Below are 72089 nucleotides of genomic sequence, written 5' to 3'. Positions count from 1 at the left end.
CCTAATTATATGATGATCACTCTTATCCAAGTGATCCATCTCATTCCCCAGCACCAAATGCAGCAATGCCTCCTTCCTAGTTGGACCAAAAAAATACTGGTCAAGGAAGTTCTCTTGAACACATTTCAGAAATTCCTCTCCCTCCTTTCCCACAATGAATATTTAGGTAATTAAAGTCCTCCAATATCACTACTCTATTGTTATTGCACATGCCTGTGATTTTCCTGCAGATTAGCTTCTCTATCTCTCTCTCACTATTTGGAGGCCTATAGAATACCCCGAGTAGCATGATCACATACATTTTGCTTCTCAACTCTTAACTAAATGAACTTTGTCCTTGTCTCCTCAAGGACATCCTTTCTTTCCCACACTACAATGTTTTCCCTAATCAATACTGCCACCCCACCTCCCTTTTTCCTACCCTATCTTTTCTGAACATTTTGTATCTTTGAATATTAAGCACCCAGCCATCACCATTTTCAAGACACTTTTCTGTTATTGCTACAACATCATATTCCCACACAGCTATTTGCTCTTGTAACTCACCTATGTTATTCATGTTTTGTGCATTTACATAGGTGCATTCTAAGCCTGTCTCTGTATTCCTCAAAGTCTTTGAAACATGCAAGATTCTGAAGGGGCTTTACAGCGCAGAGGTTGTTTCCCCTGCTGGGACATCTGCAACATGGGGGCAGAGCCTCAGGATAGGGGGTTGATCATTTAGGGCTGTGATCAGGAGGAATTTCTTCATTCTTCATTCATTCAATAGTTGTGACTATTTGGGATTCTTTACCCCAGATGGTTGTGAATGCCTCATCGTTGAGTATATTCAAAACTGAGATCAATAAATTTTTGATCTCTCAGTGATTCAAGGTACATGGGACCAATGTCCACTTGGAGAGATTCAGTTGTGTAGCTGGGTAGGGTTTAAAGTAATTTGGCTGGGGGTTGGACACCAGCATAAAGAAGTAAAAAAAAAGGAATGAAGTGCTTAAAGGAGTGAGGGTGTAAGATGGTACTAGAGAAGGAAGTAGTAACATATTAGATAGGAACAGACTAAGAACATAAGAAGCAGACAGGAAACTGGAGTTGAGGTAGTAGATCAGCCATGATCATACCGAATGTCAGAGCAGGTTCAAGGGGCTGAATGGTTTACTCCTCCTATTTCTTATGTTCTTAGTCAGCTCCTATCTAATATGTTACTACTTCCTTCTCTAGTACCATCTTACACCCTTACTCCTTTAAGCTCTTCATTCCTCTTTTCTACTATTTTCTACTACTGGTGCCCAACCCCCAGCCAATTTAGTTTAAATCCTCCCCAACCACACTACTGAATGTTTCCATGAGGATATTAGTCTCAGTCAGGTTAAGGTACAACCTGTCATTTTTGAATAGGTGTCTCATGCCCCAAAACTGGTCCCAATGCACCAAGAAGCTGAAGATCTCCCTCCTGCACCATGACTCAAACCAAGCACTGATCCTCCCTTTCTCCCTATTTCTATTCTCACTTATACATGGCACTGAGAGTAATGTAGAGATAGCTACCTTTGAGGTCCTACTTCTTAACTTCCTCCCCAGCTGCTCAAAGTCAGACCAAAGGACTACAACACCTGCCTCCTCTATTTTGATGGCACTGATGTGTAACACAACATCTGGCTCATTCCCTTCTCCGTGCAGAATATTCTGCACCCTCTCTGTGATGTTCTTTACCAAGGCACCAGGGAGGCAACACACCATGTGGACTCATGATGACAGTTGCAGAAATAACAGTCTGTCTCCCTAACTTTGGAATCTCCTCTAACGTCTACATTTCTTGGCATTGGTTATCCTTCCTGTGTAATCCCTTGCCCATTGTGCGATGGTCTGGACTCTTACAAGGTGTCGACATTCACAGCAATCTCAAGTGCTGAACATTGGTTTGGGAGTGGCACACAACCCAAAAACATCAATTGCCTACTTAAAAGCCTCAAATGGTGGCAGGGTGGGAAGGCGGTCCATGAGCCTTTCTGCCCCAGACTTAAACGGGGCAGAGGCGGGAAGTCACCCGGGTCCCCAAACTGCCACTCTGTACCACCAAACTCACCGCTGGGGAGGGCATTAAATTCCACCTATTGTATCCAATTCTGGGTACTGAACTTTAGGAAGAATGTGAAGGCTTGAGAGAGGGTGCAGAAAAGACTTACCAGAATGGTTCCAGAGGTGAGGGACTTCAGTTACGTGAATAGAATGAAGAAGCTGGGATTGTTCCTTTTAGAGAAGAGGGGGTTTAGAGGAGATTTGATAGAGGTGTTCAAGATCATGAAGGGTCTAGACAGAGTAGATAAAGAGAAACTGTTCCTGTTGGTAGAAAGGTTGAGAACCAGAGGGTACTGATTGAGATGCAAAAGAAGACACGAGGAAGAACTTTTTGACCCTGCGAGTGGTTAGGATCTGGAATGCACTGCCTGAAATTGAGGCAGATTCAATCATAGATTTCAAAAGATTAACCAGCTAAAGATAATTGCAATTTTAGAACTAGGAGGAAAGGGCAAGGCAGTGGACTAGTTAATTTGCTTTTGCAGAGAACTGGCATAGACATGATGGATCAGATGGCCTCCTTCTGTGCTGTACCATTCTGTGATTCTACAATACACTGTTAGTCTTGCTGTAAAAACCTTTGAAAATGTTACACACCTTATTGAGTGAGGCATAACATCCTTCCTCACCCTGAAAAGCTAATTTTATATTTCTGGAATGTCAAATTTCTCCACAAGGTTAAATGTTTTTTACATATTTTCAAAAATTTTTTTCCCTTTTTAATAGTCTTTTTATCTTTATTTTAGCTTAATAAAACCATAGTCATTTATTTAATTTTCTGAAAATTTAAATTAAAAGTGATTAGATTCTGTGATTTTAACTTCCTGCTTTGTTAGTGTGTGAATATCTAAATGTGATTGGCTCCTTACCTGCTTGCTGACATCACTGTTGCTGCATATCAAGACACCCTCATGACTGGTTCCAGATTTAAACTGCTGTCAGGAAAGAAGAAATCCCCACCAGAGTTTGCTAGATCTTTGTGGGCAGCTTTTTTCAAGGTCAGCAGCAAGTGCCCTTGTTTTGCTGCTGACCTCAAAAATCCAGGTCAGTATATTACACAGTAGAATTAGTGTAGATACAGCAGCCTTTTCAAGGAAGGTAATCAAAAAAATTAAAATAAATGTCAACAGCTGAAAAGATAACAGTAATATACTTAAATGTGTGTATTGCAGCAGCTATACAGCTGTAGGGGAAGAAGTTGTGATCAACAGTTTATCATCGGTATCCTTCCATCAATGAAAGATGATGAACATGTAGCAAACAATCCTTTTCAGATGGGGTGTCCTCATATTGTGCACCTTTGCTGATGGCTGAAGGGGCCAATTCTTGATAGGGTCCCCATCCTGGGGGGTCAGTCTACAACATTGAATCTCATTCCGTATGTTAAACTTTTTCCTTAGATTTACACCCATGCTCTTTTTCTAAAGCCCTGCAAATTCTGTTTTATTGTGTCAAATAGTTGGAATTTGAGATGACCTGATTGTAGTATACTATTGTAAATTGGGAGTTGTATTTAGAATCCAAATTTGAGAGAAAATACCAAGGAACTAAGGAAGAATAGTATCCTGAACTCATGCGAAAATGAAAAAGGAGCCCCCACAAAACCAAAAAGTCACCCAAAACTCAAAAAGTAGCCTTTGAGAAAATCTCAAGAACAGCCATCAAAAAATAGTATTTTGGCCTCTGTGGAGCTGGCATATAAATGTTGATATAATATAGATTGCTTTATTTTTGTTTACTTTATTCATATTAGGATATCTTTCTAAGGCTGCTTCCAGTTTCTGAAATAGTAGACTATTATCTTCAGGAAAGGTAGGCAGAGTTTATACTTACAATTTTGGTTGTGTTGCTGAGTGTCAGGTTAAGAAAAACAATGGCTCCAGTTCTGTAGACTAACAGTTAAAATAATTGTTTTACATTTATTGGTTATAGCTCTTATAGTATGTATCACATGTTAGTCACATGTGAGATGAGTGTCATTAATGTAAAGTTTTTTCTGCAATTTTCACTAAAATCACCAAAATAAGCTGTCTATGTTGAGAGACTGTCTAAATTATAAAGTCATGGGTTTAAACCCTGCTACAGACTTGAACACAAACCCAGTTGTCAATTCAGTACATACTGAGGGGATCTTGCATTGTGAGATGAGTTGTTAAACTGAGGTCCTGTCTAAAGTGTTAGGGTAGACGTAAAAAATCTGTTGAGAGAACAACAGGGCTCTCCTTGTGTCTTGGCCAACATTCATCCCCGAACCGTCACCTCATTTATTTATTCATTTGCTGTTTGTGGGACTTCACTGTGTGCAAATTGGCAGCTGTGTTTACATACATAACAGAAGTGACTGTACTTCAAAAAATAGATCAATTGGCTGCAAGATGCTTTGGGTTATTTTGTAAGAACACTGTGGTTCATAGTCCCTGGGGGGAGGTTCCCTCAATTTGTTATAATCCCAGGTGAGGTGTCCAAATTGTTATGTTTCCGGGTGAAGAGGAATGAACTGGCTCTCTTTCTTTATTCAACCCCCTTGGTTGGTTGCAACAGGGTTGGTTTAAAAAGATCCCTTCCCTCATGGATACCTTTTCCCAGTCCAAATTTATTTATATTTTAAAGGGGGCCAATTAAACCAGGCTTTCTTGAGTTAAAGAAAGAATGAGTTTATTAGTTACTAAAATGTGAGAAAAAATAATAAAAATGCAACACACATACACACAGATTAGAAATGAGAAGTGAGTCCAAAAATAAAAGTTAAAAATATATACAAATCAACCCTTTGGCTTGTCCATGAAGAGTAGATGGTGAAACGTTGTGGTCATTAAATTGGGGTGATTCCAGTGGTGCTGACTTTGGCAGTTGAGCAGTGGGTTTGGAGATTCTTGGTTCTGAGGGTTAGCTGAAAGGAGTTGTCCTGTTTCCTTTTTGACTGTGGCTTTGCTGGCTTGTGACTTGCTTCCAGCAATCAGAGAGAAAGAGTTTTATACCTGCAAGTGCATGGTTGCCCAGTTGGTGTTCTTCAGCTGTGACCTTCACTATGCACACACACCAGAATGGAACACCAGACTAGCACACAGAGCTAGGGTTACAGTTGGCTTTTTTAAACCCCTTTCCTTGTGTATTCCTGAAAGGGAAAAAACATGTCTTTCACCCAGATCTGTTTTCTTTTCAACTCAGTTCATGTTCACAGTCTAGGATATAACTCAACAGGAGGTGGTTTCGGCTGAGATGCTAATCATTTTCCATTATCTCCGCAACCACAGGAGATTACAGTTCAGTTTGTATTGTGTCTTTTCCTTTGAAGTGCCTCTGTCTGAAGTAGGCTGTGTCACAGATTTTAGGTGCGACATTTTGTTCTCTATGAGTTGGTCAAGTAAGCTACATCAGAATTTTCCAGTAAGTGGTTACCTTACAATCTCAGCCAGTTTTTGCTTGTATGTCCTTTTTAAAAAAACACATGTCTTGCTTAAAAGTTCAATATGTCAAAAAAAAGTAATTTGGGGATAGAATCCATGATCATGACAGTATCCTAACAAATATTGCTGGATGGCTGTGGTAATTGCTGTTCCCCAACAGCTTTCTCAACATCCTCAATGTCATCTGTGTCTTCGCTCTCAGTTCACTGAGCCCCAGCAACTAAATGCATCAAGCAAAGTTATACAGCAACGTAACAAGCATGGTGATTTGTGACATTCTGCCTGGGCTGTATTGGGGGAAGCTTCCAGACTCGCCAAAACTTCAGAATTGTTGTTACAAGATCTTTTTATTCCTGCTTGAAAATAGCACTTTCAGAAGCATAACTTTATTAAATTGTATGTGTTCAGAAGGTGTATGTGGATGGCCTACAAGAATTATAAACCAGGCCTGCAGTGAGTAGCCTTCATCTTAAAGGAGCCAACCATGTACACATCCATGGTTCGACAATTGGTAGAATGGACGACTGGTGCGAATTAAAGCCATTTGCCTGAATTTTACTGGCATGCGTGGATCCCATAACTGGGATCAAATGCTGATTTTACCAACAGTTGTCAATTAAGAGGATACCAATGAGACCACCATCCCATTAAGGGTGGCAGTCTACATCTCTGAGCTGCTGGACCAATCAGAGAGCTGAAAAGTTAACTGCTGTGATGCTGTGCATGTATGTGTTTGGGAGGGTGGCGGGGGGATGGTGGGAGGTGGTGTGGGGTGGGGGTGCTTGTGGGATGGGGTGGGTGGCATGGGGGATGGGGGTGACTTTTAAGGTTTAGAGCCACAAAATGTACACTTCTCAAGATTTTCTTTTGAATTTAAATCAGCATAGAAGTATCAGTCTAAATTTTCATTATGCCCCAAAGCAAAGTATGCACAATTCTAATGACATGTTGATGTAACAGAGGCTTGAGAATCTTGGGCTTCATCAAAAAAAATGTAAAAAATTAAAAACTGGGAGTGATGCATAATAGGGTGTTGACTCCCTATCGCCCGTTTTATTACTCTTGCAAAGTCTGGAATGAAATTCCTATTTGTCATTAGGAGATTGCTTAAAGAAAGGTTTTACAAATCTCACTCCATCCTGGGTTCAACCCAGATAGACTGTAAATTCACAGTGTACAATATAACTTGTATGACAACTTCTGGTGGAAGGGGAAACAATCCAGTTCTTGAGTTAAGGCTGTACTGAATTTTTGTATCACGTATCATTCTCTGAAAAATTCTGATCAACAATTCAGTCTACATTTTTCCTGAGTTGCTGGTAGTTGTTGTATTGGCAAATCCTGTGAATAGTGTTATTAGCATAAAAGGGGCAGATGCTATTTATGGTATATAGTGGATTGTCACCAAGGAAGTCAGAATGGTAAGGTTGTATAAACTATAGAGTTGAATTGTTTTGTAAATTTAGTGATTTCTTTGTAGCAACTTTCCTAGCATCAGTTGATTGCTCTGGGATTAATCATCCCTACACAATCACTATTGGACCTCCAAATTCACCATTGCTACAGTTACTCTGCCTACTGCATGCAGGTGTAATAAAAGAACATATTAATGAGGCAGTCACCGAAATCAGTGTTATCGTCTGCACAATGTTAAAAATAACTAATGGGATATTTTCGTGTCAAATTAAGAAAGTTTTGTGCTCTCTAATTTGTTTAATAGTTGAGGTGGGATTACCCATAGGGTGCACACAAATGAACAGTGCATTATATCATTGCTGCTCTTAATATTAATGACCTATGCTGCCTATGTATTGCACGATATTTGTAACCAAATGCTAAGAATAGGGGTTATCATTTTACTAGGATCTTTATGTGATTGTTTGGTGAATTGATTGGTGCATCTTGAAAGAGGAAAAAATATCATGCATGAATGAGGGGGAGGGCTAAACAAGGGTGGGGAATAAGGGGCCCGGAAACAGGAGGAGTACCAGGGCCCATGATTTCTCTCTTGGGCCCTGCATCAGGCTTCCCTCCCAATGCCTTCCATATCATTTTACAAGCCCCCCCACCCCATCTTCAGAGGGCTGGTAAAATCCTGACAAATATGTCAACTGCCAGGAGAGTGGACATTGATCTGCATGGTACAATCAGTTGGTCACAGATTAGCTGGACATTGAAGGAATAGAAGTCGTTCTGATTATCCGGACTGCAGTATCGTGGACAGGAGCAGAGCTATATGTACAATATGTGATGATGTAGATGTTGGGAATCATGTAATCTGAGCAAAGCCATGGCCCTCTCGTACAGTTTCAAAGATGTACATGGAAATGAATAGAAGTGTTTACTCTAATGATTTGTCAGTCACTTGTCTGATACCTGTATGAACTGAAGATTGATATTTCGATATCACTGTGGCAGCACGGAAGAAGGAGTGATGTTTTACTAGTGTGTTTGTCCTGGAGGTTGCCTACAGGTCATCCTGCAACATGTGCCTCATTTTGTAGCTATCCCACTGCTGAAGCATTGGCTGAATTCTAGCTCCAAAAAACATGTGGATTTGGGTTGAGTAGGAAGTTATTTCAAATCCAAACGCAATCTGCGCACTTTTTAAAAAAAAAATTCAATCACGAGATTTGAGCTTTGCTGACATCACCAACATTTAATGCCTATCGCTAATTGCCTTTGAGAAGATGGTGGTGTGCCGCTTTCTTTAACCATTGTAATCCATGTGGTGTATGTGCTTCCACAGTGCTGTTAGATATGGATTTCTAGAATATTGACCCAGCAATGACTAAGGAGTGGCAATATATTTCCAAGACAGGATGGTTTGAAACTTGGAGCAGTATATGGAGTTGGTGGTGTTCCCATGTGCCTGCTGCCCTTGTCATTCCAGATGGTGGATGTTATAGACTTGGGAGGTGCTGCTGAAGAAGCCTTGATGAGTTGCTGCAGAGCATCTTGTAGATAGTACATTGCTGCCAAAGTGCATCAGTGGTGGAGGGAGTGAATATTTAAGGTATTGGATGGGGTGCAGGTGACTTTGTCCTCGATGGCGAGCTTCTTTATTGTTGTTGGAGCTGTAGTCATTCAAGCAATTGGACAGTAATTCATCAGCTCCTGACTTGAGCCTAACAGGTGGTGGAAAAGCTATCAGGTGGTGAGTCACTTGTCACAGATTACCAAGGGTGGAATTTTCCACTCCTGCCAGCAGTGGGAATTGTGGCAGGCAGAGGCTCAAAATTTGGAGTGATGGAAAAGGTCAATTCCCCGCTGGCGGGTAACTAGTTTGGAATTTTGTTCTCCCGCCTTCGATGGTGGGTCGAGTTTCCCACTGATCTATGTTGGGAACCACATTTGCACTCATGAATGTTCATTAAAAGACCAACTCACTAGAATTATATTCCCCCTCCAAATTAAGTGCCTCGCCAGTGGATAACTAGAACGGTCTGTTTCCTGACTGTATATAAGTGGCGTGCACCTGGTAAGCTTCACTTCATCAATCTCTTTGAGGTCCGTAGATATTTCCTTCTCCTTCTTGGGGACCTTGCGCAACTTGACTCATATTGAGTGCCAAATCTGGACAAGGGAGGCACGCGAAGGCTGAATGGGGGGTGTAGAGCGTAGGCTGGAAGGGTGAAGCAAAGGCTGGACAGGGGAGGCAGATTTACGGGCGAAGGGAGGGGAGAGTTCCTAGGGAAGTGGGGGTGGCGCGCAATGTCAGGGGAATGTGGGAGAGAATGTCCAGGGAAGGGGAGTTGAGAGTGTCCGGGGAAGTGGGGGGCGGGGGGGGAGTGTCCTAGAGGGTGGGGTCAGTGGTGTTGATAGTGTGGTCCTGTGGGGAGAACTTAGGGTACTTGTGATAAGTGGGAACAGTTACAGCCAGAGACTGGGATGTGGTAGGGTAGCAGACCCAAGGTGAGAGTTTAGTAGGTGAAGTTCTCATCGGGTGGGTCACAGAGGGGATCAAGACAGGTGGCTCGGATAACAGGAGGGGGAGGGGCAGGGTCGACATCCTCCAAGTTCTGAGGGGAGGAACGGCATGTGGTGGTGGATCGTGATAGGGTCCAGGGTAACGGGAGGAGGTTCAAGGGTGACAGAGGGGAGAGGAAAGATAATATTGCGAGGGTCAAGGTTGTGGGAGGCAGTTGGTAGGTGACGGGGGAGGGCAGAAGATGGTGGAGCGAATTTGAAAAGTGATGCGCAACATTTTTCCAAACTGACCTTGACCACGCAGTGAGTCAGTCAGTGAGATCCCTCGAGGTGAGAAGAGGGTCTTTTGGGTGGGTGGAGTTCAAGATCAACACATATGGCCGACTAAAGGGACACCCTAATAATTGTGAGGCAACTGGATGTCAACCATGCTCAGTTGTGGTTCGCTTCTCTATGGTTAACCCCGCATTGCAGTGGGTTTCTTCCTGATTCATGGGTCTCATAACATCGAGATCCCAGCAAGATGTGGATCTGCCATTCATTCTGTGCCATTTGCCATCAGCTGCAGTCAGATGTAGGGATGAAGGGATGGAGCGAGGGAGGTGGAATGCCTCCAAGGGGCACATGCGGTGGACTCCAACTCGCGACTCCAAACTCCATCCTCCCGAGTGAATGGTCATGGCTGACAAAGGATCATGAGGTTAATTTTTCTATGCTGCCAAGGCAATGGTCTCTCTTTAGAGTTTCAAGGGTAGTGGAGACAAGCAGAAAAGTATCCACTTGAGGCTTCTTGCACATGGCTGTCATTACCCTGGTCAAAGAGCAATGTCGCCATATGCATTCATGGATGAATGGGAGGAAAACGCATCTCTGGTCCTCCAGGATGTCCTTTACCAGATGGGCAGGGGTGGGGATGCCATGTTGAGACAGAGACCAGGGGAAGGGCTTAAAACTTGTCTCTTGGCTTTGAGATGGAGCGAAACTTATAAAGGACCTGCTCACTTAATGTATCACTTCAATTTGTTCACGCATCCACTGAGGAGTCGATGATGCAGGCTGTAGGTCATCCTGCCTTGGTGATGGTTCTCATCCAGATGAGGAGAAGGAGGGCCCACTGCAGGTTGGCACAGGGCCATGAGGAACAAGGGCCTGAGCAATAAGAGGCAGCAAGTTTTCTATAAGGTCAAGAAGCTGGCAAACATGAACCACTGCAATGGCGAGCATTAGCTTGACCATGGGTGTATTGCTGGCAGTGCTCTTACCTAGAGATGAGCAAAAGACAATGCCGGAGGCGCCTTCGTATGTCCTGGGATATGGTTGCCCACATCTGCCAGCTTCTCCAGTACGAGCTGCCACCGCAAGGACTCTATAGGAGTAGTGCAGAACTCATGGCCTGCATTGAGTGAATGGCTGTCCACGTGCCGTTTAAATATGACATCAGGACGTATGACCCCATGAGGACTTGCTGCCCACCCCCCCACAAAATTCACTGGGCTCTCCAAGGGTGCATAATAAGCTGACAAGTGGATGATTGCAAATGTTCCTATCCTGCCGCCCAGCAGGAATCACGCCGACTTACCTGCCAGCCACCGGACTTAGGGCAGAATTTTCCTTGCCCATTGGTGTGGGGCGTCATGGTGGGCATGAGCGAACAATATGGTGGGAAGGCCAAAAATCGGATCCACGATGTCATGAAACCAGTTTGAGATTGTCTGCTCTGCCCATTAATGGCAGGCCGTGTTTCCCAGTGCCGGACGTTGGGAACTTCATTTTAATACATCTGCATATCATTATAAGCACTGTCACAGGAATCATCACCCCACACTGGATCATCCAGGTATGTCACTGTGATTGCACGCCGACGTGTTTCACAAGCATACATAATCGACGTGCACTTGGCGAGCTGCACTTTACTCGGGACTTCGAGGTTTGTTTGCCTACTTTGCTTCAAGCTGCACTTGCAGTCATCAGCACCAAGATTTGCAGACAGCAGCACATCAGTTTTAGGGGGGTTCACGAGTAGATCTCTAGGTACCAGACCAGCCCATAAGGCAGGGATGGCTTTTCAATGGCTGCAGGACTAGAATTTGCTTGGGGAAGGGGGAGAAGTGGCCTCAGGCAACGGAAGAGGCTGCAGGGCGAGGGCTGTACTGAGGAAAAGGGATATCCCAGGCTGTATGTGGGGGCACATGTTAACCTGTGCAAGTGGCTTCAAGATGGTGAAGGCTGAAGGGGCAGTTTCCAGAGGACATGAGGCCAGATGATGATGTGAGGGTATGTGTGAGAGAGTGAAAGGTGATGTCCCTTGAGCTGGTAGTGAGTGAGATGCCAGTGAATGTGTGAGTGTGAGAGTTTAGAGTGATAAGATGGTTGCCTTACCCTGGCGTCACAAATGAGATCATTCATCCGTTTTCTGCACTGGATGGCCGACCTCTCGTATGCAGCATTGACACTGACCACCTCTGTCACCACCTCCCAAGCCAGAGTGGTGAGATTGATGGGCCTCCTGTGGCCAGAGTGGAGGTAGAGGAAATCAAGGCAGGTCTCCATGGTGTCCAAAAGGCATCCTAGGGATGCGTCACTGAGTTGGGGGGGCTACACTATTCTTGGCTTTTGGGTCCATGTCTTCACTGGTGCCCTCCTGGGCTGCAAGCATTGAGAAGTGTGCGCACAGCTGCAGTTTAAAAATGGTGCTCTGCATGAGGAAGCAGCAGGATAATAGTGTGGTGGGCAAATCGGAGACCTCCCGCCAGTGAGATGACGTATTTCCTGTGGCTGCATAATTAGTGAGGCGGGAATGGGATGATATGGCACGAAAACCCGCTATTGTGGCCAGCGGGTAAAACGTCCGTTTTCCCGCCCACTGCCGCACTTAAGTGCAAATCTGGGACGATTCCACCTTTAGTCTACAGAATGGAAAATTCTGCCCAAGCCTTTGATCTACTTTTGTATTCACAGTATTTATGTGACTGGTCCAGTTAAATTTCAGGTCAATGGTGACCCCCTCAGGATGTTGATGGTGGAGGGCTCAAAATGATATGCCATTGAATATCAAGGGGACATGGTTGGCCTCTCTCAGGTTGGAGATGGTGGTTGCCTTCTACTTGTGTGGCATGAATATTACTTGTCACTTATCAGCCCAAGCTAGATGTCTGTGGGCATGGACTGCTTCATCATCTGAAAAATCGAAAATGGAACTGAACACTGTTGAATCATCAGTGTACTTTGCCGCTTCTGACCTTATGATGGAGGGAATGTTATTGGTGAGCAGCTGAAGATGATTGGTCATTGAAGTCTGCCCTGTGCAACTCCTTCAACCATGTGCTGATGATAAGATGATTGGCCTCCAACAACCACATCTATTTTCCTTTGTGCAAGGTATGCCCCAGTCAGCGAAGAGTTTTCCCAACTGATTTCCATCGACTACAATTTTACTAGGGTTCCTTTGTTCCACACTTAGTCAAATGCTGTCATGATGTCAAAGGCAGTCACTCTCACCTCACTTCCTGAATTCAGTTCTTTTGTTTTGACCAAGATTGTAATGAGGTTTGAAACCACGTGGTCCTGGCGGAACCCAAACTGAGCATCAGTTAGCAGGTTATTAGTGAGTAAGTGCTGCTTGATAGCACTATCAATGACACCTTCCATCACTTTGCTGATGTTTGAGAGTATGCTGATACGGTAGAAATTGGTTAGATTGGATTTGTCCCGTTTTTTGTGGACAGAACATATCCCGCTGATTTTCCATTTTGTTTGGAAGGTACCTTTAGTTGTAGCTGTACTGAAAGAGCTTGGCTAGATTTGCTAGGTTCTGTCCCTTTTAAATTACTGTACTGCACAAATTCCCACCCAAGGACATAGGTGCATTGTCTACTTGCCCGACAAAGTTCTATCAGCCTTTTAAGGAAATGTGAGAAAGGTATGGCGATAATCATGGGTGATTTTAATCTACATATTCATTGGACAAATTCAGACTTGCAATGGTAAACTAGATAATGAGTTATTGGGAGAATTTCTTGGCAGCACATTCTAGCACCAGCCTGACAGCACCAATTCTGCCTCTCTCCCTGTCAAGTTCTGCCTGCTGAGAGTATCATGAGTGTACAAAAATGAAAAGGTGCTGTCATGTGTTCCCTGAAGGGACCAAAAATATTATTTTACCTCTTTCTTTAGCTAAGTATCTTGGGCATACCTCCCCATTTAGACCAGCCAGACACTGCAATGATGGTGCCATAGGAGGGCATGCACCTCTGTTGTGTCTAAGATTCCTGAACTTCTGCTTCCTGAACTATTCATCATCTAGAAGCCCAACATTAAGGGAAAGTTGCCCAAGAAATTTAAGGCCAGATGGTGGACCCATGCATGGGGCAATATCACGCCCCAGTGTTGACATTGAGGTATCCTGTCATCATGCACCAAAGACTATTGGTCAGGCATGGGTGAAAGCTGAATTGAGATGGCTGAATGACCATCTCTCCATGCCTTACCATCGGTGCGGCACTGCACTTTTAAATTGCCTCAGATGAAGCAGCACATAGGCACCATGTGACAGCACTGAAATTGCCCAAGTTCATTCTTACAGGAGAAGTGCTCTCAGAATGCCAGGAGGTGCCAAAGGACCCAAAGTGGGGTTCCCATAATCACCTACTTGATGCCGATGGAGGACGAGGGTTTGGAAATTGGTTGGGTCAATGCAGGGGAACATCAATTCTGGATCCCATGAAGTCACATGACATCAGGTCAAACATGGGCAAGGAAACCTCCGTCTGGTTACCACCTACATCAGCTGATGAGTCAGTTGACTCCTCCATGTTGAACACTACTTGGAGGAAGCACTGAGGGTGGCAAGGGCACAAAATGTAGTCTGGGTGAGGGACTTCAATAACCATCACTCAGAGTCGCTCGGTAGCACCACTACTGACTGAGCTTGCCTAGTCCTAAAGTTGCTAGACTGGGTCTTCAGATGTGTTGAGGGAACCAACAAGAGAGAAAAAAAAACTACTTGACCTCGTCCTCACAATCTACCTGTCTTGGATGCATCTATTCATGACAGGATTGGTAGGAGTGACCGTCGCACAGTCCTTGTGGAGAGGAAGTCCCGTCTCCATCATGTTTTGTGACACTACGTTGTGCTAAATGGGATAGATTTCGAACAGATCTAGCAACTCAAAACTGGCCATCCATGAGGCACTGTTGGCCATCAGCAGCAACACAATTGTATGCAACCAAAATCTGTAACCTCATGGCGCAGCATATCTCTCACTCTATCATTACCATCAAGCCGGGTGATCAAACTTGGTTCAATGAAGATTGCAGGAGGGAATGCCAGGAATAGCATCAGGCATAACTAAAAATGAGGGGTTAACCTGGTGAATCTACAACACAGGACTAGATGCATGCCAAACAGCGGAAGCAGCACATGATAGACATAGCCACATGATTCCACAGCCAATGGGTCAGATCGAAGCTCTGCAGATCTGCCACATCCAGTCATTACTGGTGATGGACAATTAAACAACTAACTGGAGGAGGAGGCTCCACAAATGCCCATCCCCAATGATGGAAGAGCCCAGCACATCAGTGCAAAAGACAAAGCTGAAGCATTGGAGCCATCGTCAGCCAGAAGTGCTGAGTGGATGATGATCCATCTTGGCTTCCTCCTGAGGTTCCCAGCATCGAAGATGCCAGTCTTCAGCCAATTCGATTCACTCCATGTGATATCAAGAAACAGCTGAAGGCACTTGATACTGCAAAGGCTGTGGGCCCTGACAACATTCCTGCAATAGTACTGAAGAGTTGTGCTCCAGAATTTGCCGCACTTCTTGTCAAGCTGTTCCAGTACAGCTACAACATTGGCATCTACCTGTCAATGTTGAAATTTGCCCAGTTATGTCCTGTTGACAAGAAGCAGGACAAATCCAACCTGGCCAATTACCGTCCCATCAGTCTATTCTTGATCATCAGTAAAGTAATGGAAAGTGTCGTCGACAGCGCTATCAAAGCAGCACTTACTCAGAAATAACCTGTTCATTGACACTCAGTTTGGGTTCCAACAGGGCCACTCAGCTCCTGACCTCATTACAGCCTTGGTCCAAACATGGACAAAAGAGCTGAACTCCTGAGGTGAGGTGAGAGTGACCGCCCTTGACATCAAGGCAACATTTGACCAACTGTGGCATCAAGGAGCCCTAGCAAAACTGGAGTCAATGGGAATCAGGGGGTAAATTCTCCTCTGGTTGGAGTCATACCTAGCACAAAGGAAGATGGTTGTGGTTGTTGCAAGGGAATCATCTCAGCCCTGGAACATTGCTGCAGGAGTTCCTCAGTGTAGTGTCCTTGGTCCAACCATCTTTAATTGTTTAATTGTTTGATTAATGACCTTCCTTCCAACATAAGGTCAGAAGTCGGGATGCTCGTTAATGATTGCACTATGTTTAGCACCATTCGTGACTCCTCAGATACTGAAGCAGTCAGTGTCTGTATGCAACAAGGCCTGGACAATATTCAGGCTTAGGCTGAAAAGTGGCAAGTAACATTCGAGCCACACAAGTGCCAGGCAATAACCATCTCCAACAAGAGAGAACCTAACCATCTCCTCTTGACAAGGATTCAGCATTACCATTGCTGAATCCCCCATTATCAACATCCTGGGGGGTTACCATTGAACAGAAACTGAACTGGACCAGCCTTATAAATACTTTGGCTACAGGAGCTGGTCAGAGGCTGGGAATTCTGCAGAGAACCCACCTCCTGATTCCCCAAAACCTGTCCACCATCTACAAGGCACAGGTCAGGATTGTAATGGAATACTTTCCACTTGCCTAGATGCGTGCAGCTCCAACAACACTCAAGAAGCTTGACACCATCCAGGACAAAGCAACTCATTTGATTGGCACCCTATCCATCACCTTAAACATTTACTCCCTCCACCACCGGTGCCCAGTGACAGCAATATGTTCAATGTACAAGATGCACTGCAACTCACCAAGCTCCTACAGCATTTTCCAAACCCACAACCCCTGCCACCTAGAAGGACAAGGGAAGAAGGTACATGGGAACACCACCACCTGCAAGGTCCCCCCCTCCCAAGTTACACACCATCCCTGACGCAACCATATCGCTGAGGCAATATCTAGAACACCCTCCCTAACAGCACTGTGGGTGTACCTACACCACATGGACTGAAGACGTTCAAGAAGGCAGAATATCACCACCTTCTCAAGGGCAATTAGGGATAGGCAATAAATGCTAGCCTAACCAGCAACGCTCTTATCCTATGAACGAATAAAAAAAAAATCAAGCCCCATTCTAATGAAGACCATGAATATCGCGGGTAATGATAAGTGGATGCCACAATCATGCTAAACAGCAAGCAGGATGAATTTAAACTGTTGCTTGCAAAATCATGAACAACGTTGGTGAACCCCCCCATACCCGCTTTCAGTTCTTACTTAATTTAACCCATGTTGTGCTAGTGCTTGTAGCTATTATAAATCGGATTAGTCCTTGTATATAGGTAACATATAGGTGATATTCTTTGCTACAAGCTAATATATACAACTATTAACACATTATATGTTTCGAGAGTAAGGAATATAATTGAAAGAATAAGTTAAATCCACCAATTTCACAGTTGCAGAGGGGTGGCTCAGATTTTCAGAGTGGGAGCCTATTTATGACCTCTGCTTAAATCAAGCTCCCCAGCAGCAGGTAAATTTACCCTTATATCTTGTATTTTTTCATTATTAAAGGTAGCTTAAGATTGCGATTGTTTTAGAGATATAAAACTAACATTTATTTATACTTAAAGAATAACTCAATATTTTGATCTTTTTTGCAGAATTGGTCAGTAGTTCTGATATGATTAGTTTAATCAATTATTGTGCATAATTTAGTCTATTTCTATGTCTATTTTAATGTAATAGAATGTAAAATCGTCCAAAGGTTTTCTTTCCATTTAGGATGTTCCCAGATAACCTTTTAACCGTTTCTGTGGACATGTTGCATAAAGAAATTCGCTGCAGAGGCATGCCAGCAATAGTAAGTTAATTGAACAAGTTAATATTTTGTATTCCTCTTTATGGACCACATTGAAAATAAAAGTAGGAAGGAGATTGAGCCCAAAAAAGCTGTTCATCAGCTTTTGCAAGTTTTTTGCATTGCCATGTATGTAATACTGATTGCAAAATGTTTCACATTGCTCTGAATAGCCTGTGATGTAGTATAAAAGGAATTTAAAAAACACATTTAGAATACTTTTGGCTCAGAAAGCAAGTAAGCTTAAGAAACAGCAACTCATCTTTCGGTTAGGCACTATAAAGCCTTCCAGAGTCAATATTGAGTTCAACAATTTCAGGCGATAATATGTGCTCCATTTTTCCTTTGCTTGTTTCAATTTTTTTCTTTCAGATAGCAGCACACTTGCTTCAGGTACATTTTTTGTTTCTTTGTTTCTTTTCTTGCCATTCCCTTTGGCCCTGGAAGACTAACTCCTCTGTCATTCATTCTCTCCTGTCCCTCACCCTATCACAGACCTTTTTGTCCCACTCACCCCTTGTTCAAAACCTATTACATTTCTAGCTTTTCCCAGTTCTGATGAAAGGTCACAGACCTGAAATGTTAACTCATTTTCTACCCACAGAGGATGCCATAAACTGCTGATTATCTTCAGCATTTTCTGTTTTTATTTTAGATATAACAGTTGCCTGATCTCTGGCAATGTACAAAATTTGATCAGGTAGAAGTTCTTCTCAGGTATGAAGCAAACAGCTCTTGGAGCAGTGCAGTGTATAGAGAAAAAGCAACAAAAGAAATTCCAAGTATAAGGGTGGAAAATGCAAAAAAAGAGTTTAATCTCTACAACATAGAGAAAAGATAATTAAGAGGTGTTCTTGATTTGGTGTTTCTACTGAGGCCTTGCACTGATCTCTGTGTTACCTGGCCGCCAGCCCAACAGGCTGATGTGACCCCAGGGGCAGAATTTTACGATCCTCCGCCAGTGGACTTGAAGGCTTGTAAAATGCAGCAAGTTAACTGCCCGCCATCTACCTGACCCCCACCCCTGATCTGTCTCCTATTTTACAGGGGGTGGTGGAGGCATCAGGCGGCTCACCCACTCTTGGGCTTATTGAGGGCCTTAAGTGGCCAATTAATGGCCACTTAAATACCTCATTCCACCCCTGCTGCTATATCATCTGCGACAAGGGGGGCTTATGCCAAGTGGGTAGCCTGGCAGCTTTAGCTGCATGAGTTGGTGTTGAAAAAGGGGGCTACCTCCTTTGGGGGTCCCCTGTGCCTATCCAAGACATTCCTCCCCAAGGTCATAACCCCCTTTAATCGTCCCTCTTGCCCTCTCAAACCCGGTCCCCAATTCCCTGACTTCCCTCACATGGGTCTGTCAGTCAGGCCCTGCCAATACCCTAAACTTAACACCACCGCCCGGTCTCTGTTAGCATTTCTTCTTCGGGGAAAAGCTGTAGTCCCAGTAGTGGCCACCATTCAAACCTGGTACTGCTTGGATTACGGAGGTAACAGCCATCCAATTAGCCAGCAGCTCTCTAAGGTGGGACTTCCCAGACAGGCACAGTAGTCTCAACCTTAACCAATTAACTGCCGAATGTTAAATGGCTGCGGGGCAGCCGGTATTGGTTGGGGATACGTTCCCCGTCGACTCTTCGGGTGGTGGGGCGGAAAGCCCCATCATCCAAAAAATCCTGCACTAGGATTCAAAATCTGGGGAATGACTATGCAAGCAAGGTGTCCCTACATCACTCAGCAAACAACAAATGAGGTGCAAGATGGGTCCTGCACTAGTATTATTTAAAGGGTCAAGCTTTAAAATTTGCAGATAAGATTATTTTGTTTTGGAACTTTTTCTATTGTAAAGTGTCTCAAAGTACTTTGGAGTGTTTCTGTTGAGTTCCTGAATTTACTGCATCCATGCTTAGGTGGAGGGAGGGGGATTTCCAGTGATGGATGAGTAGGTGATCTGCCCACACAAAAGTTGAAAGTAGTGGGTATGGGAGTAGCCATTGCAGTGCCTCTGGATCTGCTGCACGACAAGGAGATGGGAGCAGGGGGCTGCAGAAATGACAAGCTCTGCGCGATGCCCTCTGCCAAGTTGGAGCTAGATTTCTCAATGCTCCCAGTGATAGGGGGCTGTCTGGCAAGCCAGCCAGTGCACCCAGTATTTTAGTATTCTCCTGTATGCCGACGTTTCGAAGTCCTCATCTGAGGCCTCTGCAGCATTACTTATCTGTGACCTCTGCCTCTGTTCCACCTGCAACTGTTCCACCCATTACTCCTAGTCTGTTTACAGGCCACTCTTGCTCAGATGACTCACCAGGTGCTGAACCCAACTCTATACTAGCTTCCAAGGTATGTGCAGTGCCTGTATCGGAGGTGGTGGCTCTGATTGTCAGATCAACTGATCGCCTGATCATCAGCGTTGTTTCTCTCCACCCTCCTCCTGGAGCCCCTGTGGCTGGGCAGGTGACGGTTCTCGGGTGTTTGAAAGCAGGAAATCAAAAGGAAAAGGTTGGTGTGAGAGAAGGTGCGGGTTGGAAAACAAGAGGTCTGTGGTCACACCATCTGCAGCTTGCTCATCATGCCAGAGAGCAGGATGAGGATGTGCTATGAGTTGAGAATGGACATTGGCAGCAACTTGCCATCATCCTCAATGTTGGAGCAATGTCAGGTGCTATGTGTCCTGTCGCAACTGGCTTCATGATGCTGGCAACCATCTCCTCTGTAGGGCTGAGGAGATGCTGGTGTCTTTATCCCTCGGTGGTTCTCTTCTGCTCTCTTCTGTTGTTTGCCACCATGTCTCCCAAGAGAGAGCGAGCAGGATGTTTGTGATTGTGCAGCATTGCATTTGGGTGATGTGCCTCCCATCATTGAATAGCTGGAGATATGGGGTCCAGCAAGAGGTGGGTGTGAGACTGGTAGCATTGGTAGATATATGAGGGTGGGATGGAATATCTTGATGTTAGGTGTGAGTCTTGAGTGATGGGGAGTACTGCTGGGTAAGTCATAGAGATGTGGCACATTGAGCAGTGTGTGAGGCTGCTGTTGTGTTGGGCAGGAAATGTCATGTGAAGATACATTCACTGACTTTTACCCACTGCGTGAGGTCATTAGGCTTCTTGTGGCATTACTGCCAGGTCCTCAGGTACTGATTCCAGGAGTTGATCTCACTGACCACCTGCTCTCACTCCCATTGAGGGTGGTTCTTGTGGGCCTCCTGGCCCCCTGTGGAATAATGGCATCTCTCCTTCTCCCCACTTGCATCATTAATGCCTCCAACACCACATCCATTGCCTTGAACCCTCTGTTTGTACTGGTGTCTGCTTTGCAATAATTTACTTGGCAGCAATACTTTTGTGCACCTTCCTTTTAAGGTACTTCTTGCCTTAAGAAGAGGAAGCTAGCTGTGCCACATGATTGGCAAATAGTGCTAGCGGCCTGCCCTGTTTGACGTGGATTATAATCCTCGCCCCTTTTTGGGACTATTCTGGATCAGGCATACTCCTGGGATGATCACTCTCACTTAAGGTTGAGAAAAACGGGCCCCACTGACACTTAAATGGGTCTGAAGTACTGATCCAACTCTCCCCAAAGGAAAGGAACCACCAGAGAATATTACCATCTTCCAGATAGCCTTTTAACACATTTTAGCTAGATTATAACAACCTGGATATTTTAAGGGTCTGGGCACCTTTCCTCAACAATGTACCTCTCCATTGAAGAGAGTGTATGGAGATGGATTTTCGAATTTGGATACTGAAGACTGTATGAGAATATATTTTCTAAATTACATAGAAGTTTATTAAAGAAGCAAACATGCAATTCACTTTTGGTGGTAATCACAACATTGATAGTTCTAGGAAAAGAGTACAATCTTGTTTCAATTAGAGAATCTAAGTTTTATTAATGTTACAGAGAGATATTTAAGATATCCATCAATACTTAAAGTAGTATTCACCTTAAATCCCTGAGTGGAAAGCTACCAAGTCTAGCAAGACACCTCTATCCCAATTAAGGGGAGAACGATCATCACTACACTACAACAGCTATGCTTTTACCTTGAGAGAAGCTGGAGTGGATCCAAAAATCTAAAATTCCTACTGTGTGGTTCCATATTTATACCATAAAAGAAACTGAGCCAGCAGAAGCATGTTGAGCATTTGGGCTAGACAACATCCTTTGTTTTCCTCAACATTCTTCATTTTAGTTAACATCCTTCAAGCAAGCAGGATGTTGAAAGGTGCAGATAATGGTCACTACATTCAGTTTCCAGGATTTAGTTGACCAGTTATTTAAGGTCATCCTTAAGGTTATCCATTGTTAGATTGTAATATATTACAATTTATCAATGCCTTGCTGAGGTGACGTAGAGGTTAGTTCCTGCTTTTTCAGGACTGCCTTGTTTTAGAGGAGATACCATATTCTATCTCACAGGAAGTTGTTGTCCTTGAATACACAATTATGCCCAGGCATGTTTATAAACTTTTAAACCTTTATCCAGCAGATGAACTCTACTTTTAATTTTGAATCCCTACGCCATAGGAGAATCACTGGGTGGAATCATCCCAGATTTGCCATGATGGTGGGTTTTCACGCTGCATCGGCCCAAACCTGCCACATTACTTAAGCATTCCTGGGAAACACGCTGTTTCCATGGCAGGCGTGCTCTCATTCACCCGCCACGCCATCACCTCGCTACTTCAGCACACTGGGTGCCATATTTAGAGTCCAGCCGCGTGCACACATCTCAGTGCCTCAGCCCATGACTGCTGCAGGGAAGATGTCCACAAAAGGCAAAAAGACTGCAGCCCCCAGGTTTAGCAATGCATCACTGGAATGCCTTTTGGATGCTATGGAGGCCCACTGCGATGTTCTCTACCCCTGTTCTGGCCACAGGATGGGCAGTGGCATGAGCAACCAGGCTTGGGAGGCAGTGGCAGTTGTGGTCAGTACCAACGCCCTTCAAAAGAGGTCAGCCACCCACTGCCGCAAGAGGATGAATGATCTCCTCTGTTCCGCCAGGTTAAGTAACTGCTCACACTCTCAATTCACACACTCACAAACCCATCACGCATTCACAGGGATCTCACTCACTGCCAGTTCACAGGACATCACCATTCACTCTCTCATACACACCTTCATGGTCCTCACCCTGTCCATGGGACCACTCATCACCCACACAGGCTATGCATACTTATCATCTGGCCTGGCAGGCGTCTTGCTTACTCTTTCTCCATCTCTATTCATGCAGGACAAGCTGGCACACAACAACAGGGAGACGTCGCAGACCAGTGGAGGAATGCCTGAAGTCAAGGTCTGCATGGACTTTGAAAACAGAGCCATCCAGCTGGCTGGCAAGGATCTGGACCATTCCTGTGTCGATGGTGAGGTCAGCGGTGCTCTACCAAGTGAGAGTCCAACATCCATCAGACAACCATGCTGTGAATGATGTGTCCTGTTTCACAGGTCACTGCTATGCATTAATTATCTCTCTTGCCTCAGCAGGCACATCTAGGAAACAGCCGATGGAGTCCACAACTCAGAGCCTCCAATCAAGCCCCAAAGAAACCTCTGAAGTGGCATCTGAAGGCACTGTCCTTGAAGTGCCATCACAGTGCTCACCCACACCCTCCGCCAGAGCAGAGACACACACCTTGGTGGGACTCAGCTTTAGAGGAGCCTTGGGATCACAAGCTGGTGAGCACATCACACTGTCTGATCCACAGCAGGCGGAAGCAGGGACTTCCCAGGTGTCTGGCACTCAGAGGACTGCTGGAGGCCAGAAATTTGCTGAGTCTGAGTCAGATGACAAGTTTCTGGACTCAGTCATGTCACAGTTGCTGGAGCTGCAGAAGCAAGCTCAAGAACATCATGAAGGGGATACCCACTGCACTCCTCAGATTGCAAGGCATGATGGAGGAGTCCATCCACCTTCAGGCTGAGGTGATAGCACAGCATGCCAACACACTGAGGCCAACACTGATAGGAATTAACAAAATTAGGGACAAATTAAAAAGCAGCCCCTTAAAGGGAAACTATCAAAACAAAGACAAAATTTAAAGGAAACTCACAAACATTAAACCAAAATGCAATTAAGAGGGTCAATAAAACACCCCATTGAGCACGGAAGGCCTCGACAGTGCCGGCAGACACCGTGTGCTCCCTCTCCAGGGACATCCAGCTGCGAATAAAGCTGTGGAATGGGGGGCAGACAATTGGGTTGGACAACCCCCTCCATCGCCTGCTGCCAGGACCTGTTAATAGTCAACTTGGCCAGGCCCAGGAGCAGGTTCACGAGGAGGCCCTCCTCCCTCCCGGCCCGTCTCCGCATCGGGTGCCCATAGATCAAGAGCATGGGACTGAAGTGCAAACAAAACAACAGTAAAAGGTTTTTCAAATAGCTGGAAAGGGAGTGCAGCCTACAACACCCTATATATACACACATGGTCGCAAAAGATGCAGGCATCTTGGGAGTCCGTGACCCAACACAACCTACGGTTGTATGGGAATGCTGCATGCAACACTCTCCACCCCAGGTTCCTGATGGAAAATGGAAGGATACCCCCATAGAGGGCCCCCCAACCGGGGTCCTCCGCCGCTGGATGGCAACAAGGCAAAGCAATGGTGTGTCCGAGCGGCAGCCGAGGGCAAGGAAGTGGAGTGTGAGCAGCAGCAGCCCATACAGGATACCTCTCTGCGCTGTGCTAAAGGGCACGGAGGGGATTTCCACGAGGCGCCTCAGTTTGCAGGGCACTGGCTTCCAAGGGAGGGTTCGGGATTTGGGGTCAATGTGGAATTCCGTCCAGACAGGGGTATGCTCGGACAGAAGACTACCGTGCACCTGCGCCACCTCGAGCCCCAGTATGACATTGAGGCCGAGCATGATCATCCTAAGGTCTTGAATGGCACTGGCTGCTAGCCAGGTGTCCACCGACGCACAATGCACCAACTCCTGTTGAATCATCCAGCCCACTCCTCCGCCACCCAGCACATCTCTGATCCTGATCTCCCTGGCAGCCACAGCCCTCCTCTCCGCCAGCCACTGAAAATGGCAGAGGCGCAGATTCCTGAGCAGCGGCTCTCTGAAGATAGCTGCTACTCCTGACAGCGGAGAGCTGCGTCGCGAGGCAACCATATTCCAGACTTTGATCTGGTCCTGGTAAAAGATGGGCAATGCCTGCAAGGAGCCATGAAGTCCCCCCATGAGCTGCACATCATAATTCAGGCCATGCACCTGGCAGAAGAAAGGGCCAGGGCATACTATCTCGGAGGGGGCTCAACGTAAAGGTATTGCTGCAGGGCCTGAAGGCAGAAAGTCGCCACCTGGGTGCGTAGGCACATTAGCGCCTGACTGCCCTCCCTAAGCGGGAGACTCAGAACCTCAGCAGTCACCCACTGCAGCCTTTTGTCCCAGAAGAAGTTGACGAGCATTCTCTGGATTTTTGTGACAAAATCCAGGGGAGGGGTCAAAGTGACCAGCCGGTACCACAACGTGGCAGCAATTAGCTGGTTTATGACCAGCACTCGCCTCTGGTAAGACAGTACTCGGAACAGTCCTGTCCAGCGCTGCAGGCGAGTGGTGACTTTGGCCTCCAGCTGCTGCCAGTTTGCCAGCCAGCATTCCCCAGCAGGGCAGAGATGGATCCCCAGGTAGAGGAGGCTCGTCCTGCTCCAGATGAAAAGCCTGACCTTCTTGGGTAGGGGATCCATCTGCCACTGACCGACCAGGAGTCCAGAACACTTGCCCCAGTTGATCCTGGCAGAGGACACGGCAGAGTAGACCTCATGGCTCTTGCGCATCCTCCGCAGGTCAGCCGGGTCAGTGAACACGAGGAGCACATCATTGGCGTAAGCTGAGAGGACCAACCCGATGCCCAGCCCGCGCAGAACCAATCTCGACAACCTCCTCCGCAAGAGGCGTAGGAAAGGCTCCACGCAGATAAAATACAATTGGCCAGACAGGGAGCAGCCTGAAGCACTCCTCTCCCAAAGTGAAGGGGCGCCGTCAGGGACCCGTTAATCTTAATTAGACACTGTGGAAGCGTACAGAAGTCAGATCCGGGTGACGAATTGTGTCCTGAACCCAAATGCTCGCAGAGTCCCGAATAAATATTCGTGATCCACCCTGTCGACGCTTTCTGGCCAAGAAATAGGAAGGTGCTCGACACATCAGTCCTCTGGGAAAAGCGGGTGATGTTCTGGACCAGATGGATATTATCAAAGATGGTATGGCCCGGGACCGTGTAGGACTGGTCAGGATGGATCATGTCATCCAGCACGGTGCCAAGGCGAGAAGACATTGCCCTGGCAAAGATCTTGTAGTCCGTGCTGAGGAGGGAAACTGGGCACCAGTTTTTAAGAAGGCGGAGATCCCCTTTCTTTGGCAGAAGGGCAATCATGGCCCTGCGCCATGAGAGGGGCATCTCCCTGGTAGTGATACTCTCCCCCAGGACCCCCATGTAGTCATTCCCAAGGACATCCCAGAACGCCCTGAAGAATTCCACGGTGAGCCCATCCAGCCCTGGGGACTTGCCCCTGGAGAGGCTGCCGAGGCCGCTGGTCAGTTCCCCCAGATTTATAGGGGTGTCAAGATTTCCGGCGCCCCTTGGGCCGACCTGTGGCAGGTCTTCCCACAGAACTCTGTGAACATCCTCACTGGAAGGATCCGGAGAGAACAGGGCAGTGTAGCAGGTTTTGACAATGGCCCTGATGCCCTCCAGATCCGAGACAAAGGATCTGTCGTCGGCCAGCAGCATAAGGAGCTCCTGATGGACCCCGTGACTTTTTTCCAGCGAGTAGAAGGGGGAGCCGTGGTCCAGGTCCTGGAGGAACTGGATCCATGACCTCACATACGCACTGTGTGACCCCACGAGTTGCAGGTCCCACACTGCGCCCTTCCTCTCTTCATACGCATGTCTCCAGGTCGAGCACCTCCTTCTCCAACTCCTCGACCCTGGCTTTCCACCTCTTCGTTGACCCCCTCGCATACTCCTGACAGAAGACGCAGACGTGAGCCTTACCCACATCCCATTATAGCCTCAAGGAGGGGAAGCTTCCCTGCTTCCTTCTCCAGCCGGCCCAGGAACGAGTCCAGGAACCACTCGTCCTTCAGCAGCAGGTTGTTAAAGTACCAGCATGTGGACCCTGTCCGAGCAAGGAACGAAACGAGTTCCACCCACACCAGACAGTGGTCTGAGCATGGCACCTGCTGCACAGAAGCCAACGGAACGCAGGACATGAACGCCTTGAAAATGTAAAGGCAGTCGAGTCTGGAAACTCTGACTCCAGGTGACATGAAAGTGAAAATGTTGGAGTCAGGATGGAGATGTCGCCAGATGTCCACCAAGTTGAAGGACCTGACCAGGTCCCACAACTTACTCACACCTAGCATGCAGTGCTGGGCACCGAGACAGTCCCGGGTCCCGAGGGTACAGTTGAAAACCTCCAGAGGACAATGCACTCGCCTGCGTCAATGGAGCTGAGATGAGTGGACACTTCCTCAAAGAAGCTCGCTTGCTGCTGTGTGCCCAGGGGAGTGTACATGTTCACACAGTACTACACACACACCCACTAAGTGCACAGTAAGGTGCACTGGCTCCTTGACCCCCAAGATCTCCGGCTGAAAACACGGGGCCAACAAGATAGCCACCCCGCCAAAATTGGAGGCTAGGTGACTCTTGTAGAACCCCCCTTGCTGCTGCAGGAGCCACGTAGCTTTGTCTCCCGGAACGGTATGGGTTTCCTGCAGGAAGCACACCATGTATTTCACCATGTGATGTATTTCCCATCCCTGAGGACTGAGAAGTTCTGGAACCTGCGCTGTGCATCCGTGCTGCCGTTGATGTTGAGGCTGGCAATAGTTGTCTTCATTGTCAGAAGTATGTGCTACCATTGCCATGCCTAGTCAAAGTGCAGAAGGAGAGGACTATTTTAAGCCTTCCTCCCCTTCAGGAACCCAGCGATAAATGTATGGACCATCTGCTTGGCATTCTGGTCCAGCCCAGGAACCTTGAGGGCCTCGCGGGTGGACCAGAACACCAGAGGAAAGAATGCCACTGGTCCAAGGCTGATTGGACCCTGTCTCAGTGACTGCAATTGCTCGCTAGAAAATCTGGAGTTCCCATGCAGAGACAAGGGGATAATTGATGGGAGGGGGGCGGCACCAGGAGATCCACCACCTCACCTGATAACGACTCTAATTCATCCCCAGTGCTCATTACCAAAACCCTGTCCTCAATAAGTTCGTCACCTCCAGCTTCCAACTCCTCCCCCGTATTGAGTATGGGGGCTGGTTCAGCTGCCAGTCGGCTCTGCCTCCACCTCGATCCCACCCCTAGGATCAAGGGCAGAGGGATCCTGTCTGGTCTCCTCTTGGGGATATGGACCAAAGGGTGGCGGTGGCTCAGAGCCCCGCTCCCCCTCAGGCACCGGGTTGCCTGGCAAGCCCAGAAAATGCTCTGGGCCCAGGACAGAGCCGCCTGGTGTCAGAGGCTGGGAAGGAGCGGAGAGGCCTTCCTCACCACCACCACCCAATGACCCAGTATTAGTGACAGTATCGCAGTCCCCCAATGGGTCAGCAGGCGCCTCCCAGCTACTGGGCTGGGTGTCACCAGGACAGCTGCACACTCACTACCCCGCGAGGCGCTCACCTCAGGAGACTACGACAGCTTGGCATTGTCATCCCGGTCTCCCAGAGGCAGGGCGAGGGATCATGGGGCGGAGAGGGCGAGGGTGCCACCACCTCTTCTCAGGAGAGGGGCTGACTTGCTTGACCTCGCGCTCAGTGGGGTCCTCCTCCTCCGAGGGGTGGCGCCTCTTCCGGGTGAGGTTCAAGGCCAGGGATACTTTCATGTCTGAGGCGCCCCTCTCCTCATTTTCCTCCCCCGGTGCCCCACCCTCTGGAACCCGCGTACTCTGACCTGGCGTAGCACCACCACCGGCTCGGAGACATGCGCCCCTCTGTCGCCAGGCATGGGTTCGCACGCAGGGGGTCCGAGGGGCCCGGCACTAGGCGCTGAGGTGCCTTTGTACCCATGATTGCATACAAGATCACTGCTGGGCCTGGAGAAGAAGGAGTCTCGGGTTGGGTTGGGGTCTGGAGTAGGGGCTGGGGGGCCCACCTCACAATGTTTAGCCTTCCGCCATGCCTTCTTCTTGCGGGGACGCTCCTCCCCCACCTTGCCGGCCAATGGGGTGACTCCCACCGTTGGCGTCATTCCCCCTTGCGGGGGAGCAGATGGAGTGATGGTGGGGTGGGTTGCGGCGGTGCCAGTTGTAGCCGCTTGGGTGGTACTGACAGCCTTGGAGGCGGGGCAGTTCTTCCGCATATGCTCCACCTTCTTGCAGGCATGGCACCGCACGCCATCTGCCGACCAGAAGATGTAGTAGGCAGCCCCCTCAAAAGGTTATGTCAAACTGCCCCTCCGTGCACTCCTCCCAGGCCAGGTGAACAAAGACCTGGCGCTGGAAGGAGTACACGTGGCAGAGACTGGGCGCCCTGAGGCCAAGCGGATTGACACCACACTGGACCTGACCTCCCACAGTTGGTGAAGGTGGGGGATGAGAAGCCCCTGGGGAATGCAGGGCGGGACGTTAGATAGAATAAGCCACTCCGTGGTCGTCTTGAGAGGATCCACCGCCAGATAGGTCCCACCCACAGTGAGCCCCTTGGTCAGTGCCAAGTGCACCACCCACTCAGGAAGAACACCGCCTTCCCATTCATATGCGAGACAGCGACAATGGCCGAGGGGCCTACAACCTCAACCAAAGCCTTCACACATGTTTCATTGGTCACCCCGGGGTGAACGTAGCTCTTCACCCTCAGGGCCCTGGTAAGGAGGCAGAACGGTGACTGGGCCACAGGAGCAGCGGAGGCTATGGAAGCAGCCACTCCCACATTGGTCTTCTTGGTGAGCCCCACTACCGGTGATAATGCCGCCTCCACCACCAGCGAAGATGGTGTTGCCATGGGTGAGAGCCACACCCACCCCGAATCAGGCAAAGGTGAGAAAATAGCAAACAAACAGCCCGGAGTAGAGGGGAGCAGATAGGGGAGAGCAAGAGTGAGAGGGGGAAAGAGTGTGAGGACAAATAGAGGCGGATCCCTTGATATCTCTTGGGGGTGGGAAGGGGTATGCGTTGATCTTCTTCTGCAGCCTTCCCCTGGGCAGCTGGCACCACCCAGGCACAATTCAGGCTGAGATGTTGCTTTCCTTTCGCGCAGCTGGCTCCAGGTAGCACTGGCTAACCCAAGCAAGGGAGGGGTGCAGATCGTGTTTCCTTTCAAAGCACTGTCTTTAACAGCCTGCCCTTGTTGCAACAGATATTCCTTTCCTCCCCTGCAGCCAAACAAAACAGTTCAAAGAGACTTAACTTCTTTTCCTCCATCAGGCACCCACCTCCGACATGGTATCAGTCTTACCCCTTCAGGCTGGAGTGGGGTCCCCACCTCCCAGCTCTCTCTGAACACCTGCGCCTAGGCTCCTAAGACCTTGCTAGGCCCTGCCCCGTAGTAGCAGTAGCAGCAGCAGTGGCAGGGTGTAGTAGTCAGCAAAAGTCCACTCCTTTGTTGTTTCTTCTTTCCCGACCTCCTGGTAAGCAGCAGTCCTCCTCTTTCAAGGAAGGAAGGAAAATCCACCACAGCAGTAATAGTAGTAACAGCAAACAGCAGCAACACCAACTCCCAACTGCAGCTCAGGCAACAACGAGCTGCACATGAGCCCAATCAGCAAGATGAACTATTTTCTTATATGTCTGCAATTGTTCATCAATCATCTTTTCTGCTGAACTCCTTTCCCAGTCCACTCTAACCAACTCTGCCCTCATTCCTTTGTAATTACTCTTTTCAAAGTTTAGCACACTTGTTGCCTGGGCACGGGTATTAATCACTTGTACATAATGTTTACTATTGCCAATAAACTCCCAAGATTGTCTGCCTGCCTATGGCTCCTTGTTCTGATGAGCAGTGTTCGTGTCATTCAGATGTGAAACCTTTCTGCGCAAAATAAAGGCAGGTGTCTCAGTCCAGGGCCTCTTCCCTGTGCTTTGTGCAGCCCTCAGGACAAAGTGATGGTCCGACCTCACACTCCCTGGACGCACTGACTGATGCCTGCACCTCGACAGTGCTCATCATTGTTGCCAAAATGTTGTGGGCAGGTGCCACAGAGTTCCGTCATTCGCTCTGAGTGCTCTAGAAATAGTGGATACATTGGTGGTCATCTTCCAAAATTCTATAGACTCTGGAATAGTTCCTACAGATTGGAGGGTAGCTAATGTAATCCCACTATTTAAAAAGGGAGGCAGAGAGAAAACGGAATTATAGACCAGTCAGCCTGACGTCGGTAGTGGGGAAAATTCTAGAGTCCATTATAGAAGATTTAATAGCTGAGCACGTGGAAAACAGTGGCAGAATCGGACAGAGTCAGCATGGATTTAGGAAAGGGAAATCATGCTTGACAAATCTACTGGAATTTTTCAAGAATGTAACCAGTAGAGTTGATGAGGGGGAGCCAGTGGATGTGGTTTATTTGGACTTTCAGAAGGCTTTCGACAAAGTCCCACATAAGAGATTAGCGTGTAAAATTAAAGTGCATGGGATTGGGGGTAGTGTATTGAGATGGATAGAAAACTGAAAACTGGAAGGGATCAGTGCTGGGACCCCAGTTATTCACAATATATATTAATGATTTAGATGAGGGAACTAAATGTAATATCTCCAAATTTGCAGATGACACAAAGCTGGGTGGGAGGGTGAGCTGTGAGGAGGATGCAGAGATGCTTTAGTGTGATTTGGACAAGCTGAGTGAGTGGGCAAATGCATGGCAGATGCAGTGTAATGTGGATAAATGTGAGGTTATCCACTTTGGTAGCAAAAATAGGAAAGCAGATTATTATCTGAATGGCTATAAATTAAGAGAGGGGAATGTGCAACGAGACCTGGGTGTCCTTGTACACCAGTCGCTGAAGGTAAGCATGCAGGTGCAGCAGGCGGTAAAGAAGGCAAATGGTATGTTGGCCTTCATAGCCAGAGGATTCGAGTACAGGAACAGGGATGTCTTGCTGCAATTATACAGGGCCTTGGTGCGACCACACCTGGAATATAGTGTGCAGTTTTGGTCTCATCTGAGGAAGGATGTACTTGCTATAGAGGGAGTGCAGCAAAGGTTTACGAGACTGATTCCTGGGATGGTGGGACTGACATATGAGGCGAGATTGAGTCGATTAGGATTATATTCGCTGGAGTTCAGAAGAATGAGGGAGGATCTCATAGAAATCTATAAAATTCTAACAGGACTAGACAGGGTAGATGCAGGAAGGATGTTCCCGATGGTGGAGGAGTCCAGAACCAGGGATCACAGTCTGAGGATATGGGGTAGACCATTTAGGACTGAGATGAGGAGAAATTTCTTCACCCAGAGAGTGGTAAGCCTGTGGAATTTGTTACCACCGAAAGTAGTTGAGACCAAAACATTGTATGTTTTCAAGAAGGAGTTAGATATAGCTCTTGGGGCAAAAGGGATCAAAGGGTATGGGGAGAAAGCAAGAGCAGGCTATTGAATTGGATGATCAGCCATGATCATAATGAATGGCGGAGCAGGCTCGAAGGGCCAAATGGCTCCTAGTTTCTATGTTTCTCTCTGCACCTTTAAGGTGGAGCTGGCCCCCATCTCTTCAGCATCTGAGACCAGTAATGCTGTGCTCCTGAAGGAGTCAGGTGCTGAGGGCAGACAGGCACTTGCGCGATATTTCGATCGGTGGGTGTGCGTAGTTGCCAAAGCCGTGCCCGCCATTAATTAACAGGCCACTTAAGGCCCTTAACAGTCCAAATGACTGTGTTTTCTCCTTGCCCATGCAATTTTGTGCTTGGCGCATGGGCAAAACGGTCAGGCGGCCAGCCAACATTTTCAAAAACCTCATCATTGGGTGGGATAAAAAGGGTCCGCAGCATTGCCAGTGTGAGTAGTGAGGAGTTTTGGAGATAGGTTGCTGCTGGTTGCTTGTTGGTACTTGGCAGCCTCATCTCTGTTCAGGGCTTCATTCTTAGCATTTCCAGGCTTCATTTCAGGATTTATTGGTGTTTGCAAGGCCCCCGGAAGTTTCAGACCGTGTGGACCCTTCCAGGTATCAGACAGCCTTCCTGGTAATGGGGATTGTGGTCTCCACTGGAGGCATCTCCTCTGAGGAGGAAGAGAGGGGCTGATGGGAGAGGAAACCTGGTGTCCCAATGCGGCTTCCAGGGGAGGGACCTTTGGGAGGAGAGGCGCAGTCACAAGGGATGCAGGGCCAGCAGGTAATCCAAGGCGGAAGGGGCTGCAGAATATCCCACTATCCTGCTGCTAGGGTTTACAGGCAGCGATGCAGCTACCTCAATATGTCTGAGGTGCAATGCCGAAAGAGGCTCCCCCACTCAAGGGAGACCGTGATTTCCATTTGTCAGATGATTGGGTCTGAGATCAGCTCCGACTGTGTTGATGGACACTCCATGCCAGTGGTTCTGAAGGTCACATTGGCCCTCAACTTCTATGCCTCCGGCTCTTTGCAGGGGTCAGTGGAGGATCTGTGTGGCGTCTCCCAATCAGCTGTCCACAGCTGTGTCAAGCTGGTGACAGAAGCTCTGTTCAGGTGGGTCCTGAACTTTATTCTTTATCATATGGATGAGGCCAGCCCGGCTGAGCGAGCCAGAGGCTTTGCAGCATTTGCTGGATTTCCTTGCGTCCAGGGTGCAATGGACTGCACACATGCGGCCATTAAGGTGCCAACGGGTCAGCCGGGTGCCTTCGTCAACAGGAAGGGATTCCAATCCATGAACGTGCAGATAATGTGTGACCACAGGATGCAGATTTTGCAAGCCTGTGCAAGGTACCCTGGCAGCTCCCATGACGCTTACATCCTCAGACACTCCCAGGTGCTGAGGCTCTTCAGTGCTCCAACCCAACTGGATGGATGGCTGCTGGGTGACAAGGGCTATCCGTTGAAGAGGTGGCTCATGACACCTCTCTGCCACACAACAACAGAGGCAGATAAACGTTACAATACGAGTCATGCTTCCAGAAGGACAGTGGTAGAGAGGATTATAGGTCTTCTCAAGATGCACTTCTGAGGCCTGGACTGTTCAGGGGGAGCACTAAAATACCTCCCAGAACGGGTGTCACTGATAGTGGTTGCATGCTGTGCTCTCCACAATCTGGCACTGGCAATGGGGGACCCACTGACCCACAGATGATGAGTCCAGTAGTGAGTCGGAGGATGAGCACGCTCAGGAGAACACTGAGGGCATGGAGCCAGACCTCAGTAACCTGCAGGGACACCAGGGACACTTGATCCAACTAGGCCACCAAAGATCAGCTTCAACTGCATGCCAAGGCTGCCGCCCCCATACTGGATGTCTGAAAGGACCCTTTCAAATGAACACAAAGAACACTCAGTGCCTGTGCAATAAAGTTTCGAGCTACCTACATCCAGCATTACATACTGGTGTTCCCTGCACCAATGAAATAAAAAGGTGAAGAATACTCAGGTCATGACGATAAAAACACAATTTATCTCATTCTGACAGTTCAATAATATTTACATAAACGTTTCTGGTTTTCAACCCCAGTCTAGTATACATGAAGTCAATATAAATGAACATAAAATCACCAGCGACCTGTCCCTCTTGTGCTCATGGTGCCTTTAACTTACATTTGCAATTGTTACATCTTGATGCTTCCTTCCTCGCTGGCACCGGCATTGGAGACAGCCTGCTGACTGTGCTGTCTTGTTGGCCTTGATGACCTTGGCAGTCGTCCTCTGGTCAGTGGAGCCTGTGCTGGCCCTGCCTGGGAGGGAGTGGCCAGTGCCATGGCTGGTATCTCCCCAGTTGCCACAGCCTCATTAGATACCACGGTCACAGGCAGAGGGGCGGAGGAGCTGCTGCCATCATCCAGAGCACCGTGAGAGAAGCCCGCAGAGATAACAGGCAGCTCGTGTGCCAACGTGAGGTCGCTCTGGACCTCCCTGCTCACCATTGATGGACGGGTACCTAGCTGGGATAATGGGTGCCTCCATTCATCTCCCACACGGACACTGACCAACTGAGGTCAGTGCCTGTGTGAGGGCTTGCAGGTCTGAGCACAGGAACCCCAGGAACCCCTGATTCTGTTCCTGCAGCTGGCTCTCCGTGAGAGTTGCCACTCTCTCAATGGAGGAGGCAGTGCACTTGGCCATGGCAGTCAATGCAGTGCTGATGCTCTGCATGGACTCCTCCATAACAGAGACCATGGCACGCATACCCTCATAGATCTCCGCCAGATCCTCCCGCATACCTCGCTAGACATCCAGCATCTGCCACCTAATGGACGACTCCAGAGGCTCATCACCAGCCTTCAACTGAGCATTGTCCTGGTCCCCAGCAGTCCTCTGACTGTTGGTGCCCTGGGCACTCTCTGCCTCTGCCTGCACCTCAAGTGAATGTGAACTGCCCTCACCAATGTGCACCAAGATACTAGCCAAGGATCTAATGTCCACCGAGTTGCTGGTGTCAGCGCTGGTGTCTGCTTTAGAGAGCGGGTATGACACAGGTGCAACGGAAGCTCGGTGGTCCTCCGGTGTCAGGGGGGCCCTTCAGGGTCCACAGAGTCCACGCCTGCTAGCGAACCTATAAGGGAGAACCAGGACATGTCGTTAGTTAAAGTCAACACATTGTGCATACTAGGCACCCTAGTGAGACCATGGAGATCTGCACCACGGTGCCCTTGTCTTCCAATGATCAATGGGGACTTCAGGTTCGAGGCTCACATTAATGAAGAGACTACACTAGAATGGTTGCACAAACCGAAAGTCTCACCTCTGTGCACTGCACTCTTACCTTAGTGTGGTTGCACGGGGCTTATGCCAGCTCTCAAGCTGCAGGGCATCTTGCTAGTATCTGGACAGGATTAGGAGGCTAGTGGGGCCCCTGCTGGTCCACGACCTTTCAATATTGTTGTGGGCCGCCTTCTCCTGAAGCAACAGAGGAGCATTGATTAGCCCATTCTGTACTTGCAGCTCCATTGCAGCCTGGCCAACCCCAGCTGAGGAGCACCTGGCGGGGCACATCCAAGTTGTCGCCCTCGAGCTGCAAGGCACTCAGTTCAAGCTGCCAGGACTCACCCCCTTGGCTAGCTCTGGCATCATTGACAGTTGGCACTCAGACTCTAGCACCCCTGAAATCCACAGGGGGACGGCCACACCTTAATACTTCTGTACACTAACCCATGCTAACATCGTACTCATCATTCCTAAGCACAGCAGGTCATTGAGGTGCTTCTGGCACTGGACCCAGGCGCGCCATACCACATCATGGCTGTTCACTATTGCTGCAACCTTCTCCCATGCCCTCTTGGTGAGGTGTAATGGCCTCCTCCTCCCATCCCTGGGGACAAGGGTGTTCCTCCTGGCTGCCACCTCCTTCAGGAGGATGGCAAGGCATTCATCAGAAAAGCAGGGGACTAAGTCCTCACCTGACCTGCTATCTCGCCTGCCGTGTCCAACCGCTTTTGAATCTATAGTGAAACGACAGGTGATGTCCTTCCATGGCAGTCTTCCAGGGGCTGCCTGGGCCTCTTTTAAACCAGGCGCCGGATCGCCATTGGACCCGGCGGCCGATAGACCCCCACCCCCGCTTAGCCCTTCCCAGCCAGTGTGGAGCCGTGTTTCATGCTGGGCGGGCCTTAATTGGCCTACCAGGGTGAAATTGCAGTCGGGGCCTAATTGCGTGCAGCGGATCGTTTCCCAGCCGCTCCCAGGCCCACCTGCCCGACGCTCTCAAAATTCTGGCCTATGTGAAGATCTTTGGAGTGTCTTCACTGCATGTTGTCATCACACTCCTGCAATCGAGCAACTATTAGGGTTTCCACTGCGTCTTCCTGACAGGAGCATTATCACAGAAAGTATGCACGCTGCCATAAGCCAGACTGGAGTCAAACGTTCACAGATGCAATGTGAGGATCTATGGGGTCTCCTCACTGCATGTCATCATCATCCTCCACAGGATCAATTATGAGGGCCTCCCTAGCGTGCCTGCCTCGACTGGCAGTGCGAAGGCCTCATCCCTGTCTTCGAGGACCTCCTCACCCTCGTCAGTGTCCTCCTCCTCCTCCAAGGAGACGTGCAGCTCCTCCATTTCCTCCTCAACCAGCTCTTCTCCCTGTTGCAGTGCTAGGTTGTAAAGGGCGCAGCAGGCGACAACGATGCTTGACATCCTCTGTGGACTATATTGCAGGACTCCAACACACTGGTCCAGGCACCGGAACCTTATTTTCAGCATCCCAATGGTCTGCTCCACCAAGTTGTGAGTTGCAGCATGAGCCTCATTATACCTTCGGTCTGCTGCAGTCTGAGGCTGCTGCATGGGTGTCATCAGCCACATCCTCTGTGGGTAGCCCTTGTCTCCGAGGAGCCAACCCTGCAGCTTCTGTGGACCCTGGAATATGTCAGGGATCTGTGACCGACTGAGAACATAGGAGTTGTGCACATTCCTTGGAAACTGTGTGCAGACCTGCAGGATGCACTTGTGGTGGTTGCACACCAGTTGCACAGCGAATTGTGGTTGATGAATTTGTTCATGTGTTGTGATGGAGACCTAAGCGCCACATGAGTGCAGTTGATGGCACCCTGCACTTGTGGGAAATCCAAGATCTGGACAAATCCAATCGCTCTTACATCCTGGCTGTCCTGGTCCCGGGTGAAATGTACAAAGTTGCGTGCCCTCGTGAAGATGGCATCCGTGACCTCATGGATGCATTTGCAGGTGGAGGCTTATGATATCCCACAGAGGTCACCTGTGGAGCCCTTAAAGGAGCCACTGGCATAGAAATTGAGTGCTGCAGTCACTTTCACAGCCACTGGCAGTGGATGCCTTCCATGTTCCTGTGGCCCCAAATCCTGGAGCAGGTGACCTACCAATTCCCTAGGAATGTGCAGTCTTCAGCGACATTGGTTCTCAGTCATCTGCAGGAATGAAAGGCGGCGTCTATAGACCTTGGGTCTAGTTAGGTGCCGACCAGCGACGGCTCGCTGTGGCTCTTCGGCAGCTTGTGCGGGAGCCCCAGCTGTCCCTTCTTCCTGAAGGTGCTGCTCCTCCCTCTGTGCAGCCAGGAGCTTCAGTCACTCTCTCCTTCGTCGTCTACACCCTCTGTACACCATGAGGCATACAGCTAGTTCACCAGGATCCATGATCCTGATGTACTCCTCCTGCAGGATGAAAGCGAGAGACACATGGGTTAGCATGAGTGTACTAAGAACCTGGTTAAGTGTGAAGGCCCCTTAACGCCTCCCGGAGATTGCTGGCCACTATTTGGATGGCCAGAGATTAGTGTGTTGCGTGGCTGCCCGAAACCCCACCCACCTCCGCCCCACTCCACCCGACCGATTGACGGCAGCTTTGCCCACTGCACTGCATACTGTGATCTCAGCTCAGGCGCAAGCATCCTCCTAGCCTGCACTGCATGGCAGCACTGTTAGCTTGAACCATGAGGGGTGATTGGTCCAAACTGGGATGCTGACATTGCAAGGGGCTTTGAGCGGTGCCACCAGTGACTGCTCCATGGCCAGCTTTTTTTGCGCAGTCGTCCAATTGTTCTGCAATCCACTAAAATGCTCATTACTTTGCAGTCTGTGCTCGAGAGTGAAAATCTCTGGAGTACTTGGTGGCACTTCAATGCCTCTGCGTTGCTTGAGTGGGCAGATAAGCTAGAAGCCCGACTCCAGTCATAGCAATGGCTGTGCCTGAACTGTCTCAGCTGCAGATGAATGGTCACTTTATATCAGGTATCCTTAATGTGTGGCCGCTTCCCTCGCCCACCCTAACACCACCCCAAATGCTTGTGCGCTACATTCAACCACAGGGCAGCCCTAGCCACCCCCACCCCTTCCACAAGTCACCTCAACTGCAGCGCTGCCCTAGCCCCCCCCCCCCCCCCCCCCCCCCTCCAAAGTCACCTCAGCCACAGGCTGCCCTTGTGCCCCCTCCCACCCAAGTCTGGTTTCACACGGTTATGAAACCAATCATGCCATATTGTCTGCTCATGCCACTGAACATGCTCAACGCTGGCGGCACAGAAAATCTTGGCCACTATTTTTAATTATAGCTCCTTATTTATATCTGGATTCTCTTGTATCTCCATATTTATAGCTGGATTCCTTCACATACTGTGCGCAGAGGCCGCAGGCAACTTAGAAGAGCAGAACTTGCTCAGTCCTATGCCACAATAGTATAGATGAGGTGGGTACAAGAATATCATGTGTTGTTCACCTTGATATGCATAGTTGAGGAACAAATCATGTTCTTGTGTCTAATTTTTAACCCATACTGTACCATATGGCTTATGAATCACTTGGAGGAAACACTGAGGGTGGCAAAGGCTCAGAATGGCGAGTGGGTGAGTTCAATGTCCATCACCAAGGGTGGCTCGGTAGCGCCACTACTGACCGAGCTGGCCGAGCCCTAAATGACAGAGCTGCTAGACAGGGTCTGCGGCAGGTGGTGAGGGAACCAACAAGAGGGGAAAACATATTTGACCTCATCCTCACCAACCTGCCTGCCACAGATGCATCTGTCCATGAAAATATCGGTAGGAGTGACCAGCGCACAGTCATTGTGGAGACAAAGCCCCTTCACATTGAGGATACCCTCCATCATGTTGTGTGGCACTACCACCGTGCTAAATGGGATAGATTTCGAACAGATCTAGTAACTCAAGACTGGGCATCCATGAGGTGCTGTGGGCCATCAGCAGCAGCAAAATTGCACTCAAACACAGTCTGTAATCTCATGGCCCAGCATATCCCCCACTCTACCATTATCATCAAGCCAAGGAATCAACCCTGGTTCAATGAAGAATGCAGGAGGGCATGCCAGAAGCAGCACGAGGCATACCTAAAAATGAGATGTCAGCCTGGTGATGCTATAACACAGAACTACTTGCATGCCAAACAGCGCAAGCAGCAAGTGATAGTCAGAGCTAAGCGATCCCACAACCAATGGATGTTGGTTGCTACTGCCACATCCAGTTGTGAATGGTGGTGGACAATTAAACAACTCACTGGAGGAGGAGGAGGCTCCACAAATATCCCCATCCTCAATGATGGAGGAGCCCAGCACAGCAGTGCAAAAGATAGGGCTGAAACATTCACAACAATCTTCAGCCAGAAGTACTAAGTGGATGATCCATCTCGGCCTCCTTTGGAGGTCCCCAGCATCACAGATGCCAGTCTTCAGCCAATTCGATTCACTCCATGTGATATCAAGAAACAGCTGAAGGCACTGGATACCGCAAAGGCTATGGGCCCTGACAATATTCTGGCAATAGTACTGAAGCATTGTGCTCCAGAACTTGCCGCACCCCTGTTCCAGAACAGCTACAACACTGGCATCTACCCGGCTATGTGGAAAATTGCCCAGGTATGTCCTGTACACAAAAAGCAGTACAAATCCAAGCCAACCAATTACTGCCCCATTACTCTCGTTCATCAGTAAAGTAATGGAAGGGTGTCATCAGCACTGTTGACAAGAGGCACTTGCTTAGCAATAACCTGCTCGCTTGATGCCCAGTTTGGGCTCCGCCAGGATCATTCAGCTCCTGACCTCATCACAGCCTTGGTTCAAACATGGACAAAAGAGCTAAAATCCCGAAGTAAGGTGAGAGTGACTGCTCTTGATATCAAGGCAGCATTTGACCAAGTGTGGCATCAAGGAGCCCTAGCAAAACTGGACTCAATGGGAATCAGGGGGAAAACTCTCCACTGGTTGGAGTCATACCTAGCACAAAGGAAGATGGTTGTTGTTGTTGGAGGTCAGGCATCTCAGCTCCAGGACATCAGTGGAGGAGTTCCTCAGGGTAGTGTCCTAGGCCCAACCATCTTCAGCTGCTTCATCAATGACCTTCCTTCCATCATAAGGTCAGAAGTGGGGATGTCCGCTGATGATTGCACAATGTTCAGCACCATTTGTGACTCCTCAGATACTGAAGCAGTCCATGTCCAAACACAGCAAGACCTGGACTAATATCCAGGCTTGGGCTGACAAGTGGCAAGTAATATTCACGCTACACAAGTGTCAGGCAACGACCATCTCCAACAAGAGAGAACCCAGCCATCACCCCTTGATGTTCAATGGCATTACCATCACTGAATCCCCCACTATCAACATCCTGGGGGGTTACCATTGACCAGAAACTGAACTGGACTAGCCATATAAATACTGTGGCTACAAGAGTAAGGAATCATGTGATGAGTAACTCACCTCCTGACTCCTCAAAGCCTGTCCACTATCTACAAGGCACAGGTCAAGAGTGTGATGGAATACTCCCCACTTGCCTGGATGAGTGCAGCTCCTACAACACTGAAGAAGCTGGACACTGTCCAGGACAAAGCAGACTGCTTGATTAGCACCACATCCACAAACATACACTCCCTCCACCACCGACGCACAGTAGCAGCAGTATGTACCATCTACAAGATGCACTGCAGGAATTCACCAAGTCTTCTTAGATAGCATCTTCTAAACCCAAGACATCTAGAAGGACAAGGGCAGCAGATAGATGGGAATACCACCACCCTGGAAGTTCCCTTCCAAGTCACTCACCATCCTGACTTGGAAATATATCGCCGTTCCTTCACTGTCCCTGGGTCAAAACCCTGGAACCCCCTTTCTAACAGCACTGTGGGTGTACCTACACCACATGGACTGCAGCAGTTCAAGAAAGCAGCTCACGACCACCTTCTCAAAGGCAACTAGGGATGGGCAATAAATGCTGGCCCAGCCAGCAAAGCCCACATCCCATGAATGAATAAAAAAAAGTAAGATAAATACTGAATATCCCTTTAAAACGCGACAGACCGAAGGTCAGAAGTAGAAACTAGTAAGAATAAATTTAGAACAGATACCAGAGGAACTTTTTCACCCAAAGAATAATAAATGTCTGGTATGATCTGCCAGGCAGATGTTAGGGGCATTCAAAGTAGTCAGGCTGAGACCTTGGATATACAGTGACAAGATTTGTTGGAATAAATGGTCTTATCTCATCTTTAATTTTTCTTTGGCTTTAAAGTTTAGGATGGGGGTTCCCAAACTATGGGTCGTGACCCCCCAAAGGAGGTGGAATGAGCAATTGGGATTGCAAGCTCCCTCTGCTCCATGGCAGCATTGGCAACTGTGGAGCAGAGACTCATGGGACAGCCATGGAATCGGTTTTGAGGCCCCTTGATATGTGCATGCGCAATTTTTTCTTGCCTTAGTCCAGTGGGCAGGGATAATGAAATCAGTTCCTCGGCCCGCTTGCTGCCTTCAATAGAGCCTGCAAAATGGTAGGTGAAAAAAAAAATTGCTGCCTGTTCTCCAAAACCCCTCCTCCCTCAAAACTCTAACTCCCGCCCTCACAACTCCCCCCTCACAAAAACAGGAGAAATTCAAATTGATAGTGCTGGTAGTAAAGGGAGTTTGGCATCATGATGGATATTTTCTGGGAGATATGTAAACAGGACTGTTACCCAGCAGTCAGTTTTTGAACTATTGGTCTTTTCAATGTATACAAATGGAATTGGTTATAGAGCATGATTTAGCATGAAGAAGAATGTAAATGGCTTCACAAGGACATAGACATGATAGTAAATTAAATAAAGTAGATACCAGATGAAACTTAGTACAGAAGAATGTAAGTATGGTGCCCAGCACTTTAACCATCCACATTCAAAACGGGTAGTCACTTATAGTGGCCAGAAAGCGATAACCATTAATCCTTTGCATTAATGTCAGTTTCAAAGCTGACATATATAGGAATCCTTTGGAGGTGTGGAGTTACTAACCAATTTAAATATTAAATACCAATGAAGTTGACAACACTTCAAAAATTGCAGTAAGCTGCTTTTTTGAACCGCTGCAGCCCATGTGGTTTAGGTACACCCACAGTGCTGTAAGGGAGGGAGTTCCAGGATTTTGACCCAGCGACAGTGAAGGGACGGCGATATATTTCCAAGTCAAGACAGTGTGCGGCTTGAAGGGGAGCTTCCAGGTGGTGGTGTTCCCATGCATCTGTTGCCCTTGCCCTTCTTGATGGTAGCAGGCATGAGTTTGGAAGGTGCTGTCTAAGGAGCCTTGGTGAGTTCCTGTAGTGCATCTTGTAAATGGTACATACTGCTGCCACTGTGCGTCGGTAGTAGATGGAGTGAATGTTTGCATGTGGCGTGCCAATCAAGCGGCTGCTTTGTCCTAGATGGTGTCGAGCTTCTTGAGTTGTTGTTGGAGCTGGACTCATCCAGCTAAGTGGAGAGTATTCCTTAGCACTCCTGACATATGCCTTGTGGACCGGCTTTGGGAGTCAGGAGATGAGCTAATCGCCTTAGCATTCCTCGCCTCTGACCTGCTCTTATCACCACAGTATTTACGTAGAACCATAGAAAAGTTATGGCACAGAAAGGGGGTCATTCAGCCCATCGTGTCTGTGCTGGCTGAAAAAAAAGTAAAAAACCAGCTGCCCAAGTTAATCCCACCTTCCAGCACCTGATCCATAATCTTGCAAGTTACAGCACTTTAGGTGCAGATCCAGGTACCTTTTCAATGCGTTGAGGGTTTCTGCCTCCACCACCAACCAGACAGCGAATTCCAAACACCCACCAACGTCTGTGTGAAGAAGTTTTTCCTCATGTCCCCTCTAATCCTTCTACCAATCACCTTAAACCTGTGCCCCCTGGTAACTGACCTCTCTGCTAAGAGAAACAGGACATCCCTGTGTACTCTATCTAGGCCTCTCATAACCTTGTGGGCCTCAATCATGTCAGCCTCTTCAGTTCCAAGGAAAACAGTCCCTGCGTATCCAATCTTTCCTCATAGCTACAATTTTCAAGCCCTGGCAACATTCTTGTAAATCTCCTCTGTACTCTATCCAGAGCAATTATGTTCTTCCTGTAATGTGGCAATCATAACTGTACACAAAATTCCATTTGTGGCCTAACCAGCGTTTTATACAGTTCCCTTCTTCATTGCATCCCTGCTTTTGTATTCTATATCTCATCAAATAAAGAAAGCATTCCAAAGCTTTCTTCATCATCTTATCCACCTGTCTCGCCACCTTCATGGACTTGTGGACATGCACTCCAAGATCTCTCACTTCCACTACCCCTCCCAATATCCTCCCACTTATTGTGTATTTCCTAGCTTTGTTTGCCCTCCTGTTATGACCGAACGGTTGGTAAAGCTGAGTTATTTTTTAAAATCCCAGAGGGAAACTTTAAACAACTGTCATAACCTACAATTTTAAGTGTTGTGTTTGAAATGCAACTCTAAATTCTGGAATCATACCACCAGTTCTCGAGAGGTTTTATATTAAGCTAAATGAAACATTTTATCAATTTACACAAGTTAAATATATACACATGGCTACAAATTACTATGATCATAACTTTTAACAAATTCCCAAACTAATCTTCATTAAGGCAACAGCAGCCCATAGACTTAACTAGACACCAGGCAAAGCATTTTTACCGTATGAATTGAAAATGAGATTCTTTTCACTTTGGTTCTTGTGGAGACAGTTGGAGGCTTACAGTGCTTTTGATCTCACATTGTCTTTGCTCTACATACACAAAACTGCTGCAGTTATACCTAGCACAGCTCATTGAATGTAAATTCTCATTGTATCACCAGCCTCTTCTGACAATAAAGCCCCTTTCATAGTACCAATTTTATTAGCAATACAGACATATTGCTTGGTCTCTGCTCACTAGGTGGTAGAATTCACTCCACTTCTTGAATGCTCTATTCAAAAAAAAAATACAAATGCATTATCTCCCTTACATATCAAAACTAGTACACATCAAAGCACCCAGACTAGCTGGCTTTACTCCAATTAATACACACCCACAGACTAAACCTCTATTTTAAAAGAAAAATATTTTCCAATAATATATACATTAATAACTTTGCGACACCTCCCCAAATGCCTTACCTCACACTCCTCTGGATCGAATTCCATCTGCCACTTTTCTGCCCACTCAACCAAACCATTGATATCATGCTGGAAACAACAACTATCCTTTTCACTATCAGATACACAGCCATTTTTTGTGTCATTTGCAGATTTCCCAATCATGCCACCCACATTGAAGTCCAAATCATTAATATATACAACAAACAGCAAGGGACCCAACACTGAGCCCTGTGGAACGCCACTGGAGACCATTTTCCATTTACAAAATCATCCATCAACCATTACCCTTTGTTTCCTGTCACTGAGCCAATTTCGAATGCAACTCGCCACATTCCCCTGTATTCCCAGGGGCTTTTACTTTTCTGACCAGTCTGCCATGTAAGGCCTTGTCAAATGTCTTACGAAAATTCATGTAGACAACATCCACTGCACTACCCTCATCAATCCTCCTTGTTACTTGCTCAAAAAATTAAATTAAATTAGTATGACACAACCTTCCCCTTGCAAGACCATGCGGATTATCCTTGATTAATCCATTCCTTTCTATGTGATAGTTTATCCTATCTCTCAGAATTGATTCAAATAATTTTCCCACCACCGAAGTCAGACAGACCGGTCTATCCCTCCTGCCCTTTTTAAATAATAGTACAAAGTTCCAATAGTATCAATCCTCTGGTACCTCACCTATATCTAGTGAGGATTGGAAAATGATCCTCAGAGCATCTGTTTCCTCCCTGGTTTCCTTTAACAGCCTGGGATACAATCCATCTGGCCCTGGTCATTTTTCCACCTTCAAGGATGCCAGTCCCTCCAGTACATCCTCTCTCACTATGCTTATTGTATCTAATATTTCACACTCCTCTTTAACTAGAATATCTGCATCATCCCTCGCCTAAGTGAAAACAGAGACAAAGTACACATTGAGAACCCTGCCCACATCTTCAGCATCAGCACACAAGTTACCGTGTACATCTCTGATAGGCCCTACCCTTTCCTTAGTTAAGCTCTTGGTCTTAATGTACTGGTAAAACATCTTTGGGTTTTTTTTGATTTTACCTGCCAATGCTTTTCATATCCTCTCTTCGCTTTTCTTTTTTACTTCACCCCTGTACTTTCTATACTCCTCTAGGCTTTCTACTGTATTAAGTTTTTGTGGCATAAGCTTTCTTTTTCTGCTTGATCTTACCTTGTATGCTTCTACATAACCAGGGGGCTCTAGATTTGATAGTCCCACCATTTTTCTTTGTGGGGATATGTCTATACTGTGCCCGCAGAATCTCGCTTTTGAATGTCTCCCGCTAGTCTGTCACTGATTTCCCTTCAAGTAGCTGTAACCAGTCCACTTTCGCTAAATCGCCTCTCAGTTTCGTAAAATTTGTCTTTCCCCAATTTAGAATTTTTACTCCTGTTCTATCTTGATCCTTTTCCATAATTACCCTAAATTGAATCTGTATTATGGTCACTATTTCCTAAATGGTTACCCACTGCTACTTCATCCACTTGCCCAGCTTCATTTCCTAAAATCTAGAGTTGCACTCCCTCGCTTTGGGCTTTCATGCTAGCTAAAAATGTTCTCTTGAATGTAGTTCAAGAATTTTGTGCCCTCTTGTGCCTATTACACTGTTCATATCCCAATTAATATTAGTGTAGTTGAAGACCCCAACTATTATTGCCCTATTGTTCTTGCACTCAGAAATTTGCCCACATATTTGCTCTTCTATCTCCCTCTCACTATTTGGAGGTCTATAGTACACTCCTAGGAGTGTGGCTGCCCCCTTTTTATTTCTGAGTTCAACCCATATAGCTTCATTTGATGATTCATTTAGTATATCATCCCTCCCCACAGCTGTAATTGATTCTTTAACCAATAATGCTACATCCCCACCTTTTTTAGCCTGCCTCTATACTGCCTGAAAGCCCCATATCCAGAGATGTTGAGTTGCCATTTTTGCCCCTCTTTAAGCAAAGTTTCTGTTATAACAATGATATCATGCAGCCACGTGTTTATCTGTGCCCTCAGCTCATCGGCTTTGCTGTACTCCTTGCACTTAAATAAATATCCTTTAACATTGCCAAATTCTTGTGCTGTAAACCTTTTAACCTTTGCTGCTTCTGTCTTTCAGAGTCACTTGCTAATTTTCTGTCTCCTACTCCCTGCTCTGAATTTGTCCTATCTAAATCTGCCCTCAGGTTCCCATCCCCCTGCCAATCTAGTTTAAAACCTCCCCAACAACACTAGCAAATTTCCCTGCAAGGACATTCGTCTCAGTCTTATTCAGGTGTAGTCTGTCACATACTCCTACCTCTTGGCCCTGATGTTTTGTAACCTTGTAGGAAAGTACATTATTGATAAGATGTAGAAATTACTTTTGTAATGAGAAACTTCATCATTTTTTAAAAATCGACATTTTTTTTAAAAGCTCATATTCCGAATTCTACCTTTACAATATTCACAATCTTAAGCAATATCTACAAAAAAAAACATTGATGTAGAAAATAATGCCCAATATCTACAGTAAATTAAATAAATATTCCATCAAGCTGTCTTAGAAACTTATAGGATGTAAAATAAAAATGAGTATGTAGTTTGTACACTGACTTATGTGGATTCATAGATACAAGTAGAAACAAGGTAAGATTTCATTTAGAGAATAATCAATATTTCATAGTGAGTTAGAGCTGGAGAAAAGTTCTGATTATCACAATCCATTCCAATATAATCATTTTAATGGACAACTTTCATTGACCCACGATATTAATGTAACTTATGTTATCTCAGGCTGTCATGCATCTATTGCTTCAAAGCTCCACAATATGGGACTGAGAACAAGATCCAATGAGTGACTGTAAGATTTTACACATTAATCAGAAATGTACAATAGACTTGAAGAGTGTAATTAAATTTGTTGAGAGGGGGCTGACCTCACCATGCCTAGAAAGTTGTCAGAAACAAGTTTGTAAATCCATGGCCTGGTCCACTATTCTGGAGTTCTGATGTTGGTTCTAATCCATTAATTGAGTTTCTGCCTTGCATTTTCTAGCACATTCTGTTTTAACCTTTCTTACCATGCCAGCCACCCTCAGTATTCTGCAAAGGATTTCCTTCATTGTGGGCAATAGCTTGAGAAAACATGCTAACAAAACATAATCTAGTTCCATTTACAATATCTAGATGTGCCGAATGAGACTGCAGGCTAGTTCAAAATGTCATGGATTTGCATTTATTTCAATAGCTAGTTATTGATATCTTCTTTGAGGCCACCAATACAAATTAAATAGAATGGAATCGTAGACTAGTATAGCACAGAAGGCGGCCATTCAACGCATCAAATCTTCTATGGCTAGTCCAATTCAGTTTCTGGTCAATGGTAACCCCCAGGATGTTGATAGTGGGGGATTCTGCAATGGTAATGCCATTGAATGTCAAGAGGCGATGGTTAGATTCTGTCTTTTTGGAGATGGTTATTGCTGGAAATTGTGTGGTGCGAATGTTACTTGCCACTTGTCAGCCAAGCCTGGATATTGTCCAGGTCTTGCTGCATTTCGACATGGACTGTTTCAGCATCTGAGGAGTCACAAATGGTGCTGAACGTTGTGCAATCATCAGCGAACATCCCACTTCTAACTTTATGATGGAAGGAAGGTCATTGATGAAGCAGCTGAAGATGGTTGGGCCTAGGACTCTACCCTGAGGAACTCCTGCAGTGATGTCCTGAAACTGCAATGATTGACCTCCAACAACCACAACAGTCTTCCTTTGTGCTAGGTATGACTCCAACCAACGGAGAGTTTTCCCCCAGGGCTCCTTGATACCACACTTGCTCAAATGTTGCCCTGATGTCAAGGGCAGTCACTCTCATCTCACCTCAGGAGTTCAGCTCTTTTGTCCACATTTGAACCAAGGCTGTAATGAGGTCAGGACTGAGTGACCCTGGCAGAACCCGAACTGAGCATCAGTGAGCAGGTTACTTCTAAGCAAGTGCCACTTGATAGCACTGTTGATGACCTCTTCCATTACTTTCCTGATGATGCAGAGTAGACTGATGGAGTGGTAATTGGATGGTTTAGACTTGTCCTGTTTTTTGTGCACAGGACGTACCTGGGCAATTTTCCACATTGCCGGAGAGATGCCAGTGTTGTAGCTGTACTGGAAGAACTTGGCTAGGGCGTGGCATGTTCTGGAGTACAAGTCTTCAGTATTATTGCCAGAATATTGTCAGGGCCCATAGCCTTTGCACTTTCCAGTGCCTTCAGTCATTTCTTGATATCACGTGGAGTGAATCAAATTGGCTGAAGACTGGCATCAGTGATGGTGGGACCTCTGGGGGAGGCCGAGATGGATCATCCACTCGGCACTTCTGGCTGAAGATTGTAGCAAATGCTTCAGTCTTATCTTTTGCACTGATGTGCTGGGCTTCCCCATCATTGAGGATGGGGACATTTGTGGAGCCTCCTCCTCCTGTGAGTCATTTAATTGTCCACCACCATTCACGACTGGATGTGGCAGGGCTGCAGAGCTTAGATCTTAGATCTGATCCGTTGTTGTAGAATCGCTTAGCTCTATCTATCGCATGCTGCTTACTGTGTTTGGAATGCAAGTAGTCCTGAGCTATAGTTTGACCAGGTTGACACCTCATTTTTAGGTATGCCTGGTGCTGCTCCCGGCATGCCCTCCTGCACTCTTCATTAAACCAGGGTTGATCCCCAGGCTTGGTGGTAATGGTAGCATTGGTGATATGCCAGACCATGAGTTTACAGATTGTGGTTGAGTGCAATTCTGCCACTGCTGATGTCCCACAGTGTCTCAGTCTTGAGTTGCTAGATCTGTTTGAAATCTATCCCACTTAGCATGGCTTCAATCAGATCCCATCTCATTCTTCTAAACTCCAGTGGGAATGAAAGAAGCTATAGCTGATCATGATCAAAGTTTAATACGACTGCTAGAGGGAATTTGCCAGAAGAACCTGAAGCTGAACAAGAAAAAATTGCAATTGAAAATGCCTAAAGTCATGTACATACGTCATGTACTGACAGTAAAAGGTTTTCGCCCAGATCCTGACAAGGCGAGAGCTGTAGCAGTGATGCAGCGATCAACAGCTGTGAAAGCAGTGCAATGATTTGTTGGATTTGTGAACTATTTAGCACAATTTTTGCCTAATTTGTCATCGGTGTGTGAACCATTATGCAAGCTCACTGTCAAGGATGTGCAGTGGTATTGGGGCAGCATTCACTAAAATCAAACAAGTAATGATGACAATTGCCAGTACTGAAGTGCTCTGAAGTGACCATGCAGTGTGACGCCTGCGAGACAGGTCTTGGAGCAGCCCTAATACAGCAAGGGCAACTAAGTGGCATTTGCATCCAGGACATTAACGCAAACTGAATGACACTAGGCTCAGATCGAGAAAGAGTGCTTGGCCATTGTTTTTGCTTGTGAGCATTTTCATCAATACCTGCTTGGGAAAGACAGAGTAACAATGGAGTCCAACCACAAGCCATTCAAAGCATTTTTCTCAAACTGCTACTATCTGCTCCAAAGTATCTGCAAAGAATGTTACTTTGTTTACAGAGCTATCATCTTGATGTGTCATACAAGCTAGGTATACAGATGTACATCACTGACATGCTGTCAAGAGCAGCACTGCCCAAGAAGAAAGTTGAGGATGCTAAATAGAATGTGAAACCTTCCAGATTCAACATGAAGCAGAAGCTTGACATGCTCTGTAAGTCATCAGCCCAGCAGAGGCATCGAGTGGAATCGTCCCATGTGTGGTAGTAGGTGGGAAAAAGATCGTTTTACTCACCAGCTGCAATGGCGGCTTTTCACGCCATATCATCCCAATCATGCATTTCCAGGAAACATGCTGTTTCGCTGGGGTGGCCTCCGATTCACCCGCCACCTTGCCCGCTTCTTCATGCCAGGCGACATACTTAAAGTGCAGCCCAGTGGACACCTCTCAGCGCTTCAGCCCAGAACTGCTCTACAGAAGGCAAAGCAAGAAGACTGCAGCCCCCAATTCAGTGATGCGCCCCTGTAATGCCTGTGGAGGCCTGTACTAATATCCTCTACCCCTGCTCTGGGTGAAGGCCAGCATGGGAAGCAATGACAGCGGTGGTCAGCACCAATGCCCTACAAAAATGAGGTCAGCCACCCAGTGCCAAAAGAGGATGAATGGTCTCATCTGTTCTGCCGGCTAAGTCACTCTTCTCACCACTCTCAACTCACAAACCCATCACATATCCACAGGGATCTTACACCTCAGGAGACTTCACCACTAACTCTCACATACACCCTCACATCGCCATCAGGCTGATATCCTCTCGAGCTCACGTCCTCGCCTCTGTGCAAACATTCCATGCAGTGCCATGTATCCTGCTCACACTCTCTCCACCTGTTTTCATGTAGGAGAAGCTGGTTGACAACAGCAGGGAAAGGTCCCAAAGCGGAATGGAATGGCCCACAATAGGCTCCTCACTTTGAGGAGCGTGCCATCGCGCTGACTGGTCAGGATGTGGACCGTACTGGCGGCGATGGTGAGGTTGGTGGCGAACACCCAAGTGAGGATCCTGCACAACATCATCCCTCTCTCAATGTAACTGTGAGTGCTCTCTCTCCTGCTTTTGACTCTGCTGCCATGCACTAATCATCTCTACTTTGGTTTACAGGAGCTCTGCCAAGTGACTGACACCCTCAGCCAGTCAGTCCCTCAGCTCCATCCAAGTCCTCACCTCCAACCAAGAGGCCATCTCCCCCATTGAAGAGATGGAAAGAAAGCAGCCTGAAAGATCCATCACAGCGCTTACCCACACCCTCCACCTCCTTGACCTCCTCCTTCCCACCCCAGGATCCGTGTCTGCCTCTGAGACCCCACCAACCACCCTTGCCCTCCGTTCTACCAATACCATCCCACCCTCACCCTCTTCCTCCCACCCTACCAGTTCACTCTGCCTTCTCTCATTTTCTCCTACCACGCCCACCCTCATTTCACTCCCCTGGAGGCAGCCATTGACTCCACAGACCCCTCCCATGCATGTTCATCTGGACATCCCTGCCTTCCTCGACATTCCTTCCTCCCCCCGTACTCTGTCCCCCCTCCAGACTCCTCCCTTCATGCATACTCCTTCTACCACCCTTACTCCTTCCCCCCTCCTTACTCCTTCCTTCTCCCAGACTCCTTCCTCTCCCTGGACCCCTTCTCCCCTCTGGACTCATTCCTCTCCCCCCGAGACTCCTTCCTCTCCCTTGTCTTCTCCCCCCACTTTGGACTTCTTTCTCCATCTGGGCTCCTTCCCCTCTCAGAACTCCTTCCTCCCCCCAGAGTCCTGCCCCCCGCAGGTATGTTACAATGAAATTCTTGACGTGCGGCGGTGGGAAATGTGGCCCACCATTGATGGACAGAGCGGACGATTGCAAGGTGTTCTCATGATGTCATGAAACCAATTTTTGGCCTTCCCCCGCCATATTGTCCACTTACACCCGCAATGATGCCCAACGCCAGCGGGTATGGAAAATTCCGTCCATTGAGTCTGACAGACAAGTGCCCGGCTCAAATTAAGTAAACTATCCAATAAGATGCAACTCCTGCAAGAAGTACTGATGAAAGGATGGCCTGAGAACATCAAGGACACACCTGTGGTCACAAGAGCATATTGGGCATACCGAGATGAATTGACTGCTCAAGATGGCAGCTTGTACAAAGTTAATAGAGTCATCATCCCTAAGGAGATGAGAGGAGAGATGCTGAAACCCATTCATGCAAGCCACCAAGGAATTGAATTGAGTTTGTGGAAGGCAAGAGAAGTGCTCTACTGACCAAACATGAGCAATGAAATTAAAGACCACAATGGCCAGTGTGGTGCTTGTAATGAGTACCAAGCTAAACAAGCTAGAGAGCCATTGATGACACATGACATCCCAGACAGACCATGGATGAAGTTGGGAATAGACCTCTTCACTATAGCAGGAACGGGCCCAAGGCCGTCACTTTTGGCCCTGAAAAGTGCCCAGTCTACCTCAGATTACCCTGGGAGGGCAAGGGATCTCAAAAATTTGAGCGACAGGTGAAGCTAGCTGTTTCACACTGCTCGCATGCAGTAGCAACATGAATGATATTCGCCACTAACAAGATGCTGCCGTCAAGCCAAAAATACATTCTGCCTATCTCACAAATGAATAATTTGGTATATGAATTTCAGTGCCAGTGTAGTGCTAGGTATGTAGGCTGTATGAACCAAAGACTGGCGGATCTTATCAAATGAACATGTCCCTTCCGCTGTTCGCAATGGGCAAGGTACAGACCATACCCGACCAGTTGAGCTTGCAAAACTCAAAACACAGTGTCCAACTTTAGATGTGATCCCGGAATTGGACAACATATGATAAATAATCCTCAGTGTGCTAAAAATTATGCTGACAACCAATTTAAGATTGTCAGTCAGGTTCACAGTGTGGCGCATTTGTGTGTATTGGCAGCTACATATATTAATAAACAGGGTCCTGTTCTTTGCAGACAGAATAAGCTTGTATACACATTGCGCCTGTTTCAGCTAACCAAAATAAGTGATAGCCATTTGCTGATTCGTGCATCAGGGGAATGCCTTGATCAATCAGAGTCAAGTTGCCTGGTTTAAATTTCAAACAATGCTTGGCAGTTAACTGTCAGTTACCATTAACTGGTGTATTCTCCATGGTAATGCCTCTACCAATCAGAGTCCACTCATCAACCAATCAGTACTCTCTTCCCATACAGTATAAATTTGCTGCTTCCCCTGACATTGGTATTCTTGCGATTGCCCTGATGAGTGCAAGATGAAAATCTTTGACAAAATGTCTTTCTTCAGCAATACTATGGTGGGTAACTTGGGTTACTCACATTTACACATGATAGCGCATGCAAATTTGTCTTTTGTTCATTAGGAAGAGGGGGATGTTTGGGTTTTGAAATGCAATCATTCCTACATGTCCTGTCTGGCTTGCTATAGTCATGTGACCTCTGCTATGAGGGACTCACTGCAGGCAGCCATCTTACCAATAAAGGTATTACACTAGAAAGACTATAAGAGTGTAAGGGGATGATTCCGGTGAGCTGGGCTTATAATGATATCCAGATGTATTACAATGAATTTCCCGACATGCAGCAGCGGGAAATGTGGTCTGTCATTGAGGGGCAGAGCGGATGATTGCAAACTGATTTAATGGTGGCATGAAACCGGGTTTTGGCCCTCCTGCCATATTGTCCGCTCACACCCGATGCCAGTGGGCATAAAAAATTCCATCCATTGTGCCAAATGATTAGAAATGCACCAAATTCACATCTGTCCTTCTTTCTGGGTGATTCTCACTGCTTGTCAAACCTCATCAGCAATGACAATTGAAAATATATTGTATTAAGCTAAGTTTTGTATCATAATTTGTTGTGTATATTGTGCAAACATCCATGCTACATTTTACTGAACAATTTAACTATCTTTTTGCAGACCACACTTGTCAGTGTTGGATGTCCATTATCTAAACAACTAAAAGTGTCCAAGTAAGTGATTGTACCTTTTAACGTAGTAAAGCTATTCCAACCCAACAGATGGATTCAATTGCCACATATTTTTAAATAATTAAAAGATTGTAGAATTCAGTAAACTTGCATAATATGGGACTTTGAGTGGGATGACTAAAGTAAGAGCAGCATCACATGAACAGCCTCATGCTCAATTAAGTTTAGCAAGGTCTTCAAAACTTTTGACATCAGTTACAAAGACAAACAGGCTTTTTGTGTAGACGAACAACAACCAAATGCTCAACGTATTGGATTAGAACCTTGGTATCTCAGAATTATCTTTTTAAAGTCTTTTGAAAAGAATTGAAGGTGGTTGGATGCATTTTGTAGTTATCACAGTCATTAATGTAGGAATGAAATGAGTGATTGGGAGTAGAAAATCAGCATAAAATCTAACAAGTGAAGAGGGCACTCAGTAGAGTGCATACCTCTGCCACACTGTGTTAACTCATCATTGTTACAGTTATGCAGCTCTTCCTTGAGGGTTTTCCCTGCCTGGTTGGTGCTTTAACTATGGGCGGAATTTTCCATTAATGAGACTAAGTGGGGTGGCGGGCGGTTTCGGCAGCGCCCATCCTGCTGGCTGGAATGGCGGGAACTTGTGCCCAATTCCTCGCTTGGAGGGTCAGTAATTATGCAAAGGCGCATATTGGTCCAAATCACCTGGTGGGTTGGGAGGTGGTTCTATTTTTTTTTATTCATTCGTGGGATGTGGGCTTCGCTGGCTGGGCCAGCATTTATTGCCCATCCCATGAATGAATAAATTAAAAAAAACTCCACCACTGACACCATAGTTGGCCTCTGTGTTTACACGAGAGGGGTGTGGGGCAGCCTGATCTCACTTCAGCTACCCCTTCTCCTCAAGGAGTCAGCCAGTCACCCATAGGGAGCAGGATCAGGTGTACCCTCCTAGGGCAATCCATCCAGGCAATTTCAGGAGTGTCTGGCCCATCTTAATGCCCTCTTCCTGTGACCTCAGCAGCTCCAGTTCCATAGGCCGAGGAGGGTGCCACTGCCACACAGCAGGACCCCGAAAGCCGGCCAGGGCCCTCCAGGTCTCAACCTTCCAACGTCACCACAGACAGGCCGTAGCAATCAGCAGGCTACCTCCACCTCTGCTGTGGATGTCCAGGGAGCACCAAGACGTAGTGGCAGGATTAGGAAAGTGGAGATGATGTACCTCTTATGGAATCAAACAATTAAACTAAATTAACAAAACGAAGGATAAATTAAACGCAGCCCCTAGGTTAGGTTTGGGTGGGGTGAGGAGACAGACCCAAGTCTATCTTAGCCAGAACAGGGATTGAACCCCTTGCTATTGGCATTAACCTTATCCACATGCTAGTCATCTAGTCACTGAGCTAAATGGCTCCCCTAATAGATTGCTGTGGGATCTTTCATATCCACCTGAGAGCGAGAAGTGGTCTTGGTTTTGTCTCATGTGGAAGGCAGCATCTCCAACAGTGCAACATTTCCTCAGTCCTGATATTGGATGTGTCAGCCTGCATTACATGCTCAAGTTTCTGAAGCGGGACTTGAGCCCTTAACCTTGTGATTCAAGAGGGAAGAATGATACCCATTGGGCCAAGACTGATCACCCAAAGATAACACCACACTCCCTCATCACTACACTGAAACCATCAGCCTGGATTTTGTGCAAGTCTCTGGAGGGGATCTTGACCTTCTGGCTTAGAGGCAAGAATGCTATCCACTGAGCCATTCATGGAGCAGCCACCTCTGCTCTGGTCCGGGGAGCACCAAGACATAGTGGCAGGGTTAGGAAAGTGGAGATGATGTAGTTACACAGCCTGGGCATAGGTGATAATCACTTGTATGTGCTGTTCACTATTGTCAATAAACTCCCAAGAATGTCTCCTTGTTCTGATGAACAGTGTTCATGTCACTCAGATGTGAAACCTTTCCGCGCAAGATAAAAGGCAGGTGTCTCAGTCCAGGGCCTCTTCCCGGTGCGTTGTGCAGGCTTCAGAAAAAAGTGATGGTCCGGCCACCCACTCCCTGGACATATTAGTGATGCCTGCACCAACAGTGCTTGTCATTGCTGCCAGAATGTCGTGGGCAGGCGTCAGAGTTTCGTCATTCTGTGTGCTCTCAGCATCATTAAGGTGGGCTGGACCCATCTCTTCAGCATCTGTGACCAGTTACAATGTGCCCCTGAAGGGGTCAGGTGCCGAAGGCAGACAAAGGATCAGATGCTTTTAAAGTTTCGTGGCTGCGTGTCTATGACATGACCCTGATCACAGGGCACAAGTGGGCTGCCCTCAGCCAGACAGGAGTCAGACATTTTCAGAGGCTGTGTGAAGATCTATGGAGAGTCTTCACTACATGTTGTCGTCATCCTCCTGCAATCAAGCAACTATTAGGGACTTCACTGCGTCTCCATGACAATAGCATTATCACAGAGGGTATGCGCGCTGCCATAAGCCAGACTAGAGTCAAATGTTCACAAATGTGATGTGAGGATCTATGGCGTCTCTTCACTGCATGCTGTTATCATCCTCCACAAATCTAACAGCTATGAGGGCCTCCCCAGTGCACCTGCCTTGTCTGGCCAATGTGAGGGCCTCATGGCCGTCATCATCACCTTCGAGGACCTCCTCACCCTCATCATCGTCGACTCCATCCTCATCAGAGGAGACCTGCAACAACTCCTCAGCCAGCTCCTCTCCCCGTGCAGCACCAGGTTGAAAAGGGGGCAGCAGGTGACAACAATGTGTGATATCCTCTGATTATATTGCAGGGCTCCACCAAACGGTCCAGGCACCAGAACCTCATTTTCAGCATCCCGATGGTTTGCTCCACCAAGTTACGAATTGCAGCATGAGCCTCATTAGACCTTTGTTCTGCTGCAGTCGGAGGTCCCGCTCAGGTGTCATTAGCCACATCCTCTACGGGTAGCCCTTGTACCCTAGGAGCCAACCCTGCAGTTTCTGTGGACCCAGGAAGACGATCAGGGAACTGTGATTAACTGAGAATGTAGGAGTCGTGTACACTCCCTGAAAATCATGCCTAGACCTAAAGGGTGCATTTGTGATGGTCACATTCTAGCTGCATATTCAGTGAATGGAACCCCTTGTGGCTGACATAATTGACCGCTTGTTGCGATGGAGATCTGAGCGCCACATGAATACCATCGATCATACCTTGCATCAGTGGGAAACCCAAGATCTGGGAAAAATCCAATTGCTCTTGCATCCTGCCTCTTTGTCCTGGGCGAAGTGCACAAAATTGTGTGTCCTTGCAAAGATGGTATCAGTGACCTCATGGATGCATTTGTGGGTGGAGGCTTGTGATATCCCTCAGAGGTTACCTGTGGAGCCCTGAAAGGAGCCACTGGCGTAAAAATTGAGTGCCACAGTCACTTTCACGGCCACTGGCAGTGGATGCCCTCCACGTCCCCGTGGCACCAAATCCTGCAGTAGCTGGCAGATGTGACCAACCAGTTCCCTAGACATGCACAGTCTTCAGCGACATTGGTTCTTGGTCATCTGCAGGAATGAAAGGCGGTGTCTAGAGACCCTGGGTCTAGCTGGGCGCCGACCAACGATGCCTCACTCTGGCTCTTCAGCAGCATTTGTGGGAGCCCCAGCTGCCCCTTCTTCTCGAGGATGCTACTTCTGCCTCTGCATAGCCAGGTGCCTCTGTCGCCTCCTTTTTCTGTACAGAATGAAGCACAGCTAGTTCACTAGGCTCCATGCTCTAAATGTATCCTCCTGCAGGATGAAAAAGAGAGATACACGTGAGTTAGCTTGGGTATACTAAGAACCTGAAGGCCCCTTAACGCATCCGGGAGAGTGCTGGCCACCAACTGGATGGCTAGAGTTTAGTGCGCTGCATGACTGCCCGAAGCCCCATCTGAAAGTGGAGCGATATCTGGACAGCACCATCTCTCCAAATGCCAGCCCGAATGCATGATTAACACAGAAGCCACATCTTGATACTGAGTTCTAAGATGCCATCGGTCATTAGGACGCAATGACCTGTAATACGACAGGATGAATGCAAACCTGAGAATTATGTTAGCATTGTACTCAGATTGGTTCAGCAGGACCATCGTGTCAATATTGTCAATCACTCATGACCCTGCATTTGTCGGAAGCCTGCCAAATTCACGTTCTGCTTTGCCTTGGTATCTGAGAGAGATGTGGTGCAGTCAGTTTTCACACAGCAATGATAACTTAGTCCCTTCAAAGATATTTATGAGCACTCAGATGTGCCGGAGCATCGCTTTCATACCATTACAGTCCATCTCAGAAAGATCAATTCTTGCAATGAACCCTCAGACATTGCACAGTCATATAACAAAATCCCATATCAATTGGCGTTCTGTTACCTCAGAGGGATTCCGGCAAGCAACGCTAGGCAGCCTCACAGGTAACTGGATGGCTTCAATCAGGATGAGCATACACCTTTGACATCACACACTCATGCCCGTCCAGCAGACGTTTAAAATGTCACCAAGTGGAACCAACTTGCATCACTCAGTATCATGCATGGGGAGAATGGAAATTAATAAAGGAGTAATGATGAGTCTTAAAAGCAGACAACATAATGCTGCAGGGAGGCATGAAAGGCTATGGTGCTCGATGATGATTAATACTTTTACCAAAGCCTCACAGTCAAAAAAGAAAAGCTTTTGCAAAGTACAGTTGGGTGAAAAGACTACAACGTGGGTCACAATAAATACTAAGAACATACACAAATAAGACACTTCAGTACAGCAGCATCAGGATAATCACTAACCTTCCATGAACAATTCTCATGAGGTCACATAATGTGAGTTTCAAATGCAAGGGTTATATGTGCATTGTCAAGCCATCATTTTAGAAACAGAAAATAGGAGTAAGTCATTCAACCCTTCGAGACTGCTCCACCATTTAATATTATCATGGCTGATCCTCTATCTCAACGCCATACTCTCACACTTTCTCATATCCCTTGACTTCTTTATAATCTAGAAATCTATTTATTTCCTTCTTAAATATACTCAGTGACTCGGCCTCCACAGCCTTATGTGGTAGAGATTTCCATAGGTTCACCACCATCTGAGTGAAGAAGTTTCTCCTCATCTCAGTCCTAATTGGTCTACCCATTATCCTGAGACTGTGACCCCTTGTTCTAGATACCCCAGCTAGAGGAAATATCATCTCTGCATGCAGTCTGTCCACCCCAGTCAGAATTTTATATGTTTCAATGAAGTCTCCTCTTATTCTTCTAAACTCCAGTGAATACAGGCCTAGCTCGCCCAATTTCTCCTCATATGACAATCCTGCCATCCCAGGAATCAGTCTGGTGAAACTTTGCTGCACTCCCTCTATGGCAAGTATATCCTTTCCTAGGTGAGTAAACCAAAACTGCACACACTACTCCAGGTGTGGTCTCACCAAGGCCCTGTATAGCTGCAGTGAGACATTCTTGCTCCTGTACTCAAGTCCTCTTGCATTGTAGGCCAACACACCATTTGCCATCTTAACTGCTTGCTGCACCTGCATGTTTGCTTTCAGTGATTGGTTTACAAGGACATCCCAGGTCCCTTTGTACATCAACATTTCCCAATCTATCACCATTTAAATAAATGCAAAATACTGCGGATGCTGGAAATCTGAAACAAGAACAGAAAATGCTGGAAAAACTCAACAGCATCTGTGGAGAAAAAAAAAGTTAATGTTTTGAGTCCTTATGACTCTTCATTGATTGATATTGGTTGGTATTGATACCAACGCACATCCAGGACCCTCCACCCCTTCCTGTCACTCTGACCCCATCCCGTCTTCTAATCCCAGCCCTTGCCATGTATTCACCATACCCCCTGACCGTCCCCTCATTGATGCTGAACGTTCAGTACGCAAAGGACTCTCTTACGCCCTCAACTCAATGAATTCCGGGCTCGGCATGATGCTGAACTCTTCTTCCGCAGCCTCCGTGTCTATGCTCACTTCTCTGGGCAAGAGTCCTCCCCCTGTTCTACAGATCCTTTCACCCGCCTCCAATATTCTCACTCCACCTGGGCCCCTTCCTCTGGCCTCTTAACCTGCTCTTGATCTTTTCATCGAGAATTGTCAGCGTGACATCAGCCGTCTCAATTTCTCTGCTCCTCTCACCCACTCTAACCTGTCTCCTTCTGAACTTGCTGCACTCCGTTCTCTCAGGTCCAACCCTGACTGTTATCAAACCTGCCAGCAAGGGTGGTGTTGTCGTCATCTGGCGTACTGACCTCTACCTCGTAGAGACTGAGCGCCAACTCTCAGAGACTTCCTCCTATCTCTACTTGGACCATGACCCCACCACTGAACATGTAGCCTTTGTTTCCAGGTGTCACTGACCTCATCTCCTCTGGAGATCTTCCCTCCACAGATTCCAACCTCAGTCTCCCAACCCTGGACAGCCCGCTTCTACCTCCTCCCCAAAATCTACAAGCAGGACTGTCCCGGTAGACCAATCGTGCTGGCCTGTTCCTGCCCCACGGAAATCATTTCTTCCTATCTTGACTCTGTTCTCTCTCCCCTTGTCCAGTCTCTTCCCACTTACATCTGCGATTCCTCGGATGCCCTACGTCGTATCAACAATTTCCTATCCCTAACCGCCTCTTCACCATGGATGTCCAATCCCACTACACCTCCAACCCTCACCAGGATGGCCTGAGGGCTCTCCACTTCTTCCTTGAAGAGAGGCCTGAACAATCCCCAGCAACAACCACTCTCCTCCATCTGAATGAATTTGTTCTCTCACTGAACACAATTTCTCCTTTAACTTGTCTCACTTCCTCCAAATAAAGGTGTGGCTGTGGGTACCCGCATGGGCCCCAGTTATGCCCATCTCTTTATGGGGTATGTGGAACATTCCTTGTTCCAGTCCTACTAAGGCCCCCTCCCACAACTCTTTCTTCGGTGCTACTTCATGCTCTCGTCTGGACCTGGAAAAATTTATCAATTTTGCTTCCAATTTCCACCCCTCCATCACCTTCACATGGTCCATCTCTGACACTTCCCTTCCTTGACCTCGCTGTCTCAATTTCTGGTGATAGACTGTCCACCACCAACGTTCACTACAAGCCCATTGACTCCCACAGCTACCTCGACTACAGTTCCTCATACCACACTTCCTGTGGAGACTCCATCCCATTCTCTCTGTTCCTTTGCCTCTGTCACATCTGTTCCAATGATGCCACCTTCCAAAACGGCGCTTCTGACATGTCTGCCTTCACCGAGGTTTCCCACCCACTGTGGTTGACAGGGCCCTCAACCGTGTCCGACCCATCTCCTGCGCCTCTGCCCTCACACCTTCCTCTCCCTCTCAGAGCCATGATACGGCCCCCCTTGTCCTCACTTTTCACCCCACCAGCCTCTGCATTTAAACGATCATCCTCCGTCATTTCTGCCAACTCCGGCATAATGCCACCACCAAACACATCTTCCCTTCACCCTCCGGTTGGCATTCTGTAGAGACTGTTCCCTCCAGGACACCCTGGTCCACTCCTCTATCACCCCCAATCCCTCTCATGGCACCTTCCCATGCAACCACAGAACGTGCAACACCTGTCCCTTCACCTCCTCCCTCACTGTCCATGGGCCCAAACACTCCTTTCAAGTTGCACCTCCTTCAATTTGGTCTATGGTATTCGCTGTTCCCAATGCGGTCTGCTCTACATTGGAGAGGCCAAACGCAGACTGGGTGACCGCTTTGTGGAACACCTTCAGTCTGTCCACAAGCATGACCCAGACCTTCCTGTTGCTTGCCATTTCAACACACAATCCTGCTCTCATGCCCACGTGTCTGTCCTTGGCCTGCTGCAATGTTCCAGTGAAGCCCAACGCAAACTGGAGGAACAACACCTCATCTTCCAAATAGGCACTTTACAGCCTTCCGGTCTTGGTTCAACAACTTCAGACCAAGAACTCTCCCCTTCATCCTCACCCCCTTTTTTCAATATTTGTTCTCATTTCTTAATTTTTATTTTTTATCCACTTATTTTTATTTAAATTCATTTTTATTCATTGTTTTATCCTATTTTCAATCTTTTTTCCCCCCTCACCATCCCCTCCTCTCACCCCACCCCCACTAGGGCCATAAGACATAGGAGCAGAAATTAGGCCATTCGGCCCATTGAGTCTGCTCCGCCACTCAATCATGGCTGATAAGTTTCTCAACCCCATTCTCCCGCCTTCTCCCCATAACCTTTGATCCCCTTACCAATCAAGAACCTATCTATCTTGGTCTTAAATACACTCAATGACCAGGCCTCCACAGCCTTCTGTGGCAATGAATTCCATAGATTCACCACTCTCTGGCTAAAGAAGTTTCTCCTCATCTCTGTTCTAAAAGGTCTTCCCTTTACTCTGAGGCTGTGCCCTTGGGTCCTAGTCTCTCCTATTAATGGAAACATCTTCCCCACGTCCACTCTATCCAGGCCTTTCAGTATTCTGTAAGTTTCAATCAGATCCCCCCTCATCCTTCTAAACTCCATCGAGTATAGACCCAGAGTCCTCAAACATTCCTCATTTGTTAAGCCTTTCATACCTGGGATCGTTCTCGTGAACCTCTTCTGGACCCTCTCCAGGGCCAGCACATCCTTCCTGAGATACGGGGCCCAAAATTGCTCACAATATTCTAAATGTGGTCTGACCAGAGCCTTATAAAGCCTCAGCAGCACATCTCTGCTTTTATATTCTAGTCCTCTTGAAATAAATGCCAATATTGCATTTGCCTTCCTAACTACCGACTCAACCTGCAAGTTAACCTTAAGAGCATCCTGGACTAGGACTCCCAAGTCCCTTTACACTCCAGATTTCTGAATTCTCTCCCCATTTAGAAAATAGTCTATGCCTCTATTCTTCCTACCAAAGTAGGAAGAATAGAGGCACTTGTTCTGGCACTTGTTCATGTTGTTCCTTCCAGAGTGCTTACCCTTGTCCTGCCATTGTCACATTCTGATCTCCGACCTTAACACCACCACTAACACCTCCTTTAGCCAGTATCACTATCATTAGCACCCCTTTGTCCATGACATCCCTGGCAATCTCTCCTTTGCCTCCACCTATCACTGGCCTTCTATCCAGCTTCAACCACTCCACCTGCCTTAAACAGTATACATTTTATTACATTTTACTCCTCTTTAGCTCTGAAGAAAAGCCATAAGGACTCAAAACGTTAACTTTTTTTTTCTCCACAAATGTTGTTAGACCTGCTGTGTTTTTCCAGCATTACCATTTAAATAATACTCTGTCATTCTGTTTTCCCTATCAAAGTGGAAAACTTCACACTTATCTACGTTATACTGAATCTGTCATGTATTTGTCCACTCACTCAACCTGTCTAAATCACCTTGAAGCCTCTTAACACCCTCCTCATCACTCACACACTCCCACCAAGTTTCATGTTGTCAGCAAACTTGGAAATATTATATTTGTTTCCCTCATCCAAATCATTGATATATATTGTCAATGGCTGGGGCCTAAGCACTAGCTCCACTAGTCACTATCTGCCACTCTGAAAAAGACCCATTTATTCCTACTCTGTTTCCTGTCTGCTAACCAATTCTCAATCCATGCCAATATATTACCCACAATCCACAAACCTCTTATGTGGGACTTTATGAAAAACTTCCTGAAAATCCAAATACACCACAACCACTGATTTGCCCTTATTTATTCTGCCAGTTACGTCCTCAAAAAACTCCAGGAGGTTTGTCAAACACGATTTCCCACCGACTTTCCCTCTTGCCACCACGCTTAGTCTCTGGAATGGAGAATTTTGCCCAAAGGCACCCAGCACCTCAAAGGGGAGGTGCACTTTGGCTGCAGAAATACAAGGAAAGCTTTTATGCTGCAGCAGCACCAAGATGGCAGCAAGTTCACTAATGCTGTCAGGGAAACCCTGGTATAAGCAGAAATGGAGGGCAGAAAGCCCTCCAAGCAACAACTTTGCCACCAATGTGAAGATGTTGCTGAAGAGGTCAATGCCAGGAATTTAGCTTTTTGAACATTGTTGAAATGCTGGAAAAAGTTATTCGACCTCTTTCTTACTCTCTACTCATGTCTCCAGCTTTACTACTTAAAATGCTGCTGTCTCCTATTCCCTTCACTCCCCTAAACTCACTCCATCACCATTCACTATACCTGTTTTTTCTCAAACACTTCACTTTTGTAACCATTATTTTTTCATACCTCTTAAATGACGCATTACATACCAGCTGTTTTACAATAACAGGCACATTCTCTGAAGATCTCACAAGACAGTTACTAATTTTCTTTCTTGCAGGCAATTGTCACAATTTGGAGACCGGAAGATGCCACCAAAGGATGTCAGGATGCTTGCACCCACTCTCTTCTTAAAGAAAAGATGATGGCCATCATGGCAGGGGAGAGAGCTATGGTTGTAGTAACTTGCAACATTAGAATTGACATCATGCAGGGTTTCTTAACTTCTACTTTACCTCTGTCTCACTCTACACACCTTATATGACAAGCTGAAGATGCTTTCACCAGCCACATCTCTGTTCTCCCTTTACACTAAAAGCTATTCTTTATTCTTCTTTTATTTCAAATGGATGCCCATGAAGAAAGAGGAAGCCAACCATCCTGAATGTGCAGCATCATACAGACTTACCCTTGCAAGCACCAGCTAAGATACTGGTACCACATGTACTTTAGAACTTGGTTATAGGAGGCGACTTCACTTTTTTTTTAATTGCTAGCCATTAATGTGCAGGAGCTAAGGCAGGAGGCTGGGACGCCAAAGGTCTTCCAAAGGAAGACAGGCTTATTCTTCTTGGATACTTCAACACTAGAGTTGGAAGAGATTCCAATCTCTGGAATGGAACTATTGGCAAGGAAGGAGTTGGAAATCTCAACTCCAACAACATTCTTCTCCTTACCAAACGTGTAGGACATGTTCCGCCACAAGAACAAGTATAAAATGTCATGGCAACACCAACAGTCCAAGCACTTGCACCTGATCGATTACATCATTATCCGTGTCCAGAATTGCAAAGATGTCTGCACCACCAGAATAATGACAGGGGCTGATGACTGCTGGACTGATCACTAACTTATTTGTTCAATTGTGTCCATCAAACTGACTCCCTGACTGTGCAACAGAAGAAATATCCAAGAAAAATCAACAATGGAGCTCTGAAAGATCCAATCAAAAAAGAGGACAGAAGAAGTGCTTCAAGGATGTGCTGAAAGCCAACAAGAAGAAATGCAACATTGACATCAACTCCTGGGAGACCATTGCCCTGGACCAAACCAGAAGGTAGTAGAGTCAGTTGGAAGGATCCCAGCATTTTGAGACCCACAATGACATCAACTCCTGGGAGACCATTGCCCTGGACCAAACCAGATGGTAGTAGAGTCAGTTGGAAGGACCCCAGCATTTTGAGACCCACGATGACAGAATGAAAAGGAAAAACAAAAGCAACAAAAAGAATACACTGTGACCCAAACTAATAATACTGGACCAGACATCCTACCTGGCAACAAATGCCCTACGTGCCATAAATTCTCCAGATCCCAAATTGGCCTCATCAGCCATCTCTGGACTCATGGAGGACAATCATTCTTGCATGCAAGGGATAGATAATAATAATAATAATAATAATAATAATAATAATAATAATAAATGAGGTATTCTACCTAGCATAAATACATCTAAAGATTGCCAGGTAAGTTTAGCACGTAGTCATTCAGGCACTGGAGTATACCAAAATCAGAAAAGTGTGCTTCAAAAAGAGCATTTAAATACCTTATTAATGTCTTTAAATAGTTCTGATTTGTGCTCCTGACACAAACAAGAAAGCCAGCTCCACATGGCAGGTGGTGGTGCCCTTCTACTCAGATATTAGGGGCACATTGGAGGCTAAGGCATCTGTTTAGTGCCCAAAAAACAAGTACGATTCCATTGAATTTCCAGGCAATGTGTTCACGAAGAACATGAACAAGTAAAGTAAAGAGGAGCCCAAGTCAGTAAATGACCTGGAATTGTGGCCAGTTTGTGTTACAATGCTTTTCCATGTAAAGATCCTTGAAAATGTACGTCAGTTCATTCAGTTATAGATTGCACTTTGAATGTGTGTCCTTTTGAAATCTGGTTGTGCATGAGAAGCAACAAAAGAGCAGTAATATGTGAATGCTTGGCATGAAGTTTGTGGTGGGGAGTGAGGACAATGGCTTTGGTCTTCTCAATATTTAATTTTTAAAAATTCTGTCTATCCAATACTAGACATCAGACAAGCAACATGACAACTCAGAGGCAGAAGAGGGGTTGAGAAAGGTGGTGGTCAGTGTACGTATGGATCTTGTCGAGTAGCAGCATGTGATTAAGAAATTTCACAGAATCTAAGAAATTTAAGAAATTTGAGGGCATGAGACACTTGGATGCTCCAGAGGTAACAGTGGAAACAAGAAGAGAAGCTAACAGGGTTTGGATGATTCACCATCCTATCAACTGCCCATTAAAATAGTTCTCCACAACTTTTGTTTTGCCTTTCCTTGATTTTTGTTGCCAACCATTTCAATCTTGGTTACAGCTCTTTATGGCTAATGGTTGCTAAGTTACCCAACAATCACAGTTTTGTTAAGCTCCCATTTTCCAGCCAATATAAGACCAGAACATCTAACCTAATTTTGTTTTATCTTAATTGTCTTAGTAATTTTTTAGTTAACAAAATTGTATTTTCCATGGAAATATGAACATTATAAAAAAAATTCTGTTCTGGTTTTGCAAAATAGAAGAGTGACTGCATGCAACAAAGGAATACTTGAACCATCAATTCTTCAGGATAATTTCACATTTACTATAAAAAAGTGAGTATTAACTATTTTTCTTTCACTGGACAGTATTTAAGGACTGAATGAATGAGATCGAGATACTGGGTTAGCTTTTCTGTCTGACAGGTTTGTTCCCAAAATACACAGATTATTAATAGCATATTTTGCCAGCACCCATCCCAGTTGCACCTAACTCAATTATCTGGGAAACTTCAATGGGAGCATAGTGCTCTCACATAGATGGCCTGATATCTTCATTAAGAAATGGGATGTCTTGCAAATCATCCAAACTGTAATTTCACAATACACTGCTAACTCCTGATTTGCAAAGTCCATTCATTCCACCCATGTAACATAGATGTTATGTGCACTTTCAAGAAGTGTGGTTTGAATGTTCATTGCTGTGACCAAAATTGTTCAAACGGATATGGAATTTAGTGTTTCTCTATCCTCGAGTTCTTTGCAAGCCAGAGATCAGGCCATCTTCATTATTACATTAAAAATGATCAGCAGTTTTGAAGAAGCTACTGCACTCCTTATTCCCTGCCCAGTTGGCATAGCTTTTGTCCACCTTAGAAATACATAGGGAGTGTGTTTAAATTGGCTCTATAATCTAGAAGTGTAGAAGTCTGCAATCCGACATCTTTTTCTCATCAATTGGCTCGATAATTACACCCGAGTTCTAAGCTGCAGCACATGATATATTTGGTTTTATCATAAAGATTTTTTGTACAAAGCCCTTTCAAGCCCTAAATCAACAGTTTCAATGATAAATTGTAAGTGTAATTTGTAGCATCCTTGCTTAACATTTAGAGTTCTGTCTACAGTCTAATTGCTTTGCAAAGTGTTTTTTTTTGCACAGTTATTGTGGAGGGACATTACAGCATCAACGGGCTGAGGTGGCAGGAGACTTGGGTGAGATGGGATGAAGCCACAGTGGAGTGAGAGGAGGCCAGGGTGTGGTTGAAGAAAGGCCATTGATGCACACGTGGAAGGCCAGGAACTATGACCATGTAGACAGTGGTGCATATATCTTTGCCTGCCTTCTGTCTACATTTCACTTTCTGGAGGCTGCTTGGGTGGGGATTGCCCAATATTTTTGGAGGCTCAGGTAGAGGAGGAGAGGACCTGGGAAAGGATGACCTTGGGCCATTTCCATTAGTGGCCATAAGTCCAACAAGAGGCTGAGGCAAGAGGGTTCTCAGCATGCAACCAAACGTGGGCCAGTGTGACAACGAGCAATGGTGCATCGAGTGTTCCACACCTAAACCAACTACCTGAAGATGTATGAGAGGCAATGTAGAGACAGCTGAGGGAGGCAGACACTGACTTGCGTGTACTCATTCATGAAGACCTATGGCCATTAGAATGGGAGGCAATCCAATGGCAGTTGCCTTGAAAGTCGCTGTGACGTTGAATTTTTACACCACTGGATCATTCTAGGGCTCCATGGGGAACATGTGTGACATCTTGCAGGTAGCCACTCACAGATGCGTCAGGAAGGTCACCAATGCCCTGTTCAAAAGGGCTGGTGAGTTTGTTAAATTCACCACTGATCCTGAGAGCTGTGGACTTTGAGGCCTTTGCAGGTTTCCCACAAATACAACGGATTATAGACTGCACTCATAGTGATTAGAACTGTCTGGGAACAGCCAGCAGCTTTCATTAACCGGTGAGGGTCCACACCATCAATATACAACTTGTCTGTGACCACCACAAACGAATCCTTAAGGTGTGTGCTCGATTCCCAGGGAGCTCTCATGACTCTTACATTCTCCATTACACACAGGTGCCCACAGCTGTTTGAGGCCCCTGCCCAACTGCAGCATGAATCCTGGGTGACAGGAGCTATCCACTAAAAACATGACTCATGACACCTGTATAGAATTGTCTACAGTGGAGAAGTACAATGTTTCCCATGGCTCCACAGAGGCAATAATTGACTAGACCATAGGCTTGTTAAAGGTGAGGTTCTGCTGCCTGCACAGCTCAGGCGGAGCACTGCATTATGTGCCTCCGAGGGTGTCCAGGTTGTTAAGTTGGGAAGTCCAAATACTGACGAACCTCAGGCCTCCCGCGCATGTGCCGGCGGGGAACTGGCTGCACATGCGCAGTTTGAATATTTCACATTCTTCAGGCCCTGCGCATAGTGAAAACCCGGGTCAGGTGACCGGGTGCAGAGCGCCATAGTATGTAAACCCGGAAAGAGGGACTAGGGAGGGGGACAGGGAGAGATTCCAAGGAGTGTCCCAGAGGCAGGGACAAGAGTCAGCGGACAGGACAAGAGAAACAGTCCCCAATTAGAGAAAGAGCTGTGGGGAGCAGACTTGAAGTGAAGTGGGCCCAAGAGAAGCCCTGATAGTCAAAAAGGGCTCAAAAGAAGCCCTGAAGATCCAAGAAGGCAGCCGAAGGTTGGTGAGTGATGAGTCCCCACTGCGAGCCTTTGGGGCAAAGGTACCCCTTTGCAACAGTGGTGTTCTGCTTGGCAGGGCTGAAGATCTGAATTAGCACTTGTAAGTTGATGCTTGTGTACTTGGGAATCCAGGGAAATGGAATCTCAGAAGGTGAGATTGAAACCCTGTGAGGCGGGCCGCTGTTGAAGCCATCCAAGTTGGAGCGACGTTTGGAAAGAATTCCAAAGCAAGATCTTTAAAGGTGAAGATTGTAGACCCTTGTGAAAGATGAAGTTTCAATGAGATTTGTTGGCTCACAATGCAACAGACATCTGAGTGGGTTATTGAGAAACCCATGGAATTGGGTTTGGTCGCATTTGGCATTTATTCTGTAGTGTGGTGTGTTCCACCACAGTTTGCCTGTTAATTCACATATACCTCATACTTACCCTGAATGTTAGAATATAAGATAAATATTGTAAATTGTTTAATCTTTTTGACCTTTTTTTGTGAAGTTCATTTTTGTTTCTTCAAAACCTGTGGAATCTTGTGGCTTTCTTCACTTAGTAAGTGTCTTGAATCTCAAACTTTGTCTACTTTAAACAAAATGTTATTGGTCCCTAACCGGATACTTCCAACAACTTGAGAGTCTGGCCAAGGATCATAAGGTTCATTCCGGTCTGCTGCACACTGCACAACCTCACGCAGCAGAGGGTGAAGAGTTTCTAGCCAGGGAGATGGAGGAGCCACACTCCTCGGATAAGGAGGAAGGGAAGATTCAAATGGCCATGAGGATAGGTATGTTGCAGCTGCATTATATATGCCAGTGCAATGGAGAGACACGTTGGAGATGCTTGATGCCCTCATTTTGCCTTGTTTCCAGCCAGAATGAAGCCCTGATGGTCACCGCCTCACACAAATTGTTATAGTACTGCACCCAACTCGACCAGCCTCCTGTCTGAACACTGTACAGTCCCAGTACTTCTACCACTGAGAAGGACTAGTCCCTCTAGGAACAGATGGCATAATCTCAGAGTAAGGGGTCACCCATTTAAAACAGAGATGAGGAGGAATTTCTTCTGAGGGTAGTTAATCTGTGGAATTCTTTACCACAGAGGGCTGTAGAGACTGGGTCGTAAACTATATTCAAAGCTGAGATAGACAGACAGACTTTTAAACAGTAAGGGAATCAAAGGTTATGGGGGAAAAGGAGCTGAAGATTATCAGATCAGCCATGATCTCATTGAATGGCGGAGCTGTCTCGATGGGCTGAATGGCCTACATCTGCTCCTACATCTTACGGAATGATTAGGGTCTGGAATGTACTGCCTGGAAGTGTGATGAAAGCAGATTCAATCGAGGCATTCAAGAGGGCATTAGACGATTGTTTCTATTAAAATAATGTGCAAGGGTATGGGGAAAAGGCAGGGCAGTGGCACTAGGTCATAATGCTCATTTGGAGAGCTGGTGCAGGCACAATGGGCCAAATGGCCTCCTGTGCTGTTAAAATTCTGTGAGAAGGGCAAGGGCTACAGGTAGTAGAACCACACCACTACCTGCAGGGCTTCCTCAAAGCCACACATCCTCCTGACTTGGAACTAGATCATTGATGCTTCGCTGCCACAGGCTCGGGATCCTGGGACTTCCTTCCTAACAGCACTGTGCATATGCCTGTACCAGATGGACTGCAGCAGGCCCAGAATCCAGTGAGACACCAGCTTTTCAGGCAAAATAAAGTAGTGACAATCTATACAGGCTTTCCAGCGATGTACAGACCCCATAAAAGTTTAAAGCATGAAAAGCACAAGAACGTCCAATCAGTAATGAATGCAGACATGCCACTACATCCCTGCCAATTCAATAAATGAGATGTCACTAATGATCCAAGCTATTACTGTCATGTTTTTATAATGATATAAAGGTCCCAATCATTCATAAGGGATTGTGTAAACACGTTTTGAGTTCACTTATTGAGATTAGGCACATGTGAACAGAAATACATAAACAGAAAGCTTGAGGACATCAGAGCTGCGTGTGTATGTGTGTGCTCTGCTGAAAACAAAAGCAAACTGAAACAGGATTGCATGACAGACTTATTTTCTAGTGATGTCATGCTGCAATCCCTTAAACGCATATTACAACACCTCCCTTTTTAAGGATATTCCCTCCCGCCCCCCTTCCAAATAAGTATAACTATTTACGATACATGTTCATGTTTATACTGTTAGGAACAATGTATAGCTTTAAGTTGAATTTATATCTTGTATTTGGATGTGAAGAAAAGTAAAACTTGGTTTTAGTTTCATTTAGAGGTTTTTGTGAGCTGGGTGCTGTGAAGTCTGGGGCCCTGTTAGTATACATGTATTTTTAATGTGGCTTTAAAACTCTTAAAGTGAAGAGATGGGTTACCAAGTGGTTAGTAGTTTAGTGAAGTTTTAAAAAAACAGAAAAACTGTGCTGTTGCTCAGTGACAGGGATCCAGAAACACACAGAGAGACAGGGAAACACAGGAGGGCAGTCAATTAGTGTGTGCATATCAGATGGTGCAGGCAGAAGGTCTAATCTCTCTAATAAGAAATCCTGAAAGCCTGCTGGGGAACTGGGTTTAGGGAACTCATGTGTTTTCTCTGAAGTTGAAGTAATAGTAAATTTAGATTGTAGTTTTTGGGTGTCTCAGGGAGAGATACCAGCTGAAAAAAAGCGTCTAATGATTGTTGAGAAGTTCGCTGGAAGAAAACTGTTTGAAACTGAGCTAACCCAAGCAAGAATCTTAGTGTTGAGACAGTGGTAAATCTTCACTGGGGTTTTGTGTATGTAAGGATTGCTGAGCTAAAAGGAATAGTGTAAGTTTGAATCCATGTTCTGGTATCTGTATTGAAATCTTTCCAACCTTTTTGTCTAGCGTAGTTTAGTTCATTTTTCTTGTGTAATAAACGTTTTATTCTTTATGTTAAAAGTATACTGGCAGACTCTTGTGAAT

At 46.6% G+C, this 72089-nt stretch overlaps 1 long non-coding RNA gene across 1 annotated transcript; it reads left to right on the top strand.

Annotated features, from left to right (window-relative positions):
- The first annotated feature begins 17372 nt into the window (after positions 1-17372).
- Positions 17373-66750, top strand: LOC144689225 (uncharacterized). Its single transcript, XR_013578600.1, has 3 exons — positions 17373-17453; positions 53858-53910; positions 66678-66750. It is a non-coding gene; the product is annotated as an uncharacterized LOC144689225 (long non-coding RNA).
- Positions 66751-72089: the final 5339 nt, after the last annotated feature.

Source organism: Cetorhinus maximus, chromosome 13 (genome assembly GCF_964194155.1).
Source record: "Cetorhinus maximus chromosome 13, sCetMax3.hap1.1, whole genome shotgun sequence".
Lineage (NCBI taxonomy): Eukaryota > Metazoa > Chordata > Chondrichthyes > Lamniformes > Cetorhinidae > Cetorhinus > Cetorhinus maximus.
The sequence above is the reverse complement of the archived record's forward strand: the minus strand, read 5'-3'. Positions and strand labels throughout refer to the sequence as shown.